The sequence below is a fragment of the Eubalaena glacialis genome, chromosome 1 (assembly GCF_028564815.1).
Source record: "Eubalaena glacialis isolate mEubGla1 chromosome 1, mEubGla1.1.hap2.+ XY, whole genome shotgun sequence".
NCBI classification, from domain to species: Eukaryota; Metazoa; Chordata; class Mammalia; order Artiodactyla; family Balaenidae; genus Eubalaena; species Eubalaena glacialis.
Window position 1 is genome coordinate 229502824 of NC_083716.1, and position 72089 is coordinate 229574912.

At 40.7% G+C, this 72089-nt stretch overlaps 1 protein-coding gene and 1 pseudogene across 1 annotated transcript in view; one reads left to right on the forward strand and one right to left on the reverse strand.

Moving 5' to 3' along the window:
- The window catches only part of SLC19A3 (solute carrier family 19 member 3), a 7745-nt gene extending 7360 nt beyond the window's left edge, over positions 1-385 (reverse strand). The window contains exon 1 of the mRNA XM_061205579.1: positions 236-385. Within this exon, the coding sequence (XP_061061562.1) occupies positions 236-385 (150 nt within the window). The remainder of the gene's footprint in view (positions 1-235) is intronic.
- A 25407-nt stretch (positions 386-25792) lies between these two features.
- Positions 25793-39284, forward strand: LOC133092047 (protein YAE1 homolog; annotated as a pseudogene).
- Positions 39285-72089: the final 32805 nt, after the last annotated feature.

Consider the following 72089-nt stretch of genomic DNA (forward strand, 5'->3'; position numbering starts at 1 on the left):
ATAAAAGTGAAAATATTTATTACACATGCAATGTGTTTTGGTTTCCCATTTTTGCAAGTGTGAGGAGGAAAGAGTAGTTTGAACAGTTCTATAAAATAACACATACTATGAAGATGGGATTCATTGAGGTCAGTGTGTTAATCTTATTTCCAGTTGAATGAAAACCTCCCTCTAGGTCCTTGTTCGAGTCCTGTAAGATTAAACCACATCAGGATATGTATGTATATTAACTCACCTCTTCACTGGTCAGGTTTTTATCTGGCCCAGATAAATACAGCATAAGGAAGGGTTCTGAGGGTCTCATCATGGAGAAAAATCCAAACAGGCAGAGGATCACAGTGGGATAAATCCAGGAATGGCTCGCTGAAGTTTGGAAACAACTCATGGCTGATCAAATGGAAACAAAACAAAAATTAACTGATGTTTATTCTTTCTGGCATCCTGGATGTTATGAAAAGCTCATTTCTAAATGTTTAATGAAAGGACAAAGTTTCATCCATCTGAAGCTGACCTGCAAAGGTGAGTGATGAATAACTGCTTTCAAATATTCCTTAGGAGAATCAGTCAACCCTCCTTTGCCAACAAACTTCTTACTCATTATGGCTGGGGGAAGAGTCCCACTTCTTTAGTGCACTCCGTCATAAATATGGTAATAAGTAGCTACTAATAATTGGTAAACAATGGGCCAGTGGATGTTTAAAAGTAAGTAAAACATTGGCTAGTGAATTACTGGTGTATAGGCATACCTCAGAGTTACTGCCGGTTTGGTTCCAGACCACTGCAACAAAGCAAATATTACAATAAAGCAAATAGCACACATTTTTTGGTTTCCCACTGCATATGAAAATTATGTTTACACTGTAGTGTAGTCTATTAAGTGTGAAACAGCATCACGTCTAACAAAACTATGTGCGTACCTTCATTAAAAAATACTTTATTGCTAAAAAATGCTAACCGTCATTTGAGCCTTCAGCGACTCGTAATCTTTTTGCAATGTTAACATCCAAGATCACTAGTCACAGGTCACCATGACAAACATAATAAAAATGAAAAAGTTAGAAACATTGTGAGAATTTACTGAAATGTGACACAGAGACACGAAGTGAGCAAATGATGTTGGAAAAGTGGCGTTGATAGATTTGTTCCAGGCAGTGTTGCCACAAACCTTCAATTTGTAAAAACTGCAGTATCTGTGAAGGGCAACAAAGTCAAGTGCAATAAAACGAGGTCTGTCTGGACATGACCTTCTAGGAGGTCAAAACCAAGAGAACAGAGACTGAGTTGGTCAAGGTTTCCTCTGTCTGCACACTTTATTTTGCACGGAAACGTCTGACTCAGAAATCTTAATACGCTGAATGTATTTCTTTACACCTTTTCCCTCCATCAGGCTCTCCTGTGCTTAGCATTGTACTTGACACATAATAGACCTCCAAGTTATTTTTGTTAGGTATCTATGATCTGAGAATTTATAATTCTTCCGTGAAAAAATTGAACTGGATAAAGCTCTGACTTGCCATCTTTTCCATATTTCCCCCCTTTTCCATCCTGGTGCTAACTCTGGGCTGGGAATAGAAGGTGCCACGTCTTAGACTGTTATTCTGCTTTTCTTTTTGACTGGGCCCATCTCATCTCTAAGTCTGAAGTTTCACACCACTCAGTGGGGCAGGTAGCTCATTAACAGTTCATACTCAGTTCATACTTTTTTCCTAACCCAGAAATAAAATTGCTTGAACTTCAAATTTCAGACAAAAACTCTTCATTTATCACTGCACAGAAAAACAAGAACAACAAAGCCCTTATCTTATGGTGGCCACGTTTGAAAACATCTTGCTTTTTCATGTGGATTACAATGCGCAACGGGAAAACTCACTCTCATGCCTTCATATTTTGGATCAAGCTTTACTTTGTAAAGGGGACACATTTTTGGTGGTCTTGGGCATGGTTAAGTTCTCGAGATAAGTCCTAGGAAAGAAACTAACCTGCTGTACGATGCTTTTCTGTATCTAATCTAACTAAATCCTCATAACAACTATAACACACAATAATTTCCCAAATTCCCAGGTGAAGATACGGGAGATCCAAGATGTCCAACAACTGGCTTCAAACCACATGGTCAAGATTTGAATCCAGGTCTTCCTGGCTCCCGGCTCCAGGGTCCTGTCACCTGCTCCACTTGGCCTCATTCTGGTGGCCTTCTTCCTTGGCTGCTGTTATTAACCGAATGACATCCTCTCCCCAAGTGCTTTTAGGAACACATTCATGCTGAAGAGTATGGCTTAATACCCAGAGCTTCCAGGGGCAATTACAGGTTGAAAGTGGGCCAGAGAGAGGGGAGATGATGCTCGCTCCAGAAGAGCAAGTCACCTGGGTGGGGTGGGAACTCTGCTAGGGGCTGAGGAGGTGGGGGACCTGCTGAGTCACACCACTGGCCTGCCACCCACCCGACCCATTCACAAGGTGGTCCCAGACAGCTGCGTCGTTCCTCTCTTAAGTTAAATCAGTTTGTTTCTGTCAACAAAACCCTTGGTGAGGCTGCACAGAGATCAGGGGAAGGATATTGATACGGAAGTGGATTACAACAATGTGAGCAATGTGACAATGTGAACTTCTTGCCGAGAGCTTATGGGATCTGACAGTCCTCCACCTCCTGCCTCAGCCTAGAATGCACGGGATTTATCTTCTTCCTGAGTTGCTACCAGCGTTTGTGAGTAATGTTCTTATAGAAAGGGCTATCCTGGGCAGACAATTACTGAGGCTTTGCCATCTTTCAAAGGGTAGTCTTAATGGGGTGACATCTGCTGGCGCTACATCTAGAACATTCTCTCCATCTGCTGACCATGGATTGTGCACTAACTCCACAAGTCATTGTCTTCTCTGTGCATCTCGGAGACCTAGGACCATGCCCGTGGTCCCTGGGCTGCTAAGAGACCCCTGGATCATCTATCTTCCCATCTGATAACTGTCCTCCCACCCAAGTATTCATACCGACCAGGCCCGACCCTGCTTAGCTTCCGACATCAGGTGAGATGGGGTGCATCCAGCGTGTCAGGGCCATAGACAGAACTGTTCTAATAGTGCTGCCCCATTGGATTTAGTTGGGAAGGTCAAGCAGAGAAAGACAGTATATGTAAGCAGGAGGGCAGAGCCTTTTGTCTGTTTGGGTCATTGCTCTATCCCTGTGCCTAGAAGAGCTCTTCACACAGTAAGTCTCGTAGAAGGAAGGGGATGAACCTCTGCGAAGCAGGAAAGCTCTGTCTGGATTTCCTGAGGGCCCTTCCTAGTAGCATCAGGTAAAGGTCAAGGAGGTTTTCAACTGTACAAGCACCTTGCATTCAGTTGCTCGTCTGTAAAGTGGGATAACAATGCTACCTGCATGTGTGGGCTTTTTGTGGGTACCAAGGGCTTGGATACCTGGAAGGGACTTGGCGCCTTGCTGGGCACAGAGCTGCTGCTCAAACACGTCATTTCCCCTCCCTCTGCCCTCTCCATGTGGCAGGCCCCCTAGTGATTCGGGCCTAATGAGCAGAAAATGAGGGAGGGTGTCTGGTTTTAGCTGAAAACAACTGAGAAACACCTGGGTGGGGGAGTCATGCGTGAGCCCGAGGATGCTGGGCTTCCTTCCCTCCTCCTTTTCCAGCCCCTTCCCACAGAAACAGACACATGCTCCAAAGCTAGTTTTTCTGCCAGAGAAAATGAGAGAAGGCATCTAAGCGAACAGGAGCAGGAGTCCTTCAACCGAGGAGGACTGAGTAGAGTAGCTGGAGTTTCCTGGTTTAGCTGCAGCAGGAGCTCCTAGACCCTTTCAGAGACCCTGTCTCACCTGGTGGCGATGCTTCAGCCTCCAGGGCCACGGCCCCTGTCCCCGCCCGCTGCCTGCTGCCCCCCGGGAGACTCTGAGACTCTCGGCTGCTGATGTCTGGCTGTACTTCTCCCTCCCCCCACCCCCACCCAGGGTCTCCTCATCAAGCACTTGCCTCACTGCATAGCCCTGCTCAACCCTGGCCAGTTACTGCGACTGTGAACCTGACTCGCATCATCATCACTGGGGGTTTGGTGAAAATACAGCTTCCGGGACTCCAGCCCTGAAGTGTGATTCAGTAGGCACAGTGAGGCCTAGGCATCTGCATTTACAGGCGCTGAGTGCGTCTGATGCCAGAGGCCCAGGAACCCCTCCTCCCTTATCCACGCGCTGGGCTGAGCAGCTCCACGCCACAGTGTGGTGGGGGAAGTGGAGGAAATCATCCAGGGAGCTTTCCCACACCTACACATACACCTATTACCCCCAAATTCTCTGCTGGACCTCTAGGCCCTGGAGAGTCCAGGACGGGTGGAAGAATCCTCAGGGGATTTCGACGTTTCAGAAAAGACTCTCCAGCCCTGCCCCACCCACTATCCCCTTGACATGCACACAGCACTCCGTCTGTGACCTGTTCTGTCCCATCCAACCTAAACTGCTTATCCGACAGTGTCTGTGTTCAGCCCTGAACAAAGCACCACGGCTCTGGCTCCTTCAGTTACCACAGCAATTAACATATATTTAAATATGCATACATATTTTATCATACATGTATATATATTATGTTAAATTATAATATAATGTTAATATATTTTATTATATATTTATGTCATATCAAATTATATTATATATTTATAACATATTTATATTATATTTATAATATATTTATATTATATATAAATATAATTTATATATTATAAAATTTATATATTTATGTTATATATAATATATAGTTTATATATTACATAAATATATTTATATATATTTACATATTACATATAAAATACAATATATTTATATATAATATGATATATAATTAATTATAATTATATATTATATAATACAGTAATGCCCAACTTATCAATGGTTCAACTTAGGATATTTTGACTCTATGATGGTGCGAAAGTGACATGCCTTCAGTAGACAGTGTACTTTGCACTCTGAATTTTGATCCTTTCCCAGGCTAGTGACACGTGGTCTGTCCCATCCCCTCTCGTCATGCTGGGCAGCGGCAGCCTCCACTCAGCCAGGCGATCAGGGTGAACAACCGACACACTTAACCACCTTTCTGGACCCTGACAACCATTCTGTCTTTCACTTTCAGTACAGTATTCCATACATTACATGAGACATTCAATACTTTAGTATAAAACAGGCTTTGTAGTAGATGATTTTGCCCAACTGTAGACTAATGTAAGTGTTCTGAGCACGTTTAAGGTAGGTGAGGCTAAGCTATGACGTTTGGTAGGTTAGGTGCATTAAATGTATTGTTGACTTAGGATATTTTCAACTTCCGATGGGTTTATTGGGGCCTAACCCTAACCCTGGTAAGTCAAGGAAGATCTGTATACAATATATTATATATAAAATTTACATAAAATTAGGATTGTTCTGAGGATTAGAGACAAATAATTATATAAAGCAACTATATAATAGATTTTATATATATATGACCCCCAATTTCTCAGACATGGGAACTGAACCTCCCCAGAGCTCATGGCCACTCAGCTAAAAAAGGTTAAAGCTGAGTTCAGGGTTGGGTCTGTTGGCTCCAAGTTTACATCTTACTTTTCCCTGAGGGGTAGATGCCTCCTACTTCCGTGGCACCATGCCCACCATCTCGACATTTTCTTCTTCTCATTTCCTTGCCAGCTACCCCAAAAAGCGCTGTCAATATGGGCTCTAGGATTCCAACCGAATAACCTGGGTCCCGCCCAAATCCTCTCTCTCTTACTGGAGAAGCCTGAGGCTACTGGCCTCACAATGCTTGGAAGCACTGGTTATCATCTTTTGTTTTTATCTTATTGAGGAGATGCTGCTCTTTCTGTCATCATGACTATGACTATGATAATCAAATTACTTATGCAATTTCTTTCTACAATTTTTACATTTGGAAAATTATTTTAAAATTTTAAATTGAAGTACAGTTGATTTACAATATTGTGTTAGTTTCAGGTGTACAACAAAGTGATTAAGTTTATATATATATATATAAATTTTTTTTTTTCAGATTCTTTTCCATTATAGGTTATTACAAGATATTGAAAACAGTTCCCTGTGCTAAACGGTAGGTCCTTGATGCTTAGCTGTTTTACATATAGTAGTTTGTATCTGTTAATCCCACACTCCTAATTTGTCCCTTTCGCCTTCCCTCTCTCTTTGGGTAACAACAAGCTTGTTTTCCATGTCCGAGTGTGTTTTGTGTTGTATATACATTCATTTGTATTATTTTTTAGATTCCACATATAAGTGATATCATATAGTATTTGTCTTTCTCTGTCTGATTTATTTCACTAAGCATAATATTCTCTAGGTCCATCCATGTTCCTGCAAATGGTAGTATTTCATTCTGAGTAATATTCCATTGTGTATATACATACCACATCTTTTTTTTTTTTTTAACACGTTAACTTATCCTTTCTTCCTTCCTTCCTTCCTTCTTTCCTTCCTTCCTGCCTTCCTTCCTTCCTTCCTTCCTTCCTTTCTTTCTGGCTGCATTGGGTCTTTGTTGCTGCACGCGGGCTTTCTCTAGTTGTAGCAAGGGGGGGCTACTCTTCGTTGCAGTGTGCTGGCTTCTCATTGCAGTGGCTTCTCTTGTTGTGGAGCACGGGCTCTAGGCGTGCGGGCTTCAGTAGTTGTGGTGTGCGGGCTCATTAGATGTGGCTCGCGGACTCTAGAGTGCAGGCTCAGTAGTTGTGGCGCACGGGCTTAGTTGCTCTGTGGCATGTTGGATCTTCCCGGACCAGGGCTCGAACAAGTGTCCCCTGCATTGGCAGGCGGATTCTTAACCACTGTGCCACCAGGGAGGTCCCATACCACATCTTCTTAATCCAATTTTCGGTTGCTGGATACTTGGGTTGCTTCCATGTCTTGGCTATTATAAATAGTGCTGCTATGAACACTGGGATGCAGGTGTCATTTCGAATTAGCGTTTTCATTTTTTCCGGATATATACCCAGGAGTGAAATTGCTGGATCATGTGGTAGCTCTATTTTTAGTTTTTAAGGAATCTCTATACTGTTTCCCACAGTGGCTGCAAATTATTTTAATTTTTCTTTGACAATTTTGTGAAGTAGATAGAGGAGGTGGTACTGTCCTTGTTTTATATATAAGGAAACTGAGGGCCAGAGACAATAAGATTTGTGCCGGTTTTCACATTTAACCAACATTAAAACCTGAACTTGGACTCAGTTTTTCTAATTACAAGTTCAGTAATCTTTCCTCTTACACTGTGTTGAGAGTGCCTGGCTATATCTTCAAAATTCCAATTCAAATTTATTTTAGAATAGTGCTTTTCAGATTGTCAGTATCAAAAAATTTTAGTGGGTTGCCAACAGGATTAAAAAAAAATGTTTCAGAAAAACATTAAATATCAAAGCACACCGCAGAGTATGCCTGTTTTTTCCAAAGCTTCTGTTTGGAATGTATCATACAGTTGACCCTTGAACCACGGGGGGTTAGGGGTGCCCACTTTCCTCGCCGTTGAAAATCCAAGTATAACTTATAGTCGGCCTTCTGTGTCCGCAGTTTCACTCTATCCATGATTCTGGATCCGCGGATTCAACCAACCAGCTTGTGTACTACTGGAGTATTTACTATTGAAAAAAGTCTGTAGATAAGCAGAACTGTGCAACTCAAAACCATGTTGTTCAAGGGTCAACTGTATATACACATGGCCACACTGTACATTATATTACTGTGGATACAGCCACTGGGTTAGAAGTTTCAGAGGAAAGAATAAGACTAAATATTGAATGACATCCCTCATAAGCACACCTGCTTATGTCATCATAGAACACCTATTCTATCTGGAAGGACCACAGCCTTCAGGGCAATGCACCATTCTGGAACAGGCTGTTTTTTTTTGCTACTTTACCATTTATCATTCCACTTGAACCCCATAAAATTATCCTCCTCCTAAAGAGTACTCTAAGCTTCCCTTTGCTTCATTGAATCTATCCTGAGGACATGAATCAGGTTGATTTTCTGAGTTGGCACTTTTGAAAGAAGATGTTTTTCTTTCCCCTTTCTGCATTTTCCAAATAAGATAATCCTTCCCAAAGTTGCTCCTGTGGCAGTCATTCTCACATATTACTCACATGCTCCATCACCGTTTTAAAAAAGGTACAAGGACACTGTGCGGGCAATAGGTTAAAGGAGGAAAAAAAAAAAAAAAAAAAGGACAGTCTCCAAACAAAAGTCAGCCTATCTGGCTACCTTGACTCGAAATCTACAATGAAGACGGCGCAAGTAACATGAGAGGCTGTATGAATCAGCAGAGATTTGGAGCAGCTACATCTACCATAGAGACTTCCTTGGTGGCCTGGGATGCCCTGGAGCACTCTTCAGAGGGCGAACTCCAGTTGACACAGAAGACAGAGCAGGTGAGCACTGAGCTTTAGCCTCTGCGTCACTCCTGAGCCATGGTGGCCCCGGGCAGGTTGCAGTCTCCCTGCTCCGCCTACCCCTCAGGCCAGACCCAGCTATGCTATCTGCACACACAGGGGGCGCATCACACGGGCCCTGGGCGTGCACTGCCTTGTGCACCACTGGGGTGACCAGCCAGCCCATGTGACCTGGAACGAACCCCAAAGACCACCAACACCTTTGCTATGGGAAGCGACCCACCTAAATTACTTTGGGATCTATGTGTTCCTTTCTCTTTTTGCTGGCAGGTGGATAATGATTTTTTTTCTTTAAAATCCACAGCCGTCCCACCAGGGATCCTTCATATTCTACTGTGAAGTCTTCAGCGTCTCTCAATCTCTAATTTGGACCTAGTCCTAGAAGGTCCCACATTTTTACTGCTGCTTCCCTTTCTTCAGGGTATGTGGAGACAGTAACCTTCTTAACATAACAATCCCCTTCTAATCTGAATTCATTTTGAGGTGCTCAGAGACTTTTCTTCATCTCCTAAAAAAATTAACATTTACTTTCGACTATGATCAAGTTGGGCTGGTTGTTTCCATCTGCCTTGGAAAAATTTCTTTCTACGCAACCTCTTACCTGTTTTTAGTGTCTTGGTATCAGAGTTCAGTTTTTCCTCTCCTCTTTTATTCCAATAATTACTATGTTGTTGACTTTTTCCATTTCTTTTGTTCTTTAATCACATCCTTAAATCTTTCCAACTGGTTTCAGGCCAACACTCTTTTCTATATGAATGTGCATAGCTTTAGGAATAATCCTAAGTGTTTCCCTAATTTATAATATCATCCCTGAAACTCCCATTTTTCTTATATTGACTGCAAAAGAAGTTCATTTGTCATTATAATTCTATGGTATGGGGAAAATAAAACTTTTTTTTAATGGAAAGCAAACAAAAATATTGACTTTGTTGCCAGGATCCCATTTTGAGTGAGTTTCAAGGTTAACCTAGAATGCACATTTCCTGGTTCCTCTACCAGGGAGTCCAGAGCCCTCCACTTTGCTGTATGTCCTTCAGTTAGTCTTAACTTGTAGACTCATTGTGTGAAATAAACCTTTTCCATGTTTGTGCACATAAAAATTTTCATGTATTATTCCTGTATACCACAGGGACCCCTATTGGGCCTATGACAACTTGGACTTCATCTAAATTTCAGGCATGGACAGTGTCCTATTTCCTAATCCATAGGCTGTGTATATATACATAAAAATTCTTATGGCCACAAATTTCTAAATACATATTTCCAGTGGCATAGGACAGGCAGCTATCAAAAAGCAAGAACTGTAGAAATTGATGCACACCTGTAGGCTTCCTGGCTCTGAGATCTGAGTGGATTTCCTAGCTAAAAAGGACCTTAGTTGATCACATCCCCCCACCCACTCCCAGAAGATGGAATTCTGCTCCCAGAGCCAAAGTTTTCAGAGCTGCGGGGCTCCCTGAGGCAGGGGTCAAGGTGACCTGATTAGAGCAAAGACCTTCCCCAAAACTGGTTTTGCAATGGTTCCCACAACAGAGGGCCTGGAGTATAAGGGACTAGGTCAGCAGAAAGGAATCATTTTATCATATCCACTTCCACGCTTGTTTAGAAGATGCTGCCAGAACTCACTGAGATGCTAATAATTTTGAAGGAAACTATCTAGAAGCCTCAGTCTCCACCCAGTTCCTAGCCACCCCTCCTTACTAATCATTCCATTCATCTCAGAGAGGGTGCCTGACAAGATGACCAGCACCTGACAAGTGGGCTGGCATAATTTTCAGAACCTTCACTGTAGTCAAAACACCTATCTCAAATAACAGAGCAAGAGATTGATAATTTAAAATAATTATGAATCTCACAGCCTCTAAATTACAAAGGGCTTGGGCAGCGGGGCAAGTAGATGACGTTTGCAAAAGGTTTCACTCCCCAAGGCCCAAAGCTTTTGTAAAAACAGAGGTAGAACCAATATTTGTTACATTTTCCAAAAAGCTCAAGCTCCCCTTTTAGGTTTTCAACACTGCCAGGCCAAGCTCCTCACCAGCTAGAAGCAAATCAAAAATTCAATCACCGAAAACTGAAACATTCGCTTTTTGCTGATTGAGTATAACAACGGATTATGCTTTTTAATCTACTTACTACTAAAATAGAAGAAAATATGATTTTGAGTAAAACATCCAGATCAAAGAGCTGCAGTCTGCTTAAGTAAAGGCAAGGCAGTGCTGGAGGAAGGGCCGGGGAACTGACTCCAGGGAATCGCTTAATTACTGTTCTCTGCTGCAAAATCAGGGTTGGAGGGTGATTGCACCAGTTTCTAGTGGGCTACTGCATTTTAGCTGTGTCTTCATCGTATTTAAAATGCATTTTACTTATCTCTATCTCACTCTCTGCAGAAAAACTAATTTGACATCATAAACTCTAGTATCATTGAGTACCATCTAGAAGAAAACATCTTTGTGACCTAAGGGCTGGCAAATATTTCATTGCAGTGACAGCAAGGACACAACTTAAAAGAAAAAGAGTGATAAATTGAATTTCATCAAAAAAACCATATTTACTCTTCAAGAGATACCATTAAGAAACTGGAAAGAAAAACCACAGAGAACACTTCCCAACCACTAGAAGGTCTAAGTACAAAAACACTAGCATACCAAACGTTCACGAAGATTTAGAGCAACTGGGTTTGTACACATAACTTGTGAGAATGTGAAATGGTACCAACTCTTTGGAAAACCTTTTGGCAATCTATACAAGAAAGTTCAAGTATTCATAATTACAAAAGAAAAAAGAGGGAAACAACTGAAATGTCCATTAAAAGGTGAATGAATAAACAATGCTGTATATTTAAGCAACCAATACTGATTTAATCAGCAATAGAAAGGAATGAACTATTGCAAAAATTTGGTTGAATGTGGAAAACATTATGCTGTCCCAAAGAATCAAGACTTAAAACTGTACGATTCCATTAATACATATAAAGTCCTAAAACAAGCAAAACTAATCTGTAGTAATAGAAATTGGATCAGTGGTTGCTTGGGGTAGGAGATGATAAGGGAAGGACTGATTGCAGTGGAATACAAGGGAACTTTCTGGAGTGATGAAAATGCTCTACATCTTGATTGTAGCGGCGATTACAAACTTACATTTGTCAAAATTCATTTGCATTTTATGTACATTTTATTATACGCAAGTAAACTATACCTCAATAAAGATAATTTGAAAAACAGAACGAATCATTGATACACGGAATAAAACAAAATAAATCTCAAATATTATGCTGCCTAAAAAGAATCCAGACACAAAAAGGACACCCTCATATGATTCTACTACTGATAGAAATCAGAACAGTGGTCACCTCTGGCGGCAGGTGGGGTGGGAACTGTCTGTAAAGGGGCATGAGGGAATTTTCTGGGGGTGATGAAATATCCTATATCTTGATAAGCTATAGTTACATGGGTGTATACAATTATAAACACTCAAACCTAAAATCTATACTTTATATTGTGTATACATTATACCTCAGTTAAAAGAAATACACCTTCCCCCCCATCAGAGCATTTTACTGTGTAGGACTCCCCAAAGCCCTGGACTTTTCTTATTGGTGCAACAACTAAGGTTTTTCCAAATTCTACATCGGGGCAAGGCCTCTATTTAATCCGAAAAAAAAGGACATCATCTTTGAAACTGGGTCTGTCCTAGAATATTAGAATGGAAACAGTGCCCATAAATCAAATCTAGGACAGGCCAACAAACTTTGTAAGTCTGGGCACATATAACGTCCTTCAAAATAATACAGATAGAATCAGAGTTACCTGTTCCTTCTGTGCCCTGAACTTAGTCCAGTTTCCTGCCTTCAGATCCAACTTTGGCTCCTTCCTGCTGCCAGCCGCTACGAGTCGCTGTCACAATGCCCGTTCCTTTCACTGGCGTTTCAAGCCCTCCTCCTTCAGAATGGAGCTGTCAGGAGCAATGGCTTTATATGCACCAAACCTCACCCCCCTTCTGATGGCTTCATACTCTGGAACCCACCCTCTTCCGTAGCCACCCTCTTTAGAATGCCATTGACTAAAACAGTCAAAGAGATTCAGATCTCTCTAAAACACAGATGATTAGGGAGGTAAAAATAACAAAACACTTCCCTCTGAGTGCTATTACTAAAGTAATCTAATTTAGTCTCTCTAGAATTTTGTAGGAAGTGACTTAGAATCTAAGGAAACTATGAAGTAGCCCTATCACCCACCACCCACTCATAATCCTTCAGGTATCCCCCTTCCCCCAAACCAAACCTAAGTGAAACCAAAACCATGGAATCATCCCTGAAATGAAGCACACACACAACTTCAAAACTCCACACAACTTTAAAAGGTAATTAGGTCCAGATATTCAATATGTGGGCTCGAAGAGTTCTGCTTTTGGTCAAAACCACAGCAAGAGTCGATACAGGTGACCTTTAAACTATACCCTTCGAATTCCATTTTATCATAGGTGGCACTCTTTTTTTACTTGCACGAAACATATGCTGAGGAATTAATCATCCCCTCCCAGATTGTTTATTCTCTGTATGTCTATGCTTAGATCAATCTGGTCTTAGGTGCAGCTGGAGCAATATGCCTATCAAACCATCACACTGGCGAGGTCACCCCATCACATCCAACCACTGAAATGCAGTGTGGTAACTAGTCAAAGGCACGGGGTGGGGTGGAGGTGGAGGGAAAAAGTGCTTCAAGGAAAAACTAGGCGTTGTCTGAGCTATTTTGCAACTCTGCACAGTAATTGTAGTAACTCATAGGCAATGTGAAATAACTCTTGTCTGTAGACATGAAAATGAGTTCTGTCCAAGGAAGGTATAGCCTTCTTCCCCTCACCTCCATGGAAAACCAGTTTTACCTCCATTTCAACATTCCTGATCTATAAATGTTACCAATTCTTTGGATTCTCCTTTGATCTGGTTCTAACAGCCTTACCAGTTTCCTCATTAAGGAGTTAATAAAACCTTTAACATGTGTTTATTTTTCAATCTGTATGAGAGTCATGACTATCTCTTTCTGAAAAGTATCTTTTAATACTTGTTAAGTATTCACTGTGCCTCCAGCCCATGCAAATAACCTCCAATTTATTCTTCTGAATTTAAATGATTTGCGACTAGTTGTTAAATCACCGAATGAGCTTTGATCTTTTGACATCTCACTGCAGACTACCCAGCATTAAGCTTGTTTATTTAATTTTTTTTATTGGGATATAGTTGTTTTACAATGTTGTCCTAGTTTCTACTGTACAGCAAAGTGAAGCAGAGTTCCCTGTGCTATACAGCATGTTCTCATTAGTTATCTATTTTGTACATATTTTGTTTATTTAATTCTTTTCCCTAGGTTTGTGTTTGCGGTAGCCAGTGTGGTCCCGTGGAAAGAGCATAGGTTTAGAGTCTGAAGCCCATGTTCCTCCTGGCCCCGCCCATTTATGGTAGGCATTTAACCTTTTCCAGCCTCCTCTTAAAATGGGGATAATCACACCCACCCCATAAGGTTATTTCAGGGACTGGTCCATCTGGTTCTTGGCCCATATGAGGCGCTCAATACAGCTTCCTTCCCGTCTCCCTCATGCAAGCACACATTGCATATCCAACCAGAATGAACACAGCTGGGCCCTCATAGTTCAGAGACAGTAATTTCAGAAAGGTACACGGTAGATAATTTCACCTAAACTGCTAAGGGGCAGCAAGCCAAATCAATTCATCTTTAAATACTTAGGCTTGTATTGCATTTACCATTACCTAACCTTGAGAAACCACTGTTGGTCCATAACCAACAATGACCGAAAGAAATTAGTATTTTTGTCCATTTCAGCTACCACTAAGACAGTTTGAAAAAAAAAAAAAACATGTAAGCGTACTTCCCAGCTACCGTGGGTTTGGTTCCAGACCATCCCAATAAAGCTAATATTGCAATAAAGCGAGTCACAGGAGTTTTTTGGTTTCCCAGGGCATATAAAAGTTATGTGTACACTATACCATATCCTATTAAGTGTGCAATAGCGTTGTCTAAAAAACCCATGTACATACCTTGATTTAAAAATACTTTAGTGCTAAAAAATGCTAACCATCATCGGAGCCTTCAGCAAGTGGTGGTAGTAACATCAAAAGTCACAGGTCACCATAACAAATACAATAATAATAAAAAAGTTGAAAATACTGTGAAAATTACCAAAATGTGACACAGAGACACAGAAGTGAGCAAAGGTATTAAAAAAACTCAATAAAGGGAAGTATGTCTGTATTTGGAAGTCATGTTTTAAATACGTCATGTTTAAAATACGTACCTTAATGAAAACATACCTTTTGCCTTACGAGACACCAATATGTTCTGTTGTCTGGAGAAGCAAAACACTTCTGTGTATTTTTAGAAAACATTATTTCCTTCACCCTTTTCAAATTTTAAGCACTCCACAAGCTCAAACCTTTTGCATATTTACGGCAGCAACATGGACTTGATAAGTAATTGTTACACGTTTTTAATGAATTAGGTATCCTTTCCAGAAATATTATCGTAAGATACCACTGTATTATTTTAAAATTTCAGTTAAAGTAGTTTCAATAGGGTCCCGGATCTCTTACCTTTAAAGTTCCCTTTCTTTTCCTCACTAGGACCTTTCCGACATTCTTGGATGGGGATTTGGAATAGTGCGCTAAGATTTCTTTTTAGTTAAAAGCTGTGACCATGGATGTAACTATGGGGAATGCTGGCCCTTTACCAGAATTCAGGTTTTATTTAATCTGCTTTTCCAGATGGTTGAAAGTAGCAATTCTAGCCAAACCTACTTGGGCGAGTCTCAGCACTGTGGATGGCAGAGCTATGGATCCGAGGGGGAGAAGCAGCAGGAAGCAGCTGGCTGTCCGCCAAGGGCCCAGGGATGTAACCCAGGCCAGTCCGAACCCGCCTGCTGCAGCGCAGGTACCCGCCCGGCTCAAGCTCCCAAACTGGGGGAAGGAGTGGCGAGGCGGCCGAGGGATGAAGGTATTTCTTCAATTAATTTACCTCCTGGAGACATTCTTACCTACGGGAGGGGATTTCTGCTCGCCAACTCGCTCACAGCCCGGGATATCAAGCCACCGGGACCAGCACCCTCAGCAGTCGGGTATGATGAAGCCGGGCTCTAAAGGTAGCAGCGTGGGCGGGGCCGGAGGCGGGGCCAGGGCGGGGCCGGCCCTTCTCGGAGCCGGCGGCCCCGCCCCAAAGTTTTGTGTGGGCTCTTTACAAGCTTCCAGAACCTTTGAACTAGAGGCGGGAATCCGCGGTCTGCGGGCAAACAACTCTGTACCTGAAAAGACCAGCTGAAAGTAGTATGTTGATACCCAACGAAATAAAGCAAGATGGGCAGAATGCAGTGTCGATCATCTGCTTATAAATATGTCATTTCGTATAAATCCATTTATTCCAAAAATTTATGGGAGAGGCTCAGTCATGATCCCCATGTTGCAAATGAAGTGAGGCTGAAGGAAATAAGACTGGTAAATAGAGAAGCCTGGATTTTTGTCAGAATATCCTGGCTCCAGAGCCAATGTGTATAACCATTGTTTTTGTTTTTGTTTTTAAAGGTGGTGAGGTGAGCGGTTTTCTGGAGCTTTGAGAATTTTCTAATACAAATAGTCCATTTATTAAATACTTTTTATTAAGCAGAGATTTTTTAAAAAGCATTATGAAGTTCTCATTGGTTAAAATAGATTTTTTTTTTAAAACTTTTTTTCTTTATCTGTTGCTGGAAATAGAAAACTCTATCTATTAGAGTTAGAAAAACTCTCATCTCTCCAAAGATGAACACTGCTTGGTTTCTAAAGGCTCCTAGTGAAAATGGAATTGATTAAAAGTCTCCCCAGGTGTCTTGGGTCACTAAGTCCTATTGGCTTAGATTTTCCATCCTCATCCTCCTGTGACTTTTAAGAAGTCTGCCTATAAATTACCAGGATGCACCACAGGAGTGGCCAGGGAAAACTGAAATTTTCTCAAAGGTGAGGGTGTCATGTATTCCCTCTACACTTCTCCCTGAGAGGCCTCCTCACATTGGACCTTGAGAAGTTTACTGCTGTGTTTCTCCGATATCTCTTAGCCATAGTCTAAGCCAGAGAGAGATGATGAGGAATTCTTTCATTCATAGAAACCTAAACATGTTTGCTGAGGTGATGATGTGAGGACACCATTCTGTATGATCCACTGGTGGGAGGGGGGTGGGTGAGGGCGTAGATGACAAGGGAGGAGCCATGTGTTAACAGCTGTTGTCTTGGGTGATGGTTCTTAGGAATTTCTTGTACTGTTCTCCACTTTTGTGTGTGTTTGACATTTTCCATGATTAAAAAAGTTTAAAAAAATCATCTGTTCATTATGAAGCTATTTCTTGAGTACTTACTATGTGCCAGTCACTGTTCTAGGTGCTAGAGAAAAGTCAGTGAGCAAGAGTGAGAATCTTTGTACATTCTAGTTGGGTGTGGGGTGAGGCAGAGAGAATGACAAAGGGTAAGCATCATAAAGTCATGAATGTTATGGTATGTTAGAAAGTGGTGAGTACTATGGGGAAGAAAATAGAGTAGAGATCAGATGAGGGTGTAGAATGATGGAGAAGAGGGCAAAGTCCTGAGCCTTGGGTACCAATGTCGGGAAAGGACCCGCAGAGAAGGCTGAATAGGAAGGAGAAAAAAAAGAGTGGGGTGAGCTTATCAGGGAGGAGGGAGTGGTCAACGGTGTCATTTGTTGCTGGGAGGCTGGGTGAAAAGCCCTGTGGAAAGTGTCAACTATTCCCTTGGTTGGCTTATACAGGAAGTGAATTGAGTGTCTCTTACATTGGTACTCATTAAAGTGGCTGCAATAATGTACCCAAAAATATCTGAATTGCTGATATAGGATCAATCACTGAGAAAAGGTGACCAGACAAAGAAAACTGAAATAGAAAGCTGTGTTGTAATTGACTCTCCATTTCCCTCTCTGATGTTGACTCCTTGAAGGCAAGTGATTGTTTAACCTCAGACCTCTAGTGCTTGGCTGAATATCTGGCCTAATACAGCACGTATTTGCTGGCTGAATGAGTGAGTAAAAAACACATAGAGTAAGGGAGTGAAGCTCTGACCGGCCACACTGGGGCTGTCAACTCTTAAAACCAGAACTCAGATGCAGACACAGACGTCACAACAGCATCTGTAGGAGAGCACAGGAACTTCCCTCAATGATATTGACAACTAAAGGTTGGGGATTTCCCCCCAAATTTCTCTCTTTATTGTAAAACCAGATATAGGACAGTAGAGGACCAATCATCCATTAACTGAAACCTATCCCGATCTTTGAGTATCACTCTTTGTCTTTTGTGCCATTGGCCTCACCCATGGGCTGGTATACATCTCATAGAACAGAGAGACACAGTAGAATAAGGAAAGATCATTTTTTAATTAAGAAAGAGTTCCTTTTTTTTTTTTTACAAAACATAGAAACGGGGAAAAAGTTAGTAAATGTACAACAGAAAAGAACAAAAAATCCATCGTATGTAATGTTTTCAAAAAAACGAAATATTACCTATCATGATTTTACTTCGTTATGTTTATAATATAAATAGATTTTTGACACGAGTGGCTGTGTTCCCACGCACTAATGTTGGTAATGTATGCTGGTCTTTCATCTTTTTTTTCCAAGTGGAGACAAGATTACAAAGATGACAGAGAATAAATACCTCCTTATGCTAAGTTCTGAAGATACAGGGAGAAGAAATTGATGTCATCATGACACCACACTGAAGGGAAAGAACAAGCCCTGAAACTTAAGCGTAAAAGGGGCAGAAGAGCAGTTCCAAGGCATCAAGGTACCTGGGACAGGAGCAAGAAGGCAGGAGGGATGGAGGAGAGTCTTACCAAATGCTGTGAGCTGAGCTCCCAGCGTCTCTTACCCTAGAGGCAGAGCCCATCGGCTACCTAGCAGCAGCATTGCTTCCGGCAGCCGCAGCCACACGGGCTGCAGCTCCAGGTGCGGCGATGGCGGCAGACCGCGGGGACGCTGCAGCAGCTCCCAGGGCAGCCGTAGCAGCAGGGGCGCAGCTGCCGCCACCCCAGCCGAGGCAGCCACCACACCTTCCACAGCCACAGCTGCCCGCGGCGTCGGTAGAGAGGACTCGGGGGAGGTGAGGAGGGAGACCCAGGAGGGGAGGGAGGTCTGATGCCGCCTTCTGTGCGGGGAGTCCCTTAAATACTGACAGCCCCCCTTTTTATAGCCCAATTTCCACAGAAGAATCTCACAAGACCTTTTATTTACTTCCTTCTTGAGTACCTGTGCCACGATAACTTGCTATTTTTAGCAAGCCGCCTCATAGCCTTGAGTTTTCTGTTAGGGATGAAATAGTTGTGTGTTACATCTTTAGTTCAGACGTAGAAAAGTGATGGCCGACGTGTAGGGAAAAAGCAGCCCCAGGGGCCTCAGAACGTTGCCTGCATGTCAGACGCGACCATCGTAGATGGTTCGAGTTCCCACAAGTGCGGAAGAGTTTCTCCACGATGCCGGGCACCCGAACTGGAGGGCTGGGAGAGTCCTGACAGCCTGCCGGTGGGTGAGAAGAGGGCATTTTCAGGCTTCTTCCTCTCTCTTTCAAAAGGTAAGCTTGTCAAAGAGGCGCCAGTTGTCAATCCAGGGACACCAACATCCCGGGAGAAGCACGGACCCGCCAAAGCCCGGGCATCTCGGATCCCGAAGCTGCAGTGTAAGTCTTGAGGGAGACTGTGCAGTGGGTCCCTCCCCTGTGAGCTGCCTGGAGCCCCGGGACCAGCCGGGCAGGCCTCAATTCTCAAGACAGTCAAGCAAGAGCTATTTCTATGGACTACTGTTCACACCTGCAGGCTACCTGGAGAGAAAGAAGAATGCTGAACAGGTAGAGCCAGCCAGATGGAGACCAGTCATTTCAAATAAACATTCCCCTGGGCCATGATCGGGCTGAAACGCTGGGCTGGCCACAGGTCTTAAACCTGGAGAGGCATGAGAGAAGGCCAGCCACCGGATGAAATCTTTCTTATTTTTGTTTTCCCAATTAATTAACAGACAAACAACGAGTAGGAACTTCCCTCTCAGCAGATGACTTAGGAGTAGGCTACACAAAATTATATTTTTAGCATCTGACATCACACAAGTTTTCTGTTGTTGTTGTTGTTTTGTAATTTTTAATGATCAAGCAATTCTTCTGGTGAACAAAGAATCTCAGGGAGCCAGAAAAAAACATAGCTGTGTTCTAAGGTGAGGTATAATATGAGATAGAATGCATTTAGGGATGCTGACTCTCTCCTTTTTGGGTCTGGCTTTTCACTTATTTTTCAAAGAGGTTTTTGTAACTTAGAGGTTAGTAATGAATCCCAGTAGAGAGAAAAACAATCTTTTCTTTTTCTAACCCGCGATGACTAAGAAGTATATGTAGAAACATGGGACTTTTACCTGGCTCTAGATTCAGACTCTCATGGTTATAAAAAATGAAGATTGTTTTAAAATCTTCACTGCAGGCATTTATTTAATTCAACAGCTGACTGTTGAACACTGAGAATGGGCCAGGCACTACTCTAGATGCTGGGGCAAAACATATTGTACGTGCACATTTAACTTCTTACGGGCACAAAACTGTTAGACGTGTGTTCTAATTCAAATATAGATTTCAGAGAGAGGTAAAGGTTAAAATAGCAATATTCACTGGACAAGACCTCAACAAGGGAGGACGTAAGAGGCCTCGTGAGGTCTTTTTTAGGAAGTGGGATCTACAAGGCACAGGCTGTGTATTCTGGGCTCAGCCCCTGAAGATGGTATATAAGAGCCTCGCCAGCAGAAGGCGGCATCAGACCTCCCTCCCCTCCTGGGTCTCCCTCCTCACCTCCCCCGAGTCCTCTCTACCGACGCCGCGGGCAGCTGTGGCTGTGGAAGGTGTGGTGGCTGCCTCGGCTGGGGTGGCGGCAGCTGCGCCCCTGCTGCTACGGCTGCCCTGGGAGCTGCTGCAGCGTCCCCGCGGTCTGCCGCCATCGCTGCACCTGGAGCTGCAGCCCGTGTAGCTGCGGCTGCGGAAGGGCTGCTGCCAGCACGAGAGCTGCTGCCGGAAGCAATGCTGCTGCTAAGCGGGCTGGTCTGCAGGTGCTGCTGGGGCGTCTGATTGCCCCCACTGCTAAGGCTTCCCTCCATCCATCCGTATGCTCTGCGCTGTCTCTCTGTCACCTGGGCTTTATCGCACTTTCCTCTTTGGTTCTTACTCTCTGACTTTAAGTAACTTTTTCCATTTTTAAGATGGTCACGTGGATATTTTATTCAATGTCATCCAAGAAAAAAGATGGAGAACATCTTGGTTATTGAGCTCAGAAAAATGAGGTAATGACTTACACCTTTGTTAAATTCTTTTCTGTCTATGCATTGTCTTCTTGTTTTTACCATAAATGTTCTGTCCTTCCTGTGGCCATAGAGTTTTTTCTAGATGGTACCCTAAAAATCTCTTAATAAAATACAAAAATCAATTCTGAACAGTTTCCCTTGTTTTATGATTAGAGTTATTTTTATTAAACTAGCTTTAATTATGGTCTTCCATGGGCGGAGGCTCTCAAGGATACACAAATAATTATGCCCTGGTGTGATTTACAATCCAGCCATACACAAATAACCATGAACGCAAGACAGAACAGTAATAAATATACCAAAAGTCCATGATATTGTGTATCATGGCAGGAGGGACTCCTCATGGTTGGATGGGAAATGGGTGCAAAGGGTGGAGTAGCTTCAGGAAAGAGATGACATTTTGAGATGTGTTTTGAAGAATTAGTAAGGTTTTGACAAGTGAAGATGTTTGGAGGCAGATATTCTAGAAGTAGAGCAAACAAATGAAGGATGGGAAGGTTCAAGACACATATGGGAACTAGCAAGCCATGAGTTTGACCTAAGTACAGAGTATATCAATATAAATAGTTAGAAATGAGCACTGAAAAGGCTAGGTCTGTCATTTACAATGACAGCACCGACCAGCATACACGTTGCCCTTAAAAGCCAGGCATTCTTCTAAGAATGTACTACATGTTTTGATAGAAGCACTATTATTATGCCCATTGCACAGAGAGGTTAAATCACTTGCTTAAAGCACACAGCAGCTGCTGGTGGTGGAGCTCTGACATGCAGCAATGCTGTAGGCCAGTGAAGGTTTTCAAGAAGGAACTTTTGTGCAGCAACCTGCAGAGTTAATTGGTTCATGGGGAGAACTGCAGCTATGTCAGTAATCCTGGGACAAGCAGTAAGGACTTGAAACAATGGCAGAGTAGGGACAGCCAGGGTATTTGTGGGCAAGTACAAACCCCAATAAATTTCTACAATGTCTACCATTACACATAGGCAAGATAACAATGGTGATTGCTGTGGACTGAATTGTATCCCCCAAACTCATGTGCTGAAGTCCTAACCCCCAATGTGACAGTCTTTGGAGATGGGGTCTTTGGGAGTTAATTATGTTTAGATGAGGTCCTGAAGGTGTGGGCCTCATGATGGGATCAGTACAAGAAGAGGAAGAGATACCAGAGCTCTCTATCTGCCATGTGAAGACACAGTGAGAAGGTGGCTGTCTACAAACCAGGAAGAAAGCCCTCACCAGAACCCAGACCATACTGGTACACTGATCTCAGACTTCCAGCCTCCAGAACTGTGAGAAAATAAATCTCTGCTGTGTAAGCCACCCAGGCTATGGTATTTTGTTATGGCAGCCTAAGCTGACTGACAGAGTGATGGAACAGTATATGGTGGCATTTATTCTTTTTTTCTGAGAGATATGGGATACTGTACAAGGTAGCCCATTTAAAAATTTGTATTAAATAGGGACAGCAATTAGGTGAGGGACTGACCATTTCCTTTAAGGTTGTTTGTTTCACTCTGTAAGGCATAAAGGTAAAGGGAATTGATAACAACATAAAAGAGCCGTCCAAGAAATTACAGGTTAAATTCTCTCATAAATCATTCTGTTCCCATTCATGGTGTGTTTATTCTATTCCAGTGGCATGAGTGTTTCAAGAAGAAGCAGGTCTGTGTAATTTGCTATGTTGGCTAAACCAAAAAAGATCTAGGCTTGAAAAAATCGCTGTTTTGGTCTACTTATCTAATCAAGATCTTTTGCCTTCATTTCTAAGAGGAATATTAGATTCAGATTGTAGACCCCAAACATACTTTGTATGGATCATAGGGCTTGGCACATACTATAGTTTGCTAATAAATACTGTTTGAGTAGACACTGTGTATATTGTGTGTGTGTGTATATGTGTGTGTATACATATATATATATATATATATATATGTATACATACACACACCTTACACTTTGGAAAGGTGAGATTTGGTCTATTTAGATTTCTCTTTGGACTTGACTCATGGGTCTCTTTGCTGTCAGAGGAAAAAAGACCAATTTTCAAAAAGATGCCTGAAGTTAAAACAGACCCTTACTGACTTTCTGTATTAGTCAGTGACTCAGGTTTCGTCAACATGAGAGTATCTTTAGAACTTGGCAAGAGCCTGAACTAATAGCATGGTGCCTTCAATCTACCCTACATTTTCAATTGATTTAAGTAATAACTGTTTTTTAATATTTGTTAGACTAATTAATCTAAAATAATATGATACTGAATTAAACCTCCAGTGATAAAGAAAAAAGTATTCTAATATTTAGCTTTTAATTACATAAATATCAAGGATCAAATACTAAGAAATATGGTGTAACATACTAAACAATTTAACTAACTTCTAAGTCCATCATCTGCCAAGAGTATATACTGCATTCATTTCCTAAAGATGTCATAACAAAATACCACAGAATGAATGGCTTGAACAACAGAAATTTATTTTCTCACAGTTCTGGGGGCTGGAAGTCCAAGATCAAGGTCTTGGGAGGTTTGGTTCCTCCTGAGGCCTCTCTATACTAAGGCCTCTTGGTTTGCAGACAGCCATCTTCTTGCCTTTTTACTGTGTGCTAATATCCCTGGTGTCTCTTTCTCTTCTTATAAGGACCTCTGTAATATTGGATCAGAGCCTCACAACTTAATGACCTCCTTTATCTTTAATTACCTCCTAAAGTGTCCTATCTCCAAATACAGTCACACTGGAGATTAAACCTTCAACATATGAATTTTGAGGGGACACAATTCAGTTCATAACACGTACTCTTATTGTAAACCCACCAAGGTGGAGTAGTTTAAACAGAACACAGAGTATTAAGGGAGCCTCAAACTAGAATCAAAATTAACTTCTAAGAATAAAATTAGGAAGATTTCTAATATAATCTATGCATCCTACAGGGGCAAAATGATGTGTGTACCAGGATATTTGTTGCGTTATTTGTAGAAGGAAAAAAAATGGAAACCTTTAAAGATCCATCCAAGGAAGACTTAGTTAAGTTACAGTACATAGATGAAAAAGAATAAAATGTAACAATGAACAAAAATGAAGCAGCTGTCTATGTACTACTTTCAAAGTGAGGAACAGAATGGTAAACTATGCTTTAGAACAGGTGTCCCCAGCCCCAGGGTCACAGACGGTTGGTTGCCTGTTAGGAACCAGGCCACACAGCAGGAGGTGAGCAGCAGGTAAGCGAGAGAAGCTTCATCTGCTGCTCTCCATCGCTCCCATTACGGCCTGAACAACCCCCTCTGCTCGCCCTGTCCGTGGAAAAATTGTCTTCCAGGAAACCTTGAAACCTGGTGCCAAAAAGGTCGGGGGGACCGCTGCTTTAGGAAGATACTCAAGATAATGACAAGGGAGGGGAATTGGGTGGCTGAAGGACAGGAGAGGGAGGGAAATTTATTTTTCACTGTTCGTCTTTTTTTGTACATTTAAATTTTTGCACCATTTTTTTCAGAGGAAAAAAAAAAGTCATGATGACGTCGGTTCATGAAGAAATAATCCAAAGAAACTGCCTGGGGATGTATGATTAAGGAGATTCAGGAACACCTGAAATCTGATTAGATAGTTATGGGTGTAACCTCAGGGAGGTATGACTGGGACGAGTTTACAGCTAAGACACTTAAAATTGATGCTGTCTTTGAAGAACTAGTTAAAATAAGCTGTTGCCATCTTAGCCACACTTTAAAAAAATGGCACAGGTAGTATATGAATACAAGACTGGCAAAATCCAAACAATATAGAAGTTTATGAAGTATGAAGCAAGATGTCTGTCCCATTCCTGTCCCTGCAGACGACTGTCTTTTTTCATTTAAGTATAGATATTTTCACATTCAGAAGCATCTCTTATTGATTTTTATTTTTTTGGAATAGCAGTGAAATCAAGAAAGAGACTCCAACAAGAGTCCGGTCTCTTCTGGGCACCCCACCAATCAGCTTTGCTGACATTATTTGGTGATATTATTCTATTTTTCCACACCCCTCAAACTTTGACATGAACAACGTGAATTGAATATTAGCATTTCTGTTTAAAATTCATTGTCATTTGAAGGCTTCTCCTGACCAAGTCTCTATGTGATCTGGTCCTTGGCTACTGGCTTCTAGTGTTCTCCCTCACTCTGTGCTCCAGGCAGTCTGTTCGTTAATCTTCCCTGCCTCAGGGCCTTTGCACCTACTGTTCCATCTTCCTAGAACACACTTTCCCTAGATTTTTGCACTTCTGGCCCCTTGTCATCCTTCAGTCAAAAGCTACTTCCTCAGAGATGCCTTCTGCCCTTGCTCTGTTTGACTGTCATCATAGCATTTCTCCCATACTGAAATGACAGGAATTTGCCTTTTGTCGTCTGATCCCTCCCGTATTTAGTGCAAGTGTCATGAGAGTCTGGTTTAGTGCTATGTCTCCAGAACCAGGAATACCTTGTGCTGGTCACTCAACACAAATCAGTAGAGTGAAAAAAAGAAAAAGAACAAGTAACTGAATGTCTGTAGAGATTGGACTAGTGTTACCGAACTCAGGTCTGGCTGCTTGCTGCTTGAAAATCAATACCCAAGAGAGGCAAATGTTGGTAGAAAGGAAAGTTGCTTTTAATCAGAATGCTGGCAATCTGGGGAGTTGGTGGACTCAGTGTCCCCCAGAAACCACCTCCAAAGATTCTGCTCAGCCATGAAAGTTTTTAAAAGGAAAAAGAGAAGTGATCTCAGTTAGTCATTGAGATAAGGGGTCAGAGTTGTCATTCCCCACTGTGTGCAGGCTTGTCGACTTCTTGCAATCTTTCTCTTGATGCTGTTTTGTTCACACAGTTTTTTTAAGAGATGACTGAAGCGGGAGGTAGGGAAGAGATCTGGTCATCTGTTAATTACTTATTCTTCATTTCTACTTCTCTGATCTATGGAAAGAACTAACAGGTTAGTCAAGGTGTTGTGTGATCAAAAGATTTGAAAGGTGTGCTAGGGCCAGAGATGAGTGGAGCATGGAGGCGCCTGGTTTAAGGTTCATGACAAGACAAAAGGGGCCTCCTGCAGCGAGCTCTTTCCTGCAAAAGGCTCTTTCCTGCCAAAAAGAGGAAGAGTCCGATTTCCTAATTGCTCAAGTACCAATGCCTTCAAAACCTCCTCAGCCTTTTTTCTGAATTTAATTTTTTCAATTTCTCTTCATTCAATCTATATTTGCATTAACTCACACACTTTCTTCCACTATTTCTGATGTCAAGAATTCGATAAAAAAAAAAAAAGAATTCGATGATTTTTCTCCACCTGGAATATGCTTTCTGCCATCACCAAATTTACAAAGTCAATTTGGCTTTTTGTTTTTAAAATTTATTTATTTATTTATTTTATTTTTGGCTGCCTTGGGTCTTCGTTGCTGCACGCGGGCTTTCTCTAGTTGCGGTGAGCGGGGACCACTCTCCGTCGCGGTGCGTGGGCTTCTCATTGCAGTGGCTTCTCTTGTTGCAGAGCATGGGTTCTAGGCACGTGGGCTTCAGTAGTTGCAGCACATGGGCTCAGTAGTTGTGGCTCGCGGGCTCTAGGTCACAGGCTCAATAGTTGTGACGCACGGGCTTAGCTGCTCTGCGGCATGTGGGGTCTTCCCGGACCAGGGCTTGAACCCGTGTCCCCTGCATTGGCAGGTGGATTCTTAACCACTGCGCTACCAGGGAAGTCCCTACAAAGTCAATTTGAAGTGCTCTCTCCGCCTTTCATAATGTGCTGGGGTACAAGGCATCACTCTTGCCTCTTATAGCCTTTCACCTGGCCCACTCTCAGGGCACTTGCTATATTCTGCTGCAGAGGAGCATTGTATGGGTTGAACGGTGTCTTCCCCCCTCAAAAATTCATATGTTGAAGTCCCAACCCCCCAGGACCTCAGAATGTGACCTTATTTAGAAATAGGGTCATTGTAGGTGTAATTAGCTGAGATGAGGTCATACTGGAGTAGGGGGGGCCCCTAATTCAATAGGACTGGTGTCCTTATAAGAAGATGGCCATATGAAGACAGACACACAGGAAGAACACCACGTGATAACGAAGGCAGAGATTGGCGTTATGCAGCTTCAAGCCAAGGAATGCCAAAGATAGCCAGAAAACCACCAGAAGCTAGGAAGAGGCAAGGAAGGATCCTCTCCTACAGGTTTCAGAGGGAGTGTGGTCCTGCAGGCACCTTGATTTCAGACTTCTGGCCTCCAGAACTGTGAAACAATAAATTTCTGTTGTTTTCACTCACCCAGTTTGTGGCACTTTGTTACAGCAAACCTAGGAAATTGTAGGGGTTGAATATCCTGCATTTAAGAGTGGTATATAAAGAACTGCTATTGATTTCTTCTATTTGGTCCTACATCTGGTCACCTTTCTGAGCTCTCTTATTAGATCTAATGATTTATCACTTGGTTCTATTAATATTTCTAGGCATCCGGTATTGTTTCTGACAGTAACTAGAATACAGCTAAAGTCTCTTTGTTAAACATAATGTTTGTTTTAAGTTAACTAGACATTTCTAGGTGGATAAGAGATATTCTTTTCATAAACCATAAACAGCTTTCAAATTTTATGAAATTTTTTTTCTGCATAAAAAAATTGAGATAGTCTTTTAAATTTTCTCCTTCAATCTAGTGAAGTAGTGAATTTTATAAGTGGAATGTCCCTACACATTTCTCCTCTGGCATGACCCTTAGTTTGGAATCAATTTTACATTCTTCTCATAAAGTGATGAAGGCAGCTTTCACTTTTTTTTTCTATTTTCTAACATAAATTTTTAAGGAAGGAATTAAGTATTTGAAAGAATTTGGTAGGTTTATCTAAGAAAGAGGATTTTGAAAATGTATGTATTTGCTTATAATTTTCAAAAAGTGCAAAGTAAATTAAAAAGTTAAAAACATTGATTCCCAATTTGGAGAAAGAGGGAACAGAAGTTGCACTTTTCTGAACATATCTTGTTTTGTGCATTTGACTTTGGAACCATGTGAATATTTTACACAATTATTCGGCACAATTAACACTTGAAATTGATAGTAAATGAAACAGATGAGCTTAAATGTGAATTGAGTAGGCAGCCTAACCACACAGAAACTATTGCAAGTGACTTTAAAGCATAGTAGTTTATTTGACTTGTACATCTCTAGTGAAATATACTCTAAGCACAAAAGGACTACAAAACCAAACAAAACTGGTGTTCGGTGAAGAATTTTTGGTGGTGGTTTGGTATTGTTTGGTGGTGGTTTGGTATTGTTAGGTTGTGTATGTGCTATGGGATAAAACAAATGAGTACTTATGTAAGTACAGTTGGTAAAACCTCTGTAGTCTTGATTTTGAATGAGAAGTATCTATATGAACTAATGGGATATTTAAATTGTTCTACTCTGTCCACCAAGAAGATCTAGAAGCAGTGATCAGCCTACTAGCAAGGAATGCTCCTAGGGCATAGACTGTGGTCTCTAAATACCATTTTATTCTAAAAAGCTGTTAAGAGGACTTAGGAACCAACTTAGAGAGGTTCCCACTGGCCGAATGTAAGACAGTTTGAGTATTAATAAGAATGTTATGGCAATGAATTGAAGTATTAATTATGTTTAAATCTATGAGTTCGCAATGACAATTAAACAAAACAAAACCAACCTATTGATCATACTTTGGAAGATGCTAGGGAACCAACTGATTATTTTGAAAACTACTAGTAAATAAGCATTTATCCTGACTTTCCTTTATGAACTGTATCTCAGGGTTATCAAGTAGTTGACAAGGGGTTTCTTTTTTAATAGACAAATATTCCTACTACTAATGGAAAAAGAAATGACAAAATTAGAATATCACCATTTTTCATCTTGCAATGAAATCATGGATTTGGGCAATAATTGTCAATGGCTAATATTAATATTAAGGGGTATCAATGGCTGATAAAAATCACAAACATGAGATAACCAACAGTATGTGCCACAAACCTCCTATAATATTCTTACAGGAAATATTGAACTTAAATATGATCATGCTGGAAATCTAATTACCAATTTATAGGAGATACAGAGCACAAGAGAACAAGCTAAATAATACCATGAAGACACAATAATAAAAATCCAGATGGTGGGGAACTCCACAGTACAAGCAACCCAGTGTCTTCAACAAATAGTTACAAGGAAAACAAAAAAAGGATGGGGAGTGGCTATAATTTTTAAAAGATTTGGGTAACATATTGACCAATTGTAATATGCGATCTTGTTTGGATCCTGATTCAAACTAACCAACTATATACATATATATATACACATATATACAAACACACAGATATATATATATATATATACATACATATACATATATATAGTTATTTATATATATACATATATATATATATATACCTTCTTTTTGGTGTGATAATTTAGTTAAAAAAGACTTCTTATCTTTTAGAGCTACTTAATAAAATAATTTTAGAATGACTTCTACTAAAAGGATGTGACATATAATGTCTGAGATTTGTTTCAGAATAATCTGGGGGAAGATGAATGAATTAGGTTATACAGGAAACAAAATTATCTATGAGAGAGTAATTATTAAAACTGTGTACTACTGCCTGCAGTTGATTTTTTCCCTCCCTCTTTCCTTCCCTTCTCTCCCTTCCCTCTTTCACTCCTTTCCTTCCTTCCTTTCTTCCTTCCTTTCTTTCTCTCTCTTTCCTGGTCACTGTAAACACTTAAATCTCTACTTTGTAGGAATTTGAGCAGAGGATTGAAGTGTTATGATTTATGTTTTAAAATGATCACCCAGGACACTTTGTTGCAAGTGTACTATGGGTAGGTAGATGGGGGCCAAGTGGAGAAGCAGAGAGGCCAGTTGGGAGGCTCTATAATAATTCAGGTGAGAGATGAAGCAGGAGAGACAAAAAGTAGAAGTGGACAGCTTTTGGATAGAGTTTGAGACTAGAGACAGGGTTTTCTAGAAGATGGACTCAGGTGTGAGAAATATAGAAAAATTCAGAATGACTTTGAGGGTGTTGGCTTGATAAACTCACAGTAACTTTTTTTGTGCAGAGGAGAACACTGAGGCATGAAGCTATTCTGTAACTTTCCTGGAGTCAAACATCTCATACCTGTTGTCCAGTGTTTGGACCAGGCAGCCAGACCTCAGTGACCCTTCTTCACCACTATTCTATTTTAATTTTCACCTCCAATTTCTTCATTTCTTACAGTGTTATTTTGGATGTGTCATAGTTCTCCTCAAGCGTTTCCTCTTCTTTTTGAATACTTCCTCCAAGAATATTTTCACTACTGGGTTTTTGTGTGTGTGTGTGTGTGTGACAAAACTTCTAAGATCTTGTGTGCCTGAGAATATTCCACTGTTACTTTTGAATGAAAATTTAACTAGACATAAAATTCTGCATTCAAAAAGTTTTTCTTTCAAAATTTTAAAACAGTACCTCTTTGTATTTTTGCTACAAGTGTTGCTGTTTAGAAGTATGATGTAAATTTCATTTTTTTTTTTTTGCGGGTGCTGTCACCGTTTCTGTTCCACAGTAATGACGGGTCTTAGTCAATGCTACTAAGACAAGGAAAAATATATGAGAGGGATAAGGATCAAAATGGAAAAAACAAATCATCATTGTTTGTGGATGATATAATTGTGTCTCTAGTAAACCAGGGTGAACCTCCAACCCCTGAATAAGATGGACATGTTGCTGGAAATTGACATAAAAATTAATATTGTTTTATACATCAGCAACAACCAACAAAAATGCAATAGGGAAAAAGACACCTTTTACTATTCTCACAAAAGCTATAAGTATCTAAGAATAAATTTAGAGAAAATGTGGAAGACCATCACTGGGAAAATAACAAAATATTTAAAGGGCATAAAAGAAAACCTGAACTAACAAAGCAATATGCAAGGTTCATGGATGAAAAGAGGATGGTTTTGTCAGGATGTCTGTTTTCTCTCAGATAAATATATAATTTTAATGTAATTCCAAAACAAAATTTCAACAGATTTTTTTAAGGTATATATAAAACCCAACCAAAGATAATTTTAAAAATGCCTAGAACTTGAGGATATGGGGAGGGGGAGGGGTGAGATGTGACAGGGTGAGAGAGTGTCATGGACATATATACACTACCAAATGTAAAATAGATAGCTAGTGGGAAGCAGCCGCATAGCACAGGGAGATCAGCTCGGTGCTTTGTGACCACCTAGAGGGGTGGGATAGGGAGGGTGGGAGGGAGGGAGATGCAAGAGGGAAAAGATATGGGAACATATGTATATGTATAACTGATTCACTTTTTGTTATAAAGCAGAAACTAACACACCATTGTAAAGCAATTATACTTCAATAAAGATGTTTTAAAAAAAAACAAACAAAAACAAAAACAAAACAACAAAAATGCCTAGAACCCAACAGAAAAAAATCAAATAAGCTATACATATGGACCATTTACAGAAAAGGAAATTCAAATAAAATAATTTCCAATCTTAAGGAAATTCAAGTTAAAACTGTAATGACATGCCATATTATACCTCTCAGATTAGGGTGAGTGTGTGTGGGTGGGGGAGAGAGGAGAGATTCTAGTTAGTAAGGATTCAAGGAAACAGTAGCTATCATACACTGTTGGGAGTATAAATTGATACAACCACATTTTGGAAAGCAACTTGGCAATATCTTTTCTCTTGTGCATACAGTCCAAATCAGCAATTAAATTTTTAAGTTCATGTTTCAAAATAACTTTTAAATTTATACAAGAAAATATGTACAAAGATATTTATTGCAGCAATATGTATAATGGCACAATTTGAATGAAAAATTCCTAAACAAATAAATGGTAATATTTTCATATGATGGACTACTATATAACAGTTAAATACAGATCCTGTATTAAATTACATCCTGATAAACCTATTGTAAGTTGAAAATATCATACACTGAAATACATTTAATACACCTAATCTACTGAACATCATAGCTTAGCCTAGCCTACCTTAAACATTCTCATAACTCTTACATTAGCCTACAGTTGGGCTAACGCAAAGCCTATTTTATAATAAAGTGTTGACTATCTCATGTAATTGAATACTGTACTGAACATGGAAAACAGAATGGTCATGTGCATGGCTGACTTGGAGCTGGGGCTTGATGCCACACGAGAGGATACTGAGTATGGTATCACTAGCCTGGGAAAAGAGTACAATTCAAAATTCAAAATATGATTTCTACTGAATATGTATTGCTTTCGCACCATCCCAAGGTCAGAAGATTGTAAATCAAACCATCTTAAATCAGGTACCATCTGTAGTCAACTAAGTCAACATGGATATAGACCTCAGAAACAACGAGTAAATGCAGCAAGACGTAGCATTATACAATTTACGTAAATTTAAACGGCATATAAGACCTTCCTCAACATTACTATACATTGGTATGGATACATATACACACTATAAAATTATTTTTAAAATTATTTTTAAAATGAGAAAGACACAGCAACTTTATGATTGTCTTTGTGGTCCATGAAAGAATCAGTTAGTCTGGTTTATTGAGAAGGGGTTACAGTCTAGCGCCCCTTCTTGCAAAAGTCATCTACCAAACAAACTTCTAAAAACTTTTTTTAAAGTACGTACTTTAAACACTAAGGATACAATGTTAAATGGGTTTCATAACTCTCTCTGCCTGACTTTGATTGGAAGGAAGCCTAAAAATTTTTATTGACTCTAGTGGTGGGTAGCACTGAATAATGTATATTTCTCTGTATTAATCTCTCCTCTTAGCTTTGATTTACACACTTATATTTTCCCTTTGCCATTACTTTTTCAACTCTTTATCTTTCTGCGTGTTTTCTGAAAGCTATCTCAAGTCCTTTGTGAAATAAAGTGGAACATCAATAAGCAAGAAAGAAAATAAGCAATCAACAAAAGCCATCTGCACTTGAGCCAAGAAAAATGTTGGTGGTTTACTTTTCTTTGCTGTTGCTTCCCAAGAATTCAGCTTCTCTAATTGGTTCCTACTGATCCACCCTGAAATCTTTCTTCCTGCAGGAAAAGGGTATACTTTATGAAAAACCTTTCTCTATGTTCATTTCCCCCAAACTTCCACCTATTTTATTTTGATGCATGGTAAAGAAAAGGATCCAATAATTCTTCAAAACAGTAAATTGTGCATAATGCCAAAGAGAGGTAGGTTAGGTGAGATTGGAAGAGATGAGCTTCACATGCACCATTAATGATTAATGACCAGCTTTCCTCTCATTTCCAGAGGTGGAGCTTCATACTCATACCTTGTTTGTGGACATTCAGATAAGTTGTGTTTTTGATGATCTATGTCAATTATTCTCCTTCAATGTAGACATTTTTTCCACATATTGTTCTTCTCTCGTACCACTTGCCATCCCTCAAGGCCATACTTGTCAACAAATACTTTGAGAAAAATGGTTTGGCTGAATCTCCCCCAAGACATACCATTGCCTCTTGTTCTGAGATCCAACTGGAAGTTTAATCATCTACGTCTTGTCTTCCCATCCTACGACCAGTCTCAAAAATCCAAATTACAGCTCTATAATGTTTTCTCATATCGTTTGTGTAAGTACTGCTTTTGGAGCTATCAAACCTAAATTTTGAGATCCCTTATTAAGTAGGACCTCACAGCATCCTTTCTTTTTGTATAAGACTCACTCTTGACTTCACTCTACCTCTTCTTTCCTAGTTATTCCTTCATTCTTATTTCTGTACTTGAAAAAAAATTTTTGTGGAATAAAGTGGCACATGACTAATAACAAAAGAACACAGCATTAGAAAAGTATATTTTTAAAAATTTCACACTAGACAAAAATAACTTTCCTGGTGGCTTTTTTTGGTAATAAAAAAAACAAAGCTTGGTCAAGATGGAGTACTAGGAGGACACGGAATTCGCATCTCCTCACAACTAGGTCACTTACCAGGCACCAGTGGGGGACCACGGACACCTAAGGGGATGGGAAGAACCCCCAGTGACTGGGTAGGACATGGGGCATGGGGGAGTGAATTGGAGGCGGGAACGGGACTGGCGCCCCTGAGGGGCGGCTGGGAGAGGGGGATATTGGAGGACCATTGGGAGAGCAGAGGATCGAAATGGAGCATGGCCAGGTTTCCCCTGCCCACTGGGGCCTCAGGAACCTGCTGAGATCTCGGGCCTGATCCTCTGCCCACCGAGGCCCCCTCCAGCTGCTCGGGTCCTGAGGGAGTGGGAGGGAGGGAAGGGGGAGCAAAAGTAAAGGCTGGACCTCCAGGACTGGCACCCCTGAGGGGTGGCTGGGGGAGGGGAGGAGTTACTACACACAGTGGAACCCACCCATGGTTAGGGGTCCAGTGGTGACAGGGGAGACCCTGGGGGAGACGGTGTGGGAGGGGCATGAAGGAATGGAAAGGAACGTGGCCAGTGCTTTCCCTGTGCACTTAGGCAGTGGGGAGCCTGTTGGGCTCCCGGGGCTAATCCTCTGCCCTCGAAGCCTCCCTCCTGGGATGCAGAACCCAAGCCCCGCCCCTACACCCCCACCCATGGCCCCACCTCTACACTCGGAGACCCCTTCCAACACGCTGGGCCTAAACCCTACCCACACACCCTCATTCAGGGCTCTACCCCCACACTCTGGAGCTCTACACTCCTGAGGCCTTCCTTTGGACGTGCTGCCTCTCCCCTTCATTAAAGTCACCAACATTCGAATTACAGGGGTCCCAGAAGAAGAAGAGGAAAAGAAAGGGTCTGAGAAAATATTTGAAGAGATTATAGTTGAAAACTTCCCTAATATGGGAAAGGAAATAATAAAGTCCAGGAAGCACAGAGAGTACCATACAGGATGAACCCAAAGAAAAACAAGCTGAGACACATATTAATCAAACTATCAAAAATTAAATACAAATATTTGTATTTAATACAAATACAAATATTACAAAAGAAAAAATATTAAAAGCAGAAGGGAAAAGTAACAAATAACATACAAGGGAATCCCCATAATGTTAACAGCTGATCTTTCAGCAGAAGCTCTGCAAGCCAGAGGGAGTGGCAGGACATATTTAAAGTAATGAAAGGGAAAAACCTACAACCAAGATTACTCTACCCAGCAAGGATCTCATTCAGATTCGATGGACAAATTAAAACCTTTACAGATAAGCAAAATTAAGAGAATTCAGCACCAACAAACCAGCTTTACAACAAATGCTAAGGAACTTCTCTAGGCAGGAAACACAAGAGAAGGAAAAGACCTACAAAAACAAAACCAAAATAATTAAGAAAATGATAATAGGAACATACATATCGATAATTACCTTAAATGTAAATGGATTAAATGTTCCAAACAAAAGACATAGACTGGCTGAATGGATACAAAAACAAGACCCATACATATGTTGTCTACAAGAGACCCACTTCAGACATAGGGACACATACAGACTGAAAGTGAGAGGACGGAAAAAGATATTCCATGCAAATGGAAATCAAAAGAAAGCTGGAGTAGCACTTCTCATATCAGACAAAATAGACTTTAAAATAAAGACTATTACAAGAGACAAAGAAGGACACTACATAATGATCAAGGGATCAATCCAAGAAGAAAATATAACAATTGTAAATATTTATGGATCCAACATAGGAGTACCTCAATACATAAGGCAAATGTTAACAACCATAAAAGGGGAAATCGACAGTAACACAATCATAGTAGGGGACTTTAATGCCCCACTTTCACCAATGGACAGATAAACCAAAATGAAAATAAATAAGGGAACACAAGCTTTAAATGACACAAGAGACCAGATAGATCCAATTGATATTTATAGAACATTCCACCCAAAAGTAGCAGAATACACTTTCTTCTCAAGTGCTCATGGAACATTCTCCAGGATAGACCATATCTTGGATCACAAATCAAGCCTTGGTAAATTTAAGAAAATTAAAATCGTATCAAGTATCTTTTCCGACAACAACGCTATAAGACTAGATATCAATTACAGGAAAAAATCTGTAAAAAGTACAAACACATGGAGGCTAAACAATACATCACTTAATAACCAAGAGATCACTGAAGAAATCAAAGAGGAAATCAAAAAATACCTAGAAACAAATGACAATTAAAATACAACGACCCAAAACCTATGGGATGCAGGAATAGCAGTTCTAAGATGGAAGTTTATAGCAATACAATCCTACCTCAAGAAACAAGAAAAATCTCAAATAAACAACCTAGCCTTACACCTAAAACAATTAGAGAAAGAAGAATAAAAAACCCCCAAAGTTAGCAAAGGGAAAGAAATCAGAAAGATCAGATCAGAAATAAATGAAAAAGAAATGAAGGAAACAATAGCAAACATCAATAAACTAAAAGATGGTTCCTTGAGAAGATAAACAAAATTGATAAACCATTAGCCAGACTCATCAAGAAAAAAAGGGAGAAGACTCAAATCAACAGAATTAGCAATGAAAAAGGAGAAGTAACAACTGATGCTGTAGAAATACAAAGGGTCATGAGAGATTACTACAAGCAACTATATGACAGTAAAATGGACAACCTGGAAGAAATGGACAAATTCTCAGAAAAGCACAACCTTCTGAGACTGAACCAGGAAGAAATAGAAAATATAAGCAGACCAATCACAAGCACTGGAATTGAGACTGGGATTAAAAATCTTCCAACAAACAAAAGCTCAGGGCCAGATGGCTTCACAGGCAAATTCTCTCAAACATTTAGAGAATAGCTATCACCCATCCTTCTCAAACTCTTGCAAAATACAGCAGAGGGAGGAACACTCCCAAACTCATTCTACAAGACCACCATCACCCTGATACCAAAACCAGACAAAGATGTCACAAAAAAAGAAAACTACAGGCCAATATCTCTGATGAACATAAATGCAAAAATCCTCAACAAAGTACTAGCAAACAGAATCCAACAGCACATGAAAAGAATCGTACAACATGATCAAGTGGGGTTTATCCCAGGAATGCAAGGATTCTTCAATATACGCAAATCAATCAATGTGATACACCATATTAACAAACTGAAGAATAAAAACCATATGATCATCTCAATAGATGCAGAAAAAGTTTTGACAAAATTCATCACCCATTTATGATTGAAAACTCTCCAGAAAGTAGGCATAGAGGGAACCTACCTCAACATAATAAAGGCCATATATGACAAATCCACTGCCAACATTGTTCTCAATGGTGAAAAAATGAAAGCATTTCCTCTAAGATCAGAAACAAGACAAGGGTGCCCACTCTCACCATTATTATTCAATATAGTTTTGGAAGTTTTAGCCACAGCAATCAGAGACGAAAAAGAAATAAAAGGAATCGAAATCAGAAAAGAAAAAGTAAAACTGTCACTGTTTGCAGATGACATGATACTATACATAGAGAATCCTAAAGACTCTACCAGAAAACTACTAGAGCTCATCAATGAATTTGGTAAAGTAGCAGGATACAAAATTAATGCACAGAAATCTCTTGCATTCCTATACACTAATGATGAAAAATCTGAAAGAGAAATTAAGGAAACACTCCCATTTACCATTGCAACAAAAAGAATAAAATACCTAGGAATAAACCTACCTAAGGAGACAAAAGACCTGTATGCAGAAAACTATAAGACACTGATGAAAGAAATTAAAGATGATACAAACAGATGGAGAGATATACCATGTTCTTGGACTGGAAGAATGAACATTGTGAAAATGACTATACTACCGAAAGCAATCTACAGATTCAATGCAATCCCTATCAAACTACCAATGGCATTTTTCACAGAACTAGAACAAAAAATTTCACAATTTGTATGGAAACACAAAAGACCCCAAATAGCCAAAGCAATCTTGAGAAAGAAAAATGGAGCTGGAGGAGTCAGGCTCCTGGACTTCAGACTATACTACAAAGCTACAGTCATCAGGACAGTATGGTACTGGCACAAAAACAGAAATCTAGATCAATGGAACAGGATAGAAAGCCCAGAGATAAACCCACGCACATATGGTCACCTTATCTTTGATAAAGGAGGCAAGAATATAGAATGGAGAAAAGACAGCCTCTTTATGAAGTGGTGCTGGGAAAACTGGACAGCTACATGTAAAAGAATGAAATTAGAACACTCCCTAACACCATGCACAAAAATAAACTGAAAATGGATTAAAGACCTAAATGTAAGGCCAGACACTATAAAACTCTTAGAGGAAAACATAGGCAGAACACTCTATGACATAAATCACAGCAAGGTCCTTTTTGACTTACCTCCTAGAGAAATGGAAATAAAAACAAAAATAAACAAATGGGACCTAAGGAAACTTAAAAGCTTTTGCACATCAAAGGAAACCATAAACAAGACGAAAAGACAACTCTCAGAATAGGAGAAAATATTTGCAAAGGAAGCAACTGACAAAGGATTAATCTCCAGAATTTACAAGCAGCTCATGCAGCTCAATATCACAAAAACAAACAACCCAATCCAAAAATGGGCAGAAGACCTAAATAGACATTTCTCCAAACAAGATATACAGATTGCTAAGAAACACATGAAAAGATGCTCAACATCACTAATCATTAGAGAAATGCAAATCAGTACTACAATGATGTACCACCTCACACCGGACAGAATGACCATCATCAAAAAATCTACAAACAGTAAATGCTGGAGAGGGTGTGGAGAAAAGGGAACCTTCTTTCACTGTTGGTGGGAATGTAAATTGATACAGCTACTATGGAGAACAGTATGGAGGTTCCTTAAAAAACTAAAATTAGTACTACCATATGACACAGCAATCCCACTACTGGTCATATACCCTGAGAAAACCATAATTCAAAAAGAGTCATGTGCCTTTGGTCCAAGGTCCTGGAGAGGAGGGGACGTGTTTGACGAGGAAGTTGTCGAGTCGGTCCTGGTGCAGCGGGAATGGTGGAGCCACATGCAGAGACGAGTCAAAGAAGGCTATAGAGATGGAACAGATGCTGGCAAAGCAGTTACTCTTCAACAAGGTTTCAATCAAGGTTATAAGGAAGGTGCAGAAGTCATTATAAACTATGGACAACTCAGTGCAACGTTGAGTGCTTTGCTCTCCTGGTGTCACCTTCATGATAATAGTTCGGCTTTGATCAGTAAAACAAATAATCTTCTGGATGCAGTTGGCCAGTGTGAAGACTATGTGCTCATACATCTGAAATCAATCACTCCACAGCCCCATGTTGTAGATTTATTGGACTCCATTCAGGATATGGACCTTTGTCATATAACTCCAGCTGAGGAAAAGATTGATGAAGCTAAAGATGAAAGATTCTATGAAAATAATGCTGAGTTTAACAAAAACTGTAGCAAGAATCTTAGTGGGGTAGATTGTTCATCTTTAGAATGTTGTAGAACACAGGAGTGTGCACATTCTGAAAACCCAAGCCTCATTTGGATTTTAGAACAGACAGCCAGTTTGGTAAAACAGCTGGGAGTATCAATAGACATATTACAGCACATCAAACAACTATAAAAATTATCTTCACTTTAATAATGAAAATAATATTCAGAACATTCTTAGAACATTTTGTTTCTGAACAAGCTAGCCAAAATTTGTGCTGGTTTCTACATTGAACTCTTCACTTGTAAGGTTATCCTTCATGGAAGTTTGAAATGTCTTCAAAATGAACACTATTTAGTATAAGCCTATTTTCTTTGTCACTGGTAATTTTTATGTGGTTTAAGATATGCTCGGAAATTCCAGTTGTCATCATTTTCAAATTTCTGATCAAACTCAAGCATTTTTGGACTCATTATTAGCAGAAATGAACAAGAATCAGACTACAGTTAACCCTTGAACAACACAGGTGTTAGGGGTGCCCACCCACCATGCAGTCAAAAATCCGCATATTACTTATAGCTGGCCCTCCATACCTGCAGTTGAGAGTCTCAGATTCAACCAACCTCAGATCGTATGGTACTGTAGTATTTACTACTGAAAAAAATCCAAGTATAAGGGGACACTCAGAGGTCAAACCCGTGTGGTTCAAGCATCAAATGTTATTTTGTAAGGACTTAGCCCTACCTTCTGCTCTTATCACATTGTCTTGTGATTAGGACCTCATCAACTAATCAGACCAAAGTTACAAAAAATTACCTAATGGCTAAAGTTATAAATAGACACACATAGATATATATAGATATGTAGACATATATATATTGAAATTAAGAGGCTAATAAGTGTAAAGCTGAAAAAATGTTTACACTGATAATTAAAACAAAATACTAAAACTTGTTTTAGTTTTTTTATTGAGGTATAATTGATTTATAATGTTTCAGGTATACAGCAAAGTGATTCAGTTATACATTGTTTTTCAGATTTTTTTCCATTATAGGTTATTACAAAATATTGAATAGAGTTCCCTGTGCTATATAGTAGGTGCTTTTTGTTTATTTTATATATAGTAATGTGTCTATGTTAATCCCAAACTTCTAATTTATCCCCACCTCCTTTCCCTTTTGGTAACCGTAAGTTTGTTTTCTATGTCTGTGAGTCTATTTCTGTTTTGTAAATAAGTTCATTTGTATCATTTTTTTAGATTCCACATATAAGTGATATCATACCATATTTGTTAAAGTTTGTTTCAGCTTTGTGTTTATTAAAAGTAAGGACACAATTCCGTGAAAAATACTGAAAATACATTTCATGCTAAAGTAAAAAAAAAAAAAAAGAGTCATGTACCACAATGTTCATTGCAGCACTATTTACAATTGCCAGGACATGGAAGCATCCTAAGTGTCCATTGACAGATGAATGGATAAAGAAGATGTGGCACATATATACAATGGAATATTACTCAGCCATAAAAAGAAATGAAATTGAGTTATTTGTAGTGAGGTGGATGGACCTAGAGACTGTCATACAGAGTGAAGTAAGTAAGAAAGAGAAAAACAAATACTGTAAGCTAACACATATATATGGAATCTAAAAAATGAAAATGTTTCTGATGAACCTAGGGGCAGGACAAGAATAAAAACAGACGTAGAGAATGGACTTGAGGACACGGGGAGGGGAAAGGGTAAGCTGGGACGAAGTGAGAGAGTGGCATTGACATATATACACTACCAAATGTAAAATAAATAGCTAGTGGGAATCAGCTGCATAGCACAGGGAGATCAGCTCGGTGTTTTGTGACCACCTAGAGGGGTGGGATAAGGAGGGTGGGAGGGAGACGCAAGAGAAGGGGATATGGGGATATACATATGCATATAGCTGATTCACTTTGTTATACAGCAGAAATTAACACAACATTGTAAAGCAACTATACTCCAATAAAGATGTTAAAAATAAAACCAAAGAAACACAAAGCTTTATTAGTTTTGAAAAAAATAGCTTATTACTTATATATGTTCACAACCACATTGTCAATGTGTATTCTCCATTCAATAGACAACTTTCTTTTTGTTGGCCATTATTTGGCTCAGACTCTAATCACAACAACATTTCTTGATGTGTTCGGGATTCAGTGGGCACTATTCCCATTTCCAGAACCTAAATTTACAGGTGAAGATACTTAGTGTAACTGAATGCAAGTTGGGCTGCTCGCCACTCAACAACCAATAAGTTGAGGGACAAGCTTTGGTAGAGAAGAAAGATGCTTTATTCAGAAAAGCTGGCAATCTGGGGAGAAGGTGGACTTGCATCCAGAGACCAACCCCCAAGTTTCTGCTCAGCCAGAAACTTTTTTCTTCTTTTTAAAGAATAAAAGGGGAAACAATCTCAGTTAACCATTAAAGCAGGAGTTCATTTTTCCATTGCATGCAGGACTGCTGACTTCTACTGATCTTCCTTGGGATGCTGTCTTGCTCATGTGGTCCACCTTTAGTTGGATGTTCTCTTGGCCCTGTGGTTTGCCTGCACCCACAGGGTCCGCCTGCAAATTTTCCTAGGGGAAGCTAGGGGTAGAGAGTCAGTCATTCTTTACTCATTCTTCATTCTTATTCCTGCTTATCCAGGAAAGGAATCAACACGTTAGGCAAGGTATTACGTATATTTAGAAAAGCAGAAATCAGGAGCTAAGTTAAATGTTGCCTAATGATCTCATCTTTATGATTAAGGTCTAAGGAAAACAAGGATGAACAAACAGAAAAGGGGCAGAGGAGCTGCTTAGCAGATCATACAGACAGTCAGCTTCCTGGAGCATAGGATGTGGATTCCTCCACGTGCATAGATGTGTGCAGGGTTGCTGGACTATATCCCAATGATGTTAATTTATGAGAGGCAGTTGGCTGGCATTCAGGATGGGTATTTTGGAGGGTTGGCCTGAGGAATTGGTGAAGAAGATCATGGTTGGTCTTGGTGTCCTCACCCCATCCCCATTCTGTGCTTTAGGTTGATGGGGGGAAAGAGGAGGAGAGCTCATGCTTTCTCCTGTATTCAGTGACTCATATGTTCCCTTTCTTTTCCAAAACCTACACCCAGGAACCATTTGATAGCAGAACTCAGTTACTAAAATCTGTGTGAATACATGAAAGGCGGCAGGTCCCAGGTATGTTTTCATTTAACATTTTACTTTAAATGGGGTATGGTTTGCCTTTGAAGGAACATCAGCTATGGTTACTAGTTGGGGCTGGAGCACTTTTGTGGTGTTCTGCACACAAGTTCTGGTCTACAGAAGAAAGCTGGCTGCATAGATAGCACAAAGAATGCTCACTTGCTTGAATGACAATTATGCAAAATAAGGGTGCCGACCCTTTGCACACAGCACAAGAGAGTAAAGTGCACCAGACGAGGAAAGGGCAAAGTTTCATAATTGTCTGTAAAGCATCTTTACAGCCATTTCCCCAGGCTCTGTTTTCACAGTGGAGAAAATAGCTTCTTAAATGATTAACACAGTCATAGCTATGTTCTTTGTCTTCAAAAGAGCATGAGGCATTTTGTTGAATATGTGTGGAAACATGTGTCTGTGTGCATTTAAAATCAAACATTAACAAACAGCATAGAAGATGCTTTGTTTTCTTTTCTTGCACTTAGCCCCTTGCATGCCACCTATTTCTAGGTAAAATTACAGAAGTGGGATCATCATGGTACATATATATGGGTGTGCACTGTATCTCAGATAAAGTGTCGCATATGTTACACAGATAAAAGCGAGTTATGGGTAAAAATGACATCCTCCCCTCCACCCCATAGTTTTTGAGTTTGCCTGCTAGTTCTGAGAGCAGAGAATGAAAGAAGTTCAAAAAGACAAAATCACTTTATATCTGGAGAACAGGGAAGCATTAGACAAGGAAAGAAAATAAGTGGTTCATGAGAGACGAAAGCCCAGACTGAGTTCTTTGGAAATTTGGGGGTAGTTTTGAGAGACGGGGGAGACGTGAGAAGTCTGGCCACACTCTGGTGTGGAGGGCACTGGAGAGTCAGGAGATGAAGATGTTTAGGGTGTTTTTTTCTGGCTTCTGTGATCCATTTCCCACTTTGAACTTTGCTAAGAGGTTGCAGGGAAGATTTATTTATTTATTTTTCAATATGAATTGATAATTCATATTGTCATTTTTTCCTGGGTAACTGTGATTCTGTACTGAGATGGACCACAAGGCAATGCAGCTTTTCTAAAAGGCACCCATCTTCTCCCAGAGCCTCAGAAGATCATGGCTCTGCTGTCACCTTGACCTTCTCCAGTGAGACCCATTTAGACTTTGGAGCTCTGGGACTGTAAGATAAATACATTTGTATTTTAAGCCACAGAGTTTGTGGTAATTTGTTACAGCAGCAATAAAAAACGAATACAGTGGATGTTCACTGTCTCTCTGGAGAATGATTTACTGTTGGTTGAATGGGCAACCATGGCTAGTAATGTCATATCCCCAGAGCTATACCGGGCTTGGCATGTAGAAAGTGACCAGCAGGATCGACAAGGCTTCATTGAATGAGTGAGTGAATGAATGAATGAATGAATGATGATGACGTTTATATGCTCTTGACTTTATTGCTTCTTTGATGTAGGCAATGTTTGGAATCAAAATACCGGAGTTCTCAGCCATGTAGGTAATGCTTGGGGTGTCCCCGGTCAGGTCTACACATGTATTTTGACCATCACCATCCAGCCTCTGGACACCAGGAAGTGGCAATCTTCTGTGTTCCCTTTCTTTTCTATGATTTAACAATCATACCTTGTTACTTGGTCAAGGTCATATACTTAGATTTCACCTCTGACTGAAGTCTCAAGTTTAGATTTTAAGCACGCAGGGGTCTGTGGGGCATAAAAATAAGTAAAATGAATAAAAATAAAAATTTCATAAAATTGTTAGTGTGCTTAATCAAATAAATGCTATTTTTTTCTTTAGCCAATCAATTTCTAATGGAAATGTAATACATTTTTTTAAATGTAAAGAATTATCCTTAGGCTACCAATTTTTCTTTATTTCCATAGAAAATAGAAATAGTGAACTTAGAGCCAAATTGCAGGGAGTTATGTTCAATTCAGCTCAATTTATTACATATTTAATGGGCACTGATTGTTTTCAGGGCTTGAGCTCAGAGAAGGATGAAGGGCACCTGTCCTTGTCCAGGAGCACGTCAGGCTAGCGCCAGATCTAGACACACTGGGTTTTCTAAAAAGTCTGCTTTCTGTGGACACTGACCACACGTCAGCCTAGGGCAGCCCTGCTCAGTCAAAATTCAGAATAGTCCGCAGGAGGCAAAGGTGGGAGTCTTCAGAAAACCCACTAGTAATTAAGAATGTTTCTATTATCTACTGTTGCCTCACTGAAGCACCCCAAGGCTTAGTGGTTTAAAACAACAGCTGCTTTATGACCCCCTGCAGTTCTGTGGGCTGGCAGGGTTCAGCTTGGTGGTTCTTATGTCTGTGTCCTTTGGTTGCACTCAGATGGCCAGTGGGTCCTCCAGGTTCCACGTGGCAGGAAGCGCCGGCCTCTCTCCCTCTCCTAGTCTCAGGCCTCTTGTCTTCACTTGACCTCTTCCCTTCTTGAAAGGGAAGTGAAAAGGGCCTCATGGTTCTCTAGAGTTAATCCAGAACCCCGGTGGACCTTTGTAAACTGGGCTGAGGTGGTCAGACTTTACCCTCCAGGCAACGGTGAACCAGACAGGACTTTGAAGCAGGGGAGTGGCATGATTAGAGCTGCTCTCAAAAGTTCCCTCCGATGAGGAAATAAAAAAAACAAAGAGTTTGACCAAGCAGTTCATGGGGGGTGGAAGGAAGCAGGGGGGAGGGGAAGGAGAGGGGGTAATTATAACCGACCAGGAAAATTCGCAAGTAATTTGAAAATGTGAAACCCCTAGGATAGAATTAAGCGGCTCCTATGAAATAGATTCTCTCCTATTCATGGTTAAACATGAAATACTAATCACAGTCGGCTGCCAGGTGCAGACACCTCAACAGAAAATTGAAATTTAACAGTTAGTTCTTACTGAGCATTTACCATGGGACTTTCTGAGCACTTTTCACATATTAGCTCGTATAATCCACACAACGATTTTATGAAGCAGATTCTGTTTTACGTCCATCTTTCAGACCAAAAAAAAAAAATGAGGCACAGAGAGGCATTAGTTGATTTTCCCAGGGTCATTTAACTAGTAGTTGACCGAACTAGTGGTTGAATTTAGGCAGCTTGGGCTCTCAAACACAGCCCTGTGCTGCCACCTTGTGGTTGCAATTGGGAAGTGCAACAATAGAGGTGTGCCTCCGCCAGTCCGCCTGGGGACTTCAGGGCAGGCTCCCTGGAGGATGTGACCTTGAAGCAGAAATTAGGAAGGCTGGGCTGGAAGGCATTCCAGGCAGAGGCAGCAACACGCTGCAAGGCACAAAGGCTACAGTCAAGGCGCCATGCGTGGGTAACATGACAAATCTGCCCATCTTTTCCTTTTCTTTTGGGAGAAGATCCTTGTATATTTCTAGGACTGAAAGCGAAACCGGCCCTCCCACAGGGTCTCAGAACTTCCTGACGAGGTTGGGATACTGGGGTTACCAGTGCACAGAAGGCCGTTTTGGAAAATGTGCACGTGAATGTGGAGAGAAAGAGCCCATTCTTAGTGCCATATAGCTTTGTCAAGTGGAAAACCAGGGATGTGAAGGGAAGAGAATCAACCCTCCGCCCCAGGACCCCCAGCCTCTGTCTTTTGTCACAGACACACTGCAGCCTCGGTGACGCTCCATTTCTCCTGCTTCCTCGGGGGAGTGTGCAGTGTGGTGGGCTAACGCGGGGCTGCCAGGGGGAACCTTACATTGAGAGTCCATGCGCTGCCGGCCTGAAAGTTCCACGAGGTTATTTTAGGCCAACAAGTTTGGACACGTGGATCACTAGCCTTGACAAGAGTTTTTGGCCAAGACAGGAAACTGGGCGCTCTGGGTGGGATTAGATCAGGGAGGTCTTTTTTGGAGCCAAAGGGTCAATCCCAGTTGACCTGTGAGAATGACCAGTCTTGTCATTTCCTGTGCGTATCATCCCCAAGTGTTTTGGCTCTTGGGTCTTGACAAAAGGATGACTGTAAGGCATTGTTATGGGCTGAATTGTGTCCTCCCCACAAAATTCATATATTCATGTCCCGACCCTAATACCTGAGAATGAACTGTACTTGACATAGGATCTCTAAAGAGATAATTAAGGTTAAATGAGGTCATCAGGGTGGGCCTTAATCCAATATGACTGGTGTCCTAAGAAGAGGAGATTAGGACACAATACCCCAAGAGGAAAGACCATGTAAAGACATTGTAGGGAGGGGGCCATCTGCCAGCTCCGGGGAGAAGTCTCAGCAGACATCAACCATGCTGGCACCTTGATCTTAGACTTCCAGCCTCCAGAACTGTGAGACAATAAATTTTTGTTGTTTAAGTTATCCAGTTTGTGGTACTCTGTTATGGCAGCCCAAGCAAATTAATACAGGCATCTTTGTGAAATGATAACTCACAGTGATAACGAGTGAATAATGTGAATAGTTTCTCTGATAGGCTCTAGGTCATCTAATGCCTAAGATTTTATCCCGTTGATGGGTTAGCTTAGGGAGCTTTACTGCCATTAACCCTTTTTGTGTCAGTATCAAGGCCTCATCCGGAGTTTGCAAGGGCAGGTCATTTAGAGCAAGGGTTGGAAACCATGGCCCATGGGCCAAATCTGACCTGTCACCTGCTTTTATTTGGTCCATGAGCTAAGATCAGTTTTTACATCTTAATTGGTTGGAAGAAAATCAAGGGAAAATATTATTTTGTGATGTGAAAATTATATGAAATTCAAATTTCAGTGTCATCAAGTTTCACTGGAACCCAGTCCTTCCCATTCAGGTAGTTGTCATCTGTGGACTCTTGTGCTACAATGGCAGAGTTGAGTAGTTGTGACCTAGACCCTATGACCTGCAACGCCTAAAAAATTTACTATCTGGCACTTTGCAGAAAAAGTTTGCCACCCCCTGATCTGAGTACAGCATCAGCCAGTGACTAAAGGATGGCTTTCCCTGGGATAGTTGCTTTCTTCCACAGACCACATGGCTTCAGGACAGAGGCGGGAGTGGGGCTTGAGCAAAATGAGGCTGGAAGAGTCGCCAGGGGTCGGGCCACCCAGGGCTTGGGGACTTGTTAAGAATTTTGTCTTTATCCAAACACCAGTGGGAAGCCATAACTGTGCAGTAAATATTACTCCTCCAGGACAACTAGGCCAGGTGCTTAAAAATCACTTATTGAACTGATCTAGGAGGAGAAAAATCCTTTCGTACACCTGACTTTTGGATGGATTCTTGACAAGAGATGAATTCTTCTCCACCATTTGTGCAGTGAACTGCCAGAAAACAGACTGCAGTTCTAAGAACAGTGCTGCAAATCCACTGTGGTGTGTGGGTGGGTGAGTGGAGGGGAAGGACCACTTCTCCAGGATGCCTGCAGACCCCTCACTCTGTCCAGCAGCTTTTGACCACAGTCTCAGCCCAAGTGGAGATACATCCCCTCCTGACCCCTAAAATCCCACCGTGCTGTCTGGGTGAAAGTGAGCTGTTTCCCCTAACTGATAACCCCTGGCTGACTGTTGAGAAACATTTTCTTAAGAACCATTATATATGTATATATACATATGTATATGTAATGATTCTTAAGAAAAAAAATGTGCGCACACACACACACACACACACTCACACACACGAGGATCTGAAGGACAGAGAGAAAACTGCCTTATAGGAATTCACAGACTCTTCATGCATTGAAAGCTTGCATGGACTCTAATACATTACTTTCTTTCCTGGGGGCAAAGCCAATGTTTAATAAGAGTTTGCAACTTTGGGATACCAGTTTTAGGTAGAAAAACCGCAGGTTAATGTCTAGAAGGCTGATGCAATTAAAGATGAAGATTCTTTAAAGAGAAAGACACTCTTGTGTGCCTGATGTAATGAACAACCGAGCAAGACAGCGTGGGTAAGGCACAGCTAGCTCACATTTGCTAGAAATAAGCTTTGTGGTTTTAGAACGCTGCTTGGTTCAGTTTCTCCACTGGTTTTGAAAACTAACAATGTTTGCTTATACCAGGGGTGGCGTGGGAACCTTTGTTTAAATTTTATAATAATAAGATAAAGGGTAAGTGGGTGGAACAAAATGCAGATTGTTGGGCCAGTGATGAGACATATTGGTTTCAAATGTCAAGAAATATCAACATTTTTCCTCTTCTCACATTACTCCCCCCAGTTATAAGACATTAATTTTTATTGCCTTCAGGTACAATAGGAGAAGCCTCAAAAGAGCTTTCATATGAAATGGGAGTCTCACTGGTTGATTATTCTCTAACAAATGACTTTAACCATTGTCAGCTTTCTTCACAGTCTTACTACTCAGCTATTTCTATTTAATAAGTAGCAGAATAGGGGGAGACCTTCAAGATGGCAGAAGAGTAAGATGTGGAGATCACCTTCCTCCCCACAAATACATGAGAAATACATCTACACGTGGAACTGCTCCTGCAGAACACCTACTGAACGCTGGCAGAAGACCTCAGACCTCCCAAAAGGCAAGAAACTCCTCAGGTACCTGGGTAGGGCAAAAGAAAAAAGAAATAACAGAGACAAAAGAATAGGGACGGGACCTGCACCAGTGGGAGGGAGCTGTGAAGGAGGAAAGGTGTCCACACACTAGGAAGCCCCTTCGCGGGTGGAGACTGCGGGTGGCGGAGGGGGAAGCTTCGGAGCCACGGAGGAGAGCGCAGCCACAGGGGTGCGGAGGGCAAAGCGGAGAGATTCCCGCACGGAGGAGCGGTGCCGACCAGCACTCACCAGCCCGAGAGGCTTGTCTGCTCAGCCGCCGGGGCGGGCGGGGGCTGGGAGCTGGGGCTCGGGCTTCGGTCGGATCGCAGGGAGAGGACTGGGGTTGGCGGTGTGACCACAGCCTGAAGGGGCTAGTGCGCCACAGCTAGCCGGGAGGGAGCCTGGGAAAAGGTCTGGAGCTGCCGAACAGGCAAGAGACCATTGTTTCGAGGTGCGTGAGGAGAGGGGATTCAGAGCGCCGCCTAAACGAGCTCCAGAGACGGGCGCGAGCCGCGGCTATCAGCGCGGACCCCAGAGACGGGCATGAGACGCTAAGGCTGCTGCTGCCGCCACCAAGAAGCCTGTGGGCGAGCACAGGTCACTCTCCACACCGCCCCTCCCGGGAGCCGGTGCAGCCCGCCACGGCCAGGCTCCCGTGATCCGGGGACAACTTCCCCGGGAGAGCGCACGGCGCGCCTCAGGCTGCTGCAACGTCACGCCGGCTTCTGCCGCCGCAGGCTCGCCCCGCCTCCTCCGGACCCCTCCCTCCCCCCAGCCTGACTGAGCCAGAGCCCCCGAATCAGCTGCTCCTTTAACCCCGTTCTGTCTGGGCGGGGAACAGACGCCCTCAGGGGACCTACATGCAGAGGCGGGTCCAAATCCAAAGCTGAACCCCGGGAGCTGAGCGAACAAAGGAGAGAAAGGGAAATCTCTCCCAGCAGCCTCAGGAGCAGCGGATTAAATCTCCACAATCAACTTGATGTACCCAGCATCTCTGGAATACCTGAATAGACAACGAATCATCCCAAAATTGAGGCGGTGGACTTTGGGAGCAATGATATATATATATATATATTTTTTTTCCGTTTTTTCTTTTTGTGAGTGTGTAAGTGTATGCGTCTTTGTGTGGTTTTGTCTGTATAGCTTTGCTTTTACCATTTGTCCTAGGGTTCTGTCTGTCCGTTTTCTTTAGTTTCTTTTTTTTTAGTATAATTTTTAGCGCTTGTTATAATTGGTGGATTTGTTTTTTGGTTTGGTTGCTCTCTTTTTTCTTTCTTTCTTTTTTTCCTTATTTTTGTTCCTTTTCAATTTTTTTTAATAATTAGGTTTTTTTAATATTAATAACATTATTTTATTTTATTTTTTTCTTTCTTTCTTTTTTCTCCCTTTTCTTCTGAGCCGTGTGGCTGACAGGGTCTTGGCACTCCAGCCGGGTGTCAGGCTTGTGCCTCTGAGGTGGGAGAGCTGAGTTCAGGACATTGGTCTACCAGAGGCCTCCCAGCTCCACGTAATATCAAATGGCAAAAGTGCTCACAGAGATCTCCATCTCAATGCTAAGACCCAGATCCACTCAAAGACCAGCAAGCTACAGTGCTGGACACCCCATGCCAAACAACTAGCAAGACAGGAACGCAACCCCATGCATTAGCAGAGAGGCTGCCTAAAATCATAATAAGGCCACAGACACCCCAAAACACACCACCGGATGCGGACATGCCCACCAGAAACACAAGATCCAGCCTCATCCACCAGAATACAGGCACCAGTCCCCTCCACCAGGAAGCCTACACAACCCACTGAACCAACCTTAGCCACTGGGGGCAGACACCAAAAACAATGGGAACTACGAACCTGCAGCCTGCGAAAGGAGAAACCCAAACACAGTAAGTTAAGCAAAATGAGAAGACAGAGAAACACACAGCAGATGAAGGAGCAAGGTAAAAATGCACCAGACCAAACAAATGAAGAGGAAATAGGCAGTCTACCTGAAAAAGAATTCAGAGTAATAATAGTAAAGATGATTGAAAAACTTGGAAATAGAATGGAGAAAATACAGGAAACGTTTAACAAGGAACTACAAGTACTAAAGAGCAAACAAACAATGATGAACAAGAAAATAGATGAAATTAAAAATTCTCTAGAAGGAATCAATAGCAGAATGACTGAGGCAGAAGAATGGATAAGTGACCTGGAAGATAAAATAGTGGAAATAACTACTGCAGAGCAGAATAAAGAAAAAAGAATGAAAAGAATTGAGGACAGTCTCAGAGACCTCTGGGACAACATTAAACACACCAACATTCGAATTATAGTGGTCCCAGATGAAAAAGAGAAAAAGAAAGGGACTGGGAAAATATTTGAAGAGATTATAGTTGAAAACTTCCCTAATATGGGAAAGGAAATAGTTAATCAAGTCCAGGAAGCACAGAGAGTCCCATACAGGATAAACCCAAGGAGAAACACGCCAAAACACATATTAATCAAACTATCAAAAATTAAATACAAAGAAAAAATATTAAAAGCAGCAAAGGAAAAACAACAAATAACATACAAGGGAATCCCCATAAAGTTAACAGTTGATCTTTCAGCCGAAACTCTGCAAGCCAGAAGGGAGTGGCAGGACATATTTAAACTGATGAAAGGGAAAAACCGGCAACCAAGATTACTCTACCCAGCAAGGATCTCATTCAGATTCGATGGACAAATTAAAACATTTACAGAGAAGAAAAAGCTAAAGAATTCAGCACCACCAAACCAGCTCTACAACAAATGCTAAAGGAACTTCTCTAGGCAGGAGACAAAAGAGAAGGAAAAAACCTACAAAAACAAACCATAACAATTAAGAAAATGGTAATAGGAACATACATATCAATAATTACCTTAAATGTAAATGGATTAAATGCTCCAACCAAAAGACGGAGACTGGCTGAATGGTTACAAAAACAAGACCCATACATATGCTGTCTACAAGAGACCCACTTCAGACCTAGGGACACATACAGACTGAAAGTGAAGGGATGGAAAAAGATGTTCCATGCAAATGGAAATCAAAAGAAAGCTGGAGTAGCAATTCTCATATCAGACAAAATAGACTTTAAAATAAGGACTATTACAAGAGACAAAGTGGGACACTACATAATGATCAAGGGATCAATCCAAGAAGAAGATATAACAATTGTAAATATTTATGCACCCAACATAGGAGCACCTTAATACATAAGGCAAATGCTAACAGCCATAAAAGGGGAAATCGACAGTAACACAATCATAGTAGGGGACTTCAACACCCCACTTTCACCAATAGACAGATCATCCAAAATGAAAATAAATAAGGAAACACAAGCTTTAAACGATACATTAAAAAAGATGGATTTAATGGATATTTATAGGACATTCCATCCAAAAACAACAGAATACACTTTCTTCTCAAGTGCTCATGGAATATTCTCCAGGATAGATCATATCTTGGGTCACAAATCAAGCCTTGCTAAATTTAAGAAAATTGAAATTGTATCAAGTATCTTTTCTGACCACAACACTATGAGACTAGATATCAATTACAGGGAAAAAATCTGTAAAAAATACAAACACATGAAGGCTAAACAAAGCACTACTTAATAACCAAGAGATCACTGAAAAAATCAAAGAGGAAATAAAAAAATACCTAGAAAAAAATGACAATGAAAACACAACGACCCAGAACCTGTGGGATGCAGCAAAAGCAATTCTAAGAGGGAAGTTTATAGTGATACAATCCTACATCAAGGAACAAGAAACATCTCAAATAAACAACCTAACCTTACACCTAAAGCAATTAGAGAAAGAAGAAAAAAAAAAACCCCAGGGTTAGCAGAAGGAAAGAAATCATAAAGATCAGATCAGAAATAATTGAAAAAGAAATGAAGGAAACAATAGTAAAATCAATAAAACTAAAAACTGGTTTTTGAGAAGATAAACAAAATTGATAAATCATTAGCCAGACTCATCAAGAAAAAAAGGGAGAAGACTCATATCAATAGAATTAGAAATGAAAAAGGAGAAGTAACAACGGACACTGCAGAAATAAAAAGGATCATGAGAGATTACTACAAGCAACTCTATGCCAATAAAATGGACAACCTGGAAGAAATGGAAAAATTCTTAGAAAAGCACAACCTTACAAGACTGAACCAGGAAGAAATAGAAAATATAAACAGACCAATCACAAGCACTGAAATTGAGACTGGGATTAAAAATCTTCCAACAAACAAAATCCCAGGACCAGATGGCTTCACAGGTGAATTCTCTCAAACATTTGGAGAAGAGCTAACACCTGTCCTTCTCAAACTCTTCCAAAATATAGCAGAGGGAGGAACACTCCTAAACTCATTCTATGAGGCCACCATCACCCTGATACCAAAACCAGACAAAGATGTCACAAAGAAAGAAAACTATAGGCCAATATCTCTGATGAACATAGATGCAAAAATCCTCAACAAAATGCTAGCAAACAGAATCCAACAGCACATGGAAAGGATCATACACCATGATCAAGTGGGGTTTATCCCAGGAATGCAAGGATTCTTCAATATATGCAAATCAGTCAATGTGATACACCATATTAACAAATTGAAGGCTAAAAACCGTATGATCATCTCAATAGATGCAGAAAAGGCTTTCAACAAAATTCAACACCCATTTATGATAAAAACCCTCCAGAAAGCAGGCATAGAGGGAACTTACCTCAACATAATAAAGGCCATATATGACAAACCCACAGCCAACATTGTTCTCAACAGTGAAAATTGAAACAATTTCCACTATATCAGGAACAAGACAAGGTTGCCCACTCTCACCATTATTATTCAACAGAGTTTTGGAAGTTTTAGCCACAGCAATCAGAGAAGAAAAGGAGATAAAAGGAATCCAAATCGGAAAAGAAGAATTAAAGCTGTCACTGTTTGCAGATGACATGATACTATACATAGAGAATCCTAAAGACTCTACCAGAAAACTACTAGAGTTAATCAATGAATTTGGTAAAGTAGCAGGATACAAAATTAATGCACAGAAATCTCTTGCATTCCTATACACTAATGATGAAAAATCTGAAAGAGAAATTATGGAAACACTCCCATTTACCATTGCAACAAAAAGAATAAAATACCTAGGAATAAACCTACCTAAGGAGACAAAAGACCTGTATGCAGAAAACTGATGAAAGAAATTAAAGATGATACCAACAGATGGAGAGATATACCATGTTCTTGGATTGGAAGAATGAACATCGTGAAAATGAATATACTACCGAAAGCAATCTACAGATTCAATGCAATCCCTATCAAACTACCAATGGCATTTTTCATAGAACTAGAACAAAAAAATTCACAATTTGTATGGAAACACAAAAGACTCCAAATAGCCAAAGCAATCTTGAGGAAGAAAAACAGAGCTGGAGGAATCAGGCTCCCAGACTTCAGACTATACTACAAAGCTACAGTCATCAAGACAGTATGGTACTGGCACAAAAACAGAAATATAGATCAGTGGTACACGATAGAAAGCCCAGAGATAAACCCACACACATATGGTCACCTTATTTTTGATAAAGGAGGCAAGAATATAGAATGGAGAAAACACAGCCTCTTCAAGAAGTGGTGCTGGGAAAACTGGACAGCTACATGTAAAAGAATGAAATTAGAACACTCCCTAGCACCATGCACAAAAATAAACTGAAAATGGATTAAGACCTAAATGTAAGGCCAGACACTATAAAACTCTTAGAGGAAAACATAGGCACAACACTCTATGACATCAATCACAGCAAGATCCTTTTTGACTCACCTCCTAGAGAAATGGAAATAAAAACAAAAATAAATAAATGGGACCTAATGAAACTTAAAAGCTTTTGCACAGCAAAGGAAACCATAAACAAGGCGAAAAGGCAACCCTCAGAATCGGAGTAAATATTTGCCAATGAAGAAACTGACAAAGGATTAATCTCCAAAATTTACAAGCAGCTCATGCAGTTCAGTATCAAAAGAACAAACAACCCAATCCAAAAATGGGCAGAAGACCTACATAGACATTTCTCCAAAGAAGATATACAGATTGCCAACAAACACATGAAAGAATGCTCAACATCACTAATCATTAGAGAAATGCAAATCAAAACTACAGTGAGGTATCACCTCACACCAGTCAGAATGGCCATCATCAAAAAATCTACAAACAGGGCTTCCCTGGTGGTGCAGTGGTTGAGAATCTGTCTGCCAATGCAGGGGACACGGGTTCGAGTCCTGGTCTGGGAAGATCCCACATGCCGCGGAGCAACGAAGCCCGTGCGCCACAACTACTGAGCCTGCGTGTCTGGAGCCTGTGCTCCGCAGCAAGAGAGGCCGCGACAGTGAGAAGCCTGCACACCGCGATGAAGAGTGGCCCCCGCTTGCCACAACTAGAGAAAGTCCTCGCACAGAAACGAAGGCCCAACACAGCCAAAAATAAATAAATAAATAAATTAATTGAAAGAAAGTGTAAGATCCTCAAAGACAAGGACCAAGTCTTAATAATAAAAAAAAAAATCTACAAACAATAAATGCTGGAGAGGGTGTGGAGAAAAGGGAACCCTCTTGCACTGTTGGTGGGAATGTAAATTGATACAGCCACTATGGAGAACAGTATGAAGGTTCCTTAAAAAACTAAAAATAGAACTACCATATGACCCAGCAATCCCACTACTGGGCATATACCCTGAGAAAACCATAATTCAAAAAGTGTCATGTACCACAGTGTTCATTGCAGCTCTATTTACAATTGCCAGGACATGGAAGCAACCTAAGTGTCCATCGACAGATGAATGGATAAAGAAGATGTGGCACATATATACAATGGAATATTACTCAGCCATAAAAAGAAACGAAATTGAGTTATTTGTAGTGAGGTGGATGGACCTAGAGTCTGTCACACAGAGTGAAGTAAGTCAGAAAGGGAAAAACAAGTACCGTATGCTAACACATATATATGGAATCTAAAAAAAAAAAAGGTTCTGAAGAACCTAAGGGCAGGACAGGAATAAAGACACAGACATAGAGAATGGACTTGAGGACACAGGGAGGGGGAAGGGTAAGCTGGAAGAAGTGAGAGAGTGGCATGGACTTATATATACTAACAAATGTAAAATAGATAGGTATTGGGAATCAGCCACATAGTACAGGGAGATCAGCTCGGTGCTTTGTGACCATCTAGAGGAGTGGGATAGGGAGAGTAGGAGGGAGACGCAAGAGGGAGGAGATATGGGGATATATGTATATGTATAGCTGATTCACTTTGTTTTAAAGCAGAAACTAACACACAATTGTAAAGCAATTATACTCCAATAAAGAGGTTAAAAAAAAATAAGTAGCAGAATAAAGAGGTGAAACGAACTCTCCTGCCACTGAGAAATGCTCAGGTGGCTATACCTCCACATTCTTCCTAAAGGGAGTGATCTTTCTTCCATGGCTGCTGGGGGTGGCTGGAGTCTGAGGCCTGGGTGCCGAGGTAGAGACCAGAGAGTGGGCTGGAGGTGAGAGCCTGGTTAAACATAGACTCTCTTGTGCTTTTAATGGATCAGGACCGACTGCCTCACCCCCAGGGGTGACTATCTGATATCCAACTTTCAAAAGAAAGTTCTGGAATCGTAAAATGCAGAACAGTGCCATTTTCTGACACTCTTTTTCTGCTAAAGTTCATGGGAAGATTCACTTTTGCTGAATACTGTTGATATTTTTAATTTTCTCATTATTTCAAACAGCATCTAAAGGGAGTGGCTAGGAAATTATTCCTCTGTTGTTTATTGTTTGTCAGTAACATTATATTCTGTGCTCATTTATTAATTTGGAAATCCTTTAGGTCCTGGAAACTTTCTTAGGGCACCTAGAAAAGAAGTGGGAGAAATATGTCCTGGAGTCTGTGCAAAGGGATTCTGAGTGAGGCTTCAGGGGCCAGTCCAGAGATGTGGAATTCCTCTGTGCCTGGTTCCTACTCTGTTTGTTCTGTTAGTTCCTACATGATAAAAGTTTGTTTCTATTTATCTTTAGGTGAAAGCAACCTAAGTGTCCATCAAGAGATGAATGGATAAAGATGTGAAATATATATGTATATATCTCAGTGGAATATTACTCAGCCATAAAAAAGAATGAAAACTTTGCCATTTTCAGCAACATGAATGAGTATTAAGGAGTATTATACTTAGTGAAATATTAGTATTATACTTAGTGAAATAAGACAGGGAAGGACAAATACTGTATGTTTTCACTTATGTGTGGAATCTAAAAAATAAACAAACTAATGTAATAAAACAGAAAGAGGCTCACAGATACAGAAAACAAACTAGTGGTTACCCGTGGAGAGAGGGGAGGAGTGAGGGGCAAGATAGGTGAAGGGGATTAAGAAGTACAAACTCCTATGAATAGAATAAATAAGGCACAAGGATGTAATATACAGCACAGGGAATATAGCCAGTATTTTATAGTAACTTTATATGGAGTATAATCTATAAAAATATTGAATCATGATGTTGTATACCTGAAACTAATATAGCATTGTAAGTCAACTATATTTCAACTGAAAAAGCAAACATGCCTTGGCTCACCCTGTGGAGGTTAATTAGGTTTAGCATCTGTATTTGCACAAGTTTTGCCACTCTATCAAATAACCACTTGGCTTCAAACAACACACATCTATTCTCTTACAGTTCTGGCAGCCAGAAGTCTGAAATCAGCCTCACTGGGTTCACATCAAGGTGTTGGCAGTGCTGGGTGCTCCTGGAGGCTCTGGGGAGAGAATCAAGTTCCCTGCCTTTTCCAGTTTCTGGAGGCCTCATTCATTCCTTGACTCATAACCCCTTCCTGGAATCCCTGCACCCTCTCGCTTCCATGGTTACATCACTTTCTTCCTCCTCTGTAGTGAAATCTCCTCTGCCTCCTTTTCATAAGGCCACTTGAGATTACACTTAGGGCCTGCCCTGATATCCAGGATAATCTTCCCATCTCAAAACACTAAATCACATCTGCAAAGTCCCTTTTGCCATGTAAGGTCACATTCGTAGGTTCCAGGGATCAGGACCCGAACATCTTTGGGGCCATTATTCAGCAGACCACACCACCTTTTTTTTGATATTAGTCAAACTGGATGACTCAGGGGATCTTGTTTAGTCCAGGGGGAAACCTTAAAAGCTCTGAAAATATTTGCAAAATATAAGGCCGACCCCAAAAGCAAATGTTTTAGCTTTAGGAAGTGTTATTTGGTCAGACAAAATGCTTCCTTTAGAATTCTTTAGGAATTCTACCTGCTAGTAAACAAAACATTTGTTTGCTGAAAATACATTTTATTTGAGTAGCAGCTTTTTATTCTACTTCACATTTTAATTTTATGTATCATCACAATTGGCACTGTCATGATGACTTCCGATAATTTCCGCCAGCCTTGTAGGATAGGTGTTTTCCTTAGCGTTTCCTCGTTTCTGGAACTCCTTTTTCCCATTGATCACGAGTCCATGGAACTTTGGGCTTTGTCAAAGTTCTGTTTTGCTCACACGAGCTTGCGCAGGGAACACAATCATCTGAAGAAAAAGGCTGCTGGATTTTGGAGGAGTATTAATTCCCTCCATGTCAGAAAGAGTCCTAGAGAACATGGTGGAATGGTTGAAGGAGGTGGACGCATGTTTCACAGTGGGTGAGTGGAGTTGTTCCAGGGCTGATCTGAATATCAGCAAGTGGGGCTGTACTCCAACCAGCTGACCAATTCGGGGTCAGCCACTTGCCCTCTTTAACCTTGGGTTCCTCACTATAAAGCAAAGGATTTGGCTAGGTTATCTGTAAGTTGCCTTCCTCCTTTCCCATGTTGGGATTCTTTTAAGTTAAGTCTACCCTTAAATGTTTCTCCTCTTTGTGATGAAGGTCTCTGTGAGGTCTTCAGGGTCATTATTGAGGTTCTCCTTTTGGGATTTTGCTCCTTGAGATCCCCAGAGCAACGCGGATCGCACTCAAAGCGCGAAGCAAACCAATAAACCCAGGACATAAACAAAAGAAACAAAAGAAAGGAGAGAGGGCGTTTCAAAGCTCTGAGAAGTCATATTTCTTTGTTCCTTGGTCTGTGTGATGAAGGGGGATGATTATACTGTATGAATGAAATTCATACTTCTCAGTGACCTGGTCCAGCCCTGTAAACCACACAGCTTACGCTATAGGCAGAACACCCAACCCTCGTTCACTAACCACAGGCCACGGTGCATGTATTATATGGTGTGAGCCAGTGATTGCTTTGTTCCTTAGGTACTAACTCAGTCTGCAGTGGGGTTCTCCAAGGTCTGCGGTCTTCACCAGGGTTTCTGACAGTATCAGGGATGTGTGTACAGCTAGAGTGTGTTTTTATGGTCACCCTACTCTCCTTCCCCTACTTTTTCATCATATCCAGGTTTCTGTCGATTTATTTATATTGACTTTTTTTTTCTTTTAGTTTTAGGTTCATAGCAAAATTGAGAGGAAGGTGAAGAAGATTCCCATATTCCCCCCCCAACCCCAGAGGTTTCCTCACCATCAACATCCCGCTCAGAATGGTACCTTTGTTACAAGTGACAAACCTACATCGACACATCATAATCACCTAATCACCCAAAGTCCGTTGTTTACACTAGGGTTCATTCTATGGGTTTGGAAAAACGTATAATGAAATTAATCCACTATTATGGTATCATACAGAGTATTTTCTTTTGTTTTTTTTCCAGATTCTTATTTTTTTAATTTTTGAATTTTATTTTATTTATTTTTTTATACAGCAGGTTATTATTAGTCATCAATTTTATGCACATCAGTGTATACATGTCAATTCCAACCGCCCAATTCATCACACCACCATCCCCACCCCACCGCGGCTTTCCCCCCTTGGTGTCCATACATTTTTTTCTCTACATCTGTGTCTCAACTTCTGCCCTGCAAACTGGTTCATCTGTACCATTTTTCTACATTCCACATACATGCGTTAATATATGATATTTGTTTTTCTCTTTCTGACTTACTTCACTCTGTATGACAGTCTCTAGATCCATCCACGTCTCAACAAATGACCCAATTTCGTTCCTTTTTATGGCTGAGTAATATTCCATTGTATATATGTACCACAACTTCTTTATCCATTTGTCTGTCGATGGGCATTTAGGTTGCTTCCATGACTTGGCTATTGTAAATAGTGCTGCAGTGAACATTGGGGTGCATGTGTCTTTTTGAATTATGGTTTTCTCTGGGTATATGCCCAGTAGTGGGATTGCAGGATCATATGGTAATTCTATTTTTCGTTTTTTAAGGAACCTCCATACTGTTCTCCATAGTGGCTGTATCAATTTACATTCCCACCAACAGTGCAAGAGGGTTCCCTATTCTCCACACCCTCTCCAGCATTTGTTGTTTGTAGAGCTTCTGATGATGCCCATTCTAACTGGTGTGAGGTGATACCTCATTCTAGTTTTGATTTGCATTTCTCTAATAATTAGTGATGTTCAGCAGCTTTTCATGTGCTTCTTGGCCATCTGTATGTCTTCTTTGGAGAAAGGTCTATTTAGGTCTTCTTCCCATTTTTGGATTGGGTTGTTTGTTTCTTTAATATTGAGCTGCATGAGCTGTTTATATATTTTGGAGATTAATCCTTTGTCCGTTGATTCCTTTGCAAATATTTTCTCCCATTTTGAGGGTTGTCTTTTCGTCTTGTTTATGGTTTCCTTTGCTGTGCAAAAGCTTTGAAGTTTCATTAGGTCCCATTTGTTTATTTTTGTTTTTATTTCCATTACTGTAAGAGGTGGATCAAAAAAGATCTTGCTGTGATTTATGTCAAAGAGTGTTCTTCCTATGTTTTCCTCTAAGAGTTTTATAGTGTCTGGTCTTACATTTAGGTCTCGAATCCATTTTGAGTTTTTAAAAAAATTAATTAATTAATTTATTTTTGGCTGTGTTGGGTCTTTGTTTCTGTGCGAGGGCTTTCTCTAGTTGCAGTGAGCTGGGGCCACTCTTCATCGTGGTGCGTGGGCCTCTCACTGTCGCAGCCTCTCTTGCTGCGGAGCACAGGCTCCAGACGCGCAGGCTCAGTAGTTGTGGCTCACGGGCCTAGTTGCTCCGCGGCATGTGGGATCTTCCCAGACCAGGGCTCGAACCCGTGTCCCCTGCATTAGCAGGCAGACTCTCAACCACTGCGCCACCAGGGAAGCCCGGGTTTATTTTTGTGTATGGTATTAGGGAGTGTTCTAATTTCATTCTTTTACATGTAGCTGTCCAGTTTTCCCAGCACCACTTATTGAAGAGACTGTCTTTTCTCCATTGTATAGCCTTGCCTCCTTTGTCATAGATTAGTTGACCATAGGTGCATGGGTTTATCTCTGGGCTTTCTATCTTGTTCCATTGATCTATGTTTCTGTTTTTGTGCCAGTACCATATTGTCTTGATTACTGTAGCTTTGTTTTATAGTCTGAAGTCAGGGAGTCTGACTCCTCCCACTCCATTTTTTCCCTCAAGACTGCTTTGGCTATTCGGGATCTTTTGTGTCTCCATACAAATTTTAAGATTGTTTGTTCTAGTTCCGTAAAAAATGCCATTGGTAATTTGATAGGGATTGCATTGAATCTGTAGATTGCTTTGGGTAGTAGAGTCATTTTCACAATATTGATTCTTCCAATCCAAGAACAGGGTATATCTCTCCATCTGTTGGTATCATCTTTAATTTCTTTCATCAGTGTCTTATAGTTTTCTGCATACAGGTCTTTTGTCTCCTTAGATAGGTTTATTCCTAGGTATTTTATTCTTTTTGTTGCAATGGTAAATAGGAGTGTTTCCATAATTTCTCTTTCAGATTTTTCATCATTAGTGTATAGGAATGCAAGAGATTTCTGTGCATTAATTTTGTATTCTGCAACTTTACCAAATGCACTGATTAGCTCTAGTAGTTTTCTGGTGGCATTTTTAGGATTCTCTATGTATAATATCATGTCATCGGCAAACAGTGACAGTTTTACTTCTTCTTTTCCAGTTTGTATTCCTTTTATTTCTTTTTCTTCTCTGATTGCCATGGCTAGGACTTCCAAAACTATTTTGAATAATAGTGGTGAGAGTAGACCTCCTTGTCTTGTTCCTGATCTTAGAGGTAATGCTTTCAGTTTTTCACCATTGAGAATGATGTTTGCTGTGGGTTTGTCATATATGGCCTTTATTTTGTTGAGGTAGGTTCCCTCTATGCTCACTTTCTGGAGAGTTTTTATCATAAATGGGTGTTGAATTTTGTCAAAAGCTTTTTCTGCATCTATTGAGATGATCATATGGTTTTTATTCTTCAATTTGTTAATATGGTATATCACATTGATTGATTTGCATATATTGAAGAATCCTTGCATCCCTGGGATAAATCCCACTTGATTATGGTGTATGATCCTTTTAATGTGTTGTTGGATTCTGTTTGCTAGTATTTTGTTGAGGATTTTTGCATCTATATTCATCAGTGATATTGGTCTGTAATTTTCTTTTTTTGTAGTATCTTTGCCTGGTTTTGGTGTCAGGGTGACGGTGGCCTCAAAGAATGAGTTTGGGAGTGTTCCTTCCTCAGCAGTTTTTTGGAAGAGTTTGAGAAGGATGGGTGTTAGCTCTTCTCTAAATGTTTGATAGAATTCACCTGTGAAGCCATCTGGTCCTGGACTTTTGTTTGTTGGAAGATTTTTAATCACAGTTTCAATTTCATTACTTGTGATTGGTCTGTTCATATTTTCCATTTCTTCCTGGTTCAGTATTGGTAGCTTATACCTTTCTAAGAATTTGTCCATTTCTTCCAGGTTGTCCATTTTATTGGCATAGAGTTGCTGGTAGTAGTCTCTTCGGATGCTTTGTATTTCTGCGGTGTCTGTTGTAACTTCTCCTTTTTCATTTCTAATTTTATTGATTTGAGTCCTCTCCCTCTTTTTCTTGATGAGTCTGGCTAATGGTTTATCAATTTTGTTTATCTTCTCAAAGAACCAGCTTTTAGTTTTATTGATCTTTGCTATTGTTTTCTTTGTTTGTATTTCATTTATTTCTGCTCTGATCTTTATGATTTCTTTCCTTCGGCTAACTTTGGGTTGTGTGTGTTCTTCTTTCTCTAGTTCCTTTAGGTGTAAGGTTAGATTGTTTATTTGAGTTTTTCTTGTTTCTTGAGGTAGGCTTGTATAGCTATAAACTTCCGTCTTAGAACTGCTTTTGCTGCATCCCATAGGTTTTGGATCATCGTGTTTTCATTGTCATTTGTCTCTAGGTATTTTTTGATTTCCTCTTTGATTTCTTCAGTGATCTCTTGGCTATTTAGTAACGTATTGTTTAGCCTCCATGTGTTTGTGTTTTTTACGTTTTTTTCCCTGTAATTGATTTCTAATCTCATAGCGTTGTGGTCAGAAAAGATGCTTGATATGATTTCAATTTTCTTAAATTTACTGAAGCTTGATTTGTGACCCAAGATGTGATCTATCCTGGAGAATGTTCCGTGCGCACTTGAGAAGAACGTGTAATCTGCTGTTTTTGGATGGAATGTCTGATAAATATAAGTTAAATCTATCTGGTCTATTGTGTCATTTAAAGCTTCTGTTTCCTTATTTATTTTCATTTTGGATGATCTGTCCATTGGTGTAAGTGAAGTGTTAAAGTTCCCCACTATTATTGTGTTACTGTCAATTTCCTCTTTTAGAGCTGTTAGTAGTTGCCTTATGTATCGAGGTGCTCCTATGTTGGGTGCATATATATTTATAATTGTTATAGCTTCTTCTTGGATTGATCCCTTGATCATTATGTAGTGTCCCTCTTTGTCTTTTGTAACATTCTTTATTTTAACGTCTATTTTATCAGATATGAGTATTGCTACTCCAGCTTTCTTTTGATTTCCATTTGCATGGAACATCTTTTTCCATCCCCTCACTTTCCGTCTGTATGTGTCCCTAGGTCTGAAGTGGGTCTCTTGTAGACAGCATATATATGGGTCTTGTTTTGTATCCATTCAGCAAGCCTGTGTCTTTTGGTTGGAGCATTTAATCCATTCACGTTTAAGGTAATTATCGATATGTATGTTCCTATGACCATTTTCTTAATTGTTTTGGGTTTGTTTTTGTAGGTCCTTTTCTTCTCTTGTGTTTCCCACTTAGAGAAGTTCCTTTAGCATTTGTTGTAGAACTGGTTTGGTGCTGCTGAATTCTCTTAGCTTTTGCTTGTCTGTAAACCTTTTGATTTCTCCATAGAATCTGAATGAGATCCTTGCCAGGTAGAGTAATCTTGGTTGTAGGTTCTTTCCTTTCATCACTTTAAGTATATCATGCCACTCCCTTCTGACTTGTAGAGTTTCTGCTGAGAAATCAGCTGTTAACCTTATGGGAGTTCCTGTGTATGTTATTTGTCATTTTTCCCTTGCTGCTTTCAATAATTTTTCTTTGTCTTTAATTTTTGCCAACTTGATTACTGTGTGTCTCGGCATGTTTCTCCTTGGGTTTATCCTATGGGGGACTTGCTGTACTTCCTGGACTTGGGTGGCTCTTTCCTTTCCCATGTTAGGGAAGTTTTCGACTATAATCTCTTCAAATATTTTCTCGGGTCCTTTCTCTCTCTCTTCTCCTTCTGGGACCCCTATAATGTGAATGTTGTTGCGTTTAATGTTGTCCCAGAGGTCTCTTAGGCTGTCTTCATTTCTTTTCATTATTTTTTCTTTATTCTGTTCTGCAGCAGTGAATTCCACCATTCTGTCTTCCAGGTCACTTATCCGTTCTTCTGCCTCAGTTATTCTGCTGTTGATTCCTTCTAGTGTAGTTTTCATTTCAGTTATTGTATTGTTCATCTCTGTTTGTTTGTTGTTTAATTCTTCTAGGTCTTTGTTAAACATTTCTTGCATCTTCTCGATCTTTGCCTCCATTCTTTTTCTGAGGTCTTGGATCATCTTCACTATCATTATTCTGAATTCTTTTTCTGGAAGGTTGCCTATCTCCACTTCATTTAGCTGTTTTTCTGGGGTTTTATCTTGTTCCTTCATCTGGTACATAGCCCTCTGCTTTTTCATCTTGTCTATCTTTCTGTGAATGTGGTTTTTGATCCACAGGCTGCAGGATTGTAGTTCTTCTTGCTTCTGCTGTCTGCCCTCTGGTGGATGAGCCTATATAAGAGGCTTGTGTAGGTTTCCTGATGGCAGGGACTGGTGATAGGTAGAGCTGACTGTTGCTCTGGTGGGCAGAGCTCAGTAAAACTTTAATCCGCTTGTCTGCTGATGGGTGGGCTGGGTTCCCTCCCTGTTGGTTGTTTGGCCTGAGGCAACCCAACACTGGAGCCTACCTGGGCTCTTTGGTGGGGCTAATGACAAACTCTGGGAGGGCTCACGCCAAAGAGTACTTCCCAAAACTTCTGCTGCCAGTGTCCTTGTCCCCATGGTGAGCCACAGCCACCCCCCGCCTCTGCAGGAGACCCTCCAACACTAGCAGGTAGGTCTGGTTCAGTCTCCTATAGGGTCACTGCTTCTTCCCCTGGGTCCCAATGTGCACACTACTTTGTGTATGCCCTCCAAGAGTGGAGTCTCTGTTTCCCCCAGTCCTGTCAAAGTCCTGAAATCAAATCCCACTAGCTTTCAAAGTCTGATTCTCTGGGAATTCCTCCTCCTGTTGCTGGACCCCCAGGTTGGGAAGCATGACGTGGGGCTCAGAACCTTCACTCCAGTGGGTGGACTTCTGTGGTATAAGTGTTCTCCAGTTTGTGAGTCACCCACCCTGCAGTTATGGGATTTGATTTTACTGCAATTGTGCCCCTCTTACCATCTCATTGTGGCTTCTCCTTTGTCTTTGGCTGTGGGGTATCTTTTTTGGTGAGTTCCAGTGTCTTCCTGTCGATGATTGTCCAGCAGCTAGTTGTGATTCTGGTGTTCTCACAAGAGGGAGTGAGAGCATGTCCTTCTACTCTGCCATCTTGGTTCCGTTTCCTAGAGTATCTTCACTGCCCTAAAAACTCTCTGTTCTCTGCCTTTTCATCCTTCTGCCTTCCCCCAAACACCTGGCAACAGCTAATCTTTTCACTGACTTCATAGTTTTGCTTTTTCCAGGATGTCATCATTAGAATCATACATTATGGCCTTTTCATATTGGTATCTTTCACTTAGTAATAGGCATTTAAGGTTCCTCCATGTCTTTTCCATGGCTTAGTACTGAATGATATTTAATTGTCTGGTTGTATCACAGTTTATTTATCCATTTACCTACTGAAGGACTTTTGGCTTTCTTCTAAGTTTGGCAATTATGAATAAAGGTGCTGTAAATGTCCATGTGCAGGTTTTTGTGTGGGCATAAGTTTTCAACTTCTTTGGATTAATACCAAGGAGCACAGTTGCTGGATTGTATGGTAAGAGTATGTTTAGTTTTGTAAGAAACTGCCAAACTGTCTTCTAAAGTGGCTGTACCATCGTTTTGCATTCCCCTTAGCTGGTATCTCATTGTCGTTTTAATTTGTATTTCCCTGATGACCTACGATGTCGGGCATCTTTTCATATGCGTATTTGCCATCTGTATATCTTCTTTGGCGAAGTGTCTGTTAGGGTTTTTGGCCCATTTTTTTAATTGGGTTTTTTTTTTTTCCTTACTGTGTTTTAAAAGTTCTTTGTGTATTTTGGATAACAATCCTTTATCACAAATCTCTTTGCAAATATTTTCTCCCAGTCTGGGGCCTTACTTCTCATTCTCTTGGTCTTGTCTTTTGCAGAGCAGAAGTTTTAAATTTTAATGAAGTCCCACTTATCAAATTTTTATGGATTGTGCCTTAGTGTTGTATCTAAAAAAATGTTGTCATGCACAAGGCCATCTAGATTTTCTCCAATGCTATCTTCTAGGAGTTTTATGGTTTTGTGCTTTAGTTTCTATTGCTTTTTAATGCAAAGCACTTTAGCTTTGTCTTTTGTGTCTTTGTCTTTGCTTATGATGAATTTACCCACTGATCATCACATTTTTGCTTACAAAAACAATTCCCTCTCTGAGAGAATTTCTAGCAGCAGGTGTTAAGATTGTGACATATTTGTATTCTGCATACTTAATTATTCTATAATATACATTGACAGGAGGGTAGAGTATTCCCCAGAGCAAGAGGATTTTGAGCTTGAACTGGAATGTAGTCTTGCTTTGAAAGCATCACTTTTTTTTTTTCTGAACAAATAGTGCGAAATAAATAGTTTATAACATAATGATTGAACAGTTTCTTTTCAATAACAGATAATTATTATCTCCGATTTCTCCTTTGGCCTTCTACTGTGGTTATGAATTCCTTTCTTTTTAATGTAATCATAAGTAAATTGACCCTTTCACCATATCTGAACACTTTATGCTTTTTTGCCCAAAGTGAGATGAGCAGAAAGAAGAGTGAGGGGTAGATGAGAGACCATCAGCTATAGCATTAGAAGACCTGGGTTGCAGTCTTGGTTCTTCACTTATTAGATAACTCACCCTGGAATACTTACTCAGTCGATCTGGGCCCCCATTTCTCTATCTGAAACTCAAGTGGCTGTGCTAGATGACTCTAAAATTGCTAGAAAAATATCACTGAACTCTAAGTAGGTCACTCTTCGTAGTCGATTTTTCCACATTTACGTTGACCCTAGAAAGTCTCCAAATCTAGGTAAGCCAGTTTAAAAAGGGAGACCAAGAATATAAGAGAGGAAATGATGAGTCTACTGTTTTCCATTTGTTAATTTTTAAAATAAAAATTCTGGTAAAATCTTTCAGAATTTCCATTAATCATGAAAAGGGCATTGAGCCTCTCCTCTGACTCTGTCACTGATTAAAAATCTTTCATTTCTCTTCCACCTGGAATTATAGGCGTTTTCTATGTTCTTACCCTTCTTGCTGGTTTGGTTGTCATAGGGACACTGTCAACACTGATTTCCAAGAAATATTGTGTTCACATTTTATCCCTGGTGTACTGGTATATTGCCTGCTCTGTTAGAAACTTGAAAAATTCTCTCCCACACCTTGAAAACTCATGTGAAAAATGATGCCAACTGTAAAGGCCTTTCTTGTAACAGAAAGAAAAATGTTGACATTTACATGTTTTGGTTCAAATTTTTTTTCCCTGCCTCGGTGCTGACAGGTGCAATCCTGATACACATGATTCATTCTCTACTTGTTCTTTGTATCACTTCAAACAAGCCATTTGTTTAAGAAGAAAAAAAAAAATTGCCTCTATCAATTCATGGTTTCTGCCTAGAAGAAGAGAGCTGTCTTCTAGGGAAAATGTCTAGAAAATCACTTTATTTTATCGAGAGTAAGAATTCCAGGGGTACAGCTGGAAGGGGGCTGCTTCTCCCCATCTCAGAGTTTTAGTGACTTAACCAAAAAAGAAGCATCAATTTCTTCAGGCCCTGAGCAGATAGGAAGGTAAGAAAAGGTTCTCTTTGCTCCCAGGTGAGCTGGGCATTTGGAAGGTTCGCAGTAACTCTTCTTTTTTAAGCTTTATTAAGATTTAATTCACATACCATTTAAAGTGTAAAATTCAATGTTTTACAAACATATTCACAGAATTGTGCGGCCATCATTACAATCTTATTTTAGAACATTTTTATCCGTTCCCCCCCCCCCCCCAAAGAAACCCACAGCACTTTGGCAGTCACTCCCCATTTCCCTCCACCTCCATCTCCTGGTAGTCATTCATCTACTTTCTATCTCTATGGATTTGCCAGTCTGGGACATTTCAGATAAATGGACTCATGTATGATGTGGTCTTTTGTGTCTGGCTTCTTTCACTCAGCGTAAAGTTTTTGAGGTTTATCCATGTTGTAGTATGTATCAGTACTTCACTTTTTCATTTTTTGCTGTTAAATATTCCATTGTATGGATATATCCCATTTTATTTTTAGTGATTGACTCCATGAAAAGGGGAGGAGAAAGCTGGCAGAGATTTCACACCAATAACAGTGTGGCCTGGGTAAACAGGAAAAAAGGTGTAGCTGCCTCTTTGAAAGAACTGGGTTTCCATAGAGTGTACATTTCCTGAAAGCAGAAATGATGTTTCTTCTATGTATCATGCTCCTGTGTCTGTCTGGCCCTCCTCTGCCCTCCAGGATGGGACACCTGGACCCACACCCGCTGGCACAGCTTTGCTACATTTTAAGGACCTATTTTCAATCTTGGGCTTGGAGAATGGATTTAAGAAACATTGTCTCATTGTTTCCCAAGTAGTGTTTTGATGTTCCAGAAAGTAACAAGAGAAGATCTGTTAAAAAACAAAAAAAGGAATTCTGAGATCAAATACATTTGGGAAATGTCTTATGTTCCCTCTCTGGAGATTTGAAATGAAACTGAGCAAATGAATGTCTCTTCAATAACATCAGCAAAGTATTTGGTAAGCCCAGGGCCATACAAGATTATCTTTCACCATCTCCAGGGGCAATGTGGTCCACAGAAAAGTGTGGAAGTTCATCCTTTGGGGAACACTCTAGGACCACTGGCCCAGCCTGACCATATGCTGCAGCCAAGATTATGGGGCTTCTGCCCTGATTGCTGGGGCCCAAGCCATATCTCAGGGCTCAGGCCACAGACCTGGAGACTGCCTTTGTCTTATTCTCCAGGTCTTTCTGCTCTTATCAGTTTGCCCAGGGACCCCAACCATGCCCTGAAAACTCAGCCCGGGGGCTGGGGCTCTGTTAGCTCCTGGTCAATTTCCCCATGGTTTGTAGCATCCTTAGCCACTCTACTGGGAAAGTCTCTTCAGAGATTGCTTGTCATTCCTTGGGATACTCCAGGTTCTTTCATGCTTTGCATCCTGACAACACATTCTTCTGCTTGGATGATCAACAATTTGCACAGATCCCAATTTCCGTCCCTCCCTAGGTCCTGGTCCCTGTCACCCAGGCTCCCCTATCCCACAGTAGTTTAGTGATCCCAAGATACCCAAGATACATTTGAGATATGGCAGTGCCCCTCTGGAGTGTCTCGCACAAGGTCGATGCACAAGGTTTGTTGCTGAAATTGCAGCAGGGTAGCATCAGTGTCATCGTCCTCCCTTGGGGGTGGATTCTGTACCATGTTGTTGTCAAAGGAGCATGAGGTTTAGAGTCAGGCAGACTCCGGCTTTGGTCTTAGCTCTGGCACTTAGTGGCCAGGTGACCTTATGCGGGATACAAATTTCTCTGTGTCTCAGTTTTCTCATCTGTAAAATAGGGATTAATACACCTACCTCACATGGTGGTTTTAAGGATTGGTTTTGAATTGATTTAGACATCACCATTGTTAACAAGAATTCCATGATTCTGGTATGAGTAGTTCCCAAGTATCATTTCGAGAGACACTGGTGTAGATAACAGATATGAAATTTCTTAGCAGAGAACTTATGTATGTTGAGCTAATATTTGAAAATCACTAAGAACAAGGCCTATTACATAAGGTGTCTAAGTGTTAGGTAAGTGTTAAAAAAAGGAAGAGATTTCTCTTTCTTCTTCCTTCTATATAATAAGGATCTATGAGTCATTGGCTTAGGGAAGAAATTAGAAAATCTCTCATATAATGCTGCTAGTCATAGCAGGATTTGGGGCAATGCCCCACTTTTGCTGGGTTCCATCATGGTAACACTGGACCACAGAGGAGAAGCAGAGCCCCAGGCAGCTTGGAGGAGCTGGAACTGTGCTGGCTGAGAGGTGGAACTTAAGTGTACTTTTAAGGAAATCTTCTTGAAAGAAAAACTATGCAGATATCAAGCATACTTCCGATTCCCAAACCAGGTAGCAATTCCCTATGTACTACCCCTCATCTCAAGTGCTATCTTGAAAACCCCTGCCTTTCTTACGAGAATATCCCCTTTACCCTCCTTTGTCCACTCAACTTCAAACCCAGTATCACAACCTTTCCCCTTTCACCTGCCCCCTGTCCCTAACTTCACTTTCCCAGATCCCTGTGACACCCGAGAGAGAGAATCCCCAACACTTAAGGGCAAGTGTGTTCTGACTGTGTCTGTGCTTTCCTGAACTTGGACTCCATGGGGGATTCCAAAGAATAAAATGAGAAACTAGCCATCAGTTTCTCCTTTTCGTCTCTCCTAGGGGAGCTGCAGCTGGGAGGCAGATGGGTTTGGCAGAGTTGATAGAACTCGCCGCTGGATCTTTCCTATTGGAAAGGAAATGAGGGTAGCAAGGTGCTGGATGGAGAGCCTCTGCCTTGCCTTTGGAAGCCCCTGAACCCCACAACCAGCAGAAGCTCTGCTGGCCTTCTGCAATAGAGCTGTCTTTGCAGATGTAATATTTCAGTGAGGGGCTGGGAGCCTGCTGCTGACCCCAGAAATAGTCAGTTGCTAGACCTTGATCCATGAAGCCAGTAGGCGCATCTTCAGTAGTGTTCCATTTATATGTGTCCCCAACTTTGGTCTTTATTTAATTTTTTTTTTCCATACAAGCACAATTCTTTTCCGAGAAGGTGATTGTCGGCATAGCTAATCTGTAAGTGTATCATTCAGCTTAGGCATTTAGCCAGGAAAACTGCTCCCATGTAATGTACCCACATGTTCTTGGTGTTATGACTCTGAAGTGCTGGTACATAAAGTTAGAAAGATATTGATTCAAGTAAGAAAAAGAGCATGCGTTTATTTTGAAGTTGGTGGTGCAGATCGGTTTAGGAAAAAAATTCTCCTGACTCTACAACTAACTAGTTTTAAGACTTTGACAAAACTCTTTGCTGTGTGGTTGACTTATTTGTTGAGTTGTTCTAAAGTCACAACACAGAAATTTTACTGTGGATTTGAACATTTACCCTCTTCCCTCCAGACCAATTTTACATTTCTAATTTGAAGCTCTGAATTGATAAAAATAGATGACAGGAATAAAATAGGTCCATATTCTTCACGTTTCCCAATAGGTCTGAGTTTTTCTTTTTGGGAATTAAAAAAAAGAAAACAAAACAACACCAGAATTAACTGGCTCTGTTCCCAGCACCAGGAAACTACCTGCTCAGCCAGGCAGAATGGGGGAAAGCTAGAGATAAAGGGTGTGGGAACAGTATATCAGTTAGGTTTTTCTAAGGAGGGGAAATCAAGTAGCACACAAACTGTGCAGCATGATTATCTGAATGAGGATAAAGGAAAGAGGAGCAGTGCCAAGGCTGGGAAATTACCATCTCAGATAAGACGAGTCCTGTAATTCTGCCCAAGGAAACAACTCCGAGCAATTCGGAGCCCATTTTGTGTTACAGAAAAGACTACGGGAAGTTGAAAGTCCTTTGCATGGTGGGCTCAGGGAAATGAATTTAAAGGAATAAGCACAGATTTTTTTTTCAGAGAAAAAAAAAATTTGCAGAAATGCTCCAAGGCAGTGATTCTT